The following is a 72089-nucleotide window of genomic DNA, read 5'->3' on the forward strand; positions in this document are numbered from 1 at the left end:
CTGTAGGCCCCGATAGTCTAGGCTTCTGACATTTTAGCTCCGGACAGTCTAGGACTGGAGGCCCGGGCGCCGCCTAACGGAGGTTGCGTAGCAACCCGCCTCCCGGCCCGGGCTGCCGCCATTGGTGGAGCGGGAGCACGTGGCCGCTGGCTGGATGAGGTCACATGGGGCGCGGTAGTCATGTTACCTTGTCCAGTATTTGGGAGTGAGATAGTTGGCACCCCTAGTCGTAGACATTGTGGGCCGAAGGGCCTCTTCCTGTGCTGTACTTTTCTATGCTCTATGAGTGAACTGCTCAATCCCAGGCAACATTCTGGTGGATCTCAGGAGGTGCAGAGACTATACCCATCTTTAATTAACACTGCATTAACACCGTGAGATGCACAGTCTCTTGCCTAGAGTAGGGAAATCATGGACCAGACGACATAGGTTTAAGGTGAAGGGGGAAAGATTTTATAGGAATCTGAGGGGTAGCTTTTTCACTACAAAGGGTGGTGGGTGTATGGAACAAGCTGCCAGAGGAGGTAGTTGAGGCTGGGACTATCCCAAAGTTGAAAAAGCAGTTAGACAGGTGTATGGATAGGACAGGTTTGGAGGGATATGGGGTGTACACGGGCAGGTGGGACTAGTGTAGCTGAGGCATGTTGGCCAGTGTGGGCAAGTTGGGCCGAAGGGCCTGTGTGCAAGTCTATGACTCTATAGGGCGGCACGGTAGCGCAGCGGCAGAGTTGCTGCTTTACAGCGAATGCAGCGCCGGAGACTCAGGTTCGATCCTGACTACGGGTGCTGCACTGTAAGGAGTTTGTACGTTCTCCCCGTGACCTGCGTGGGTTTTCTCCGAGATCTTCGGTTTCCTCCCACACTCCAAAGACGTACAGGTTTGTAGGTTAATTGGCTGGGTAAATGTAAAAATTGTTCTTAGTGGGTGTAGGATAGTGTTAATGTGCGGGGATCGCTGGGCGGCACGGACTTGGTGGGCCGAAAAGGCCTGTTTCCGGCTGTATATATATGATATGATGATATGATATGACCACTGTTTAACAACCCGGACTTATTCATCAAACCCGCTGACAAGGGAGGTGCTGTGGTAGTCTGGCGTGCTGACCTCTACCGGACCGAGGCCAGACGACAACTCTCAGACATGTCCACTGTTTAGCTTGAGGTGGCTGCACTCTGCTTGGAACGGGCGCAGTTTGCATTGGCCACCAGTAGTGTGCCCTGGTTCTGGGTTCTGGGGTAGGGTGGTGTGACCTGGCATCCACCCGGGATCACAACAGGGAAACCAATGTTTTCCTCAAAGCTGGTCACCGTCTTCCGGATTCACTGAGTTCAGCTCCACAATTGTGCCTGTGGCGGGATTTGAACCGGTGACCTCCTGCACCACAACCACTGCCACCATTCCCACTCATCCAGCCACACTTTTATAGATCGCTTCGTCAGCGACCAGAGGGATGGGCTTGGAGCAGCAACTCTCTGCTTGCTCATTAGTTTCAGTCAATTAAATGGGCCTCAGATCCCCAAACCAGTCCCATCCCGCAGATCGACACAAAATGCTGGAGTAACTCAGCGGGACAGGCAGCATCTCTGGAGACAACAGACAATAGACAATAGGTGCAGGAGGAGGCCATTCAGCCCTTCGAGCCAGCACCACCATTCAATGTGATCATGGCTGATCCTTCTCAATCAGTACCCCGTTCCTGCCTTCTCCCCATACCCCCTGACTCCGCTATCCTTAAGAGCTCTATCTAGCTCTCTCTTGAATGCATTCAGAGAATTGGCCTCCACTGCCTTCTGAGGCCGAGAATTCCACAGATTCACAACTCTCTGACTGAAAAAGTGTTTCCTCATCTCAGTTCTAAATGGCCGACCCCTTATTCTTAAAGGGAAGTTATAATGGGTGACGTTTCGGGTCGAGACCCTTCCTCAGACTGCTGCTTGCCCCGCTGAGTTACTCCAGCATTTTGTGTCTATCTTCGGTTTAAACCAGCACCTGCAGTTCCTTCCTGTACTGTCCCATCCCACTGCGAGCAAGCACCATCGATTAGGTTTAGGGTTCGGTAGAATCAGGTTTCATTTTAGTTTTACATTTAGAATTAGGTTTAGGATAAGTTTTAGTTTTAGTATTAGGTTAAGTTTTTGGTTCAAGTTAACATTTAGTGTTAGGTTTACGTTCAGATTTTCTGTTTAGCATTTTATGTTTATGTTCAGATTTTATGTTTAGAATTATGCTTCTGTTCAGGTTTACGTTAAGAATTACAACTAAGCAAAACTCAAGTACAGTAGGTTGAGCAAAGGGGAAGATACAGATCGCAGAATGTAGTTCTCAGCATTATAGCGCACCAGTTCCATAGAAACATAGAAAATAGGTGCAGGAGGAGGCCATTTGGCCCTTCAGGCCAGCACCGCCATTCATTGTGATCATGCCTGATCATCCATAATCAGTAACCCCGTGCCTGCCTTCTCCCCATATCCCTTGATTCCGCTAGCCCCTAGAGCTCTATCTAACTCTCTCTTAAAATTCATCCAGTGAATTGGCCTCCACTGCCCTCTGTGGCAGAGAATTCCACAAATTCACAATAGACAATAGACAATAGGTGCAGGAGGAGGCCATTCGGCCCTTCGAGCCAGCACCGCCATTCAATGTGATCATGGCTTCACCCTCTCTGGGTGAAAAAGTTTATCCTCACCTCAGTTTTAAATGGCCTCCCCTTTATTCTTAGACTGTGTGGCCCCTGGTTCTGGACTCCCCCAACATTGGCAACATTTTTCCTGCATCTAGCTTGTCCAGTCCTTTTATAATTTTATACGTGTCTGTAAGTTCCCCTGTCATCCTTCTAAATTCCAACGTCCAATGTCCGCGATGGGGTAGAGGTGAATCGGACAGTACCCCCAGGGCCATACGAGAACTGAACACTACCTTTGCACTAGGCAACACCGTTAAAAAATCTTGTACTTAATATAATTGTATTTAATTGTATTTATGTATTTATTTGTTTTTGCATTTATTGCATATATGTTTGTACGCACCGTCAGGATTGGCTATTTTTTAATTTCGTTGTACTCGTTGCAATGACAATAAATGAATATTATTATTATTATTATTATTATTATTATTATTATTATGGAAGGGCCGTTTCTGAAGCCTGATAACAGAGGGGAAGAAGCTGTTTCCGAGTCTGGTGGTGGCGCATGGTTGTTCTACAGGCAGTGGGCCACCCCTGTCATTTCCTCAGTTGTGTGGATTAGCTAGCCGCTGACTATCACGGGAGGCTGACGTTTGAGGGCAAGCACGAAGATTGCCAGCTATTCCTGTGAATTATAGTAATCACGATCGCAGTAATGGAAGGTTGTGCTATGGAATCTTACTCATGCACTACCGTCATTCAGTGCTCATAACTCATCCGTGCAAGGAGCAGTGAGGGATGTCAGCTTACTGCTTGCAAACCAGGTGAAAATAAAAACCTGTCTCATAGAACGTAGCACGTAGAACGTAGAACAATAGAACTGGAAGGCACAGGTACAGGCCCTTCAGCCCCAATGTCGGTGCCCAACATGCTGCCAAGTTAAATCAATCTCCTCTGCCCGCACTTAGACAATATCCCTCCAATCGCTGTATATCCGTGTGCCTGTCCAAAGGCCTCATAAACGCCCCTACTGTGTCAGCTTCCACCACCACCCTTGGCAGCATGTTCCAGGCACCCACCACCACCCTCTGGGTAAAAAATGTGCCCCACACGTTACCTTTCAGTTGTCTGAAGAAGGGTCTCGACCCGAAACGTCACCCATTCCTTCTCTCCTGAGATGCTGCCTGACCTGCTGAGTTACTCCGGCATTTTGTGAATAAATTTCCTTTCAATAATGTTCCTTAAGACTATGCCTTCTCGTCTTTGACATTTCCACCTTGGGACTGTCCACTTTATCTATGTCTCTCACCTATATACTAAAACGCTCGTTTGTTTGTTTGTATGTTCCTGAACTACAGACAAAACGGTACACGATAGCGCGACAATTTTAGGCCCACCTTACTCACCGCCGTCCCTTTGGTGCTAATGGAAGAAGTTTCATTGAAATCGGTGTTATATTTTAAAAGTTATTCACATTTTAAAGTTTAAATCTATCTCCTAGGGAGGGAGGGGAAGGGAGGGAGGGGGGAGAGGGAGGGAGGGAAAGGTGGAGGAGGGTGAAGGGAGGGGGGAGGGGAGGAGATGGGGAGGGAGGGGGGGAGGAGGGAGGGGGAAGGGAGGGGGAGGAGGGAGGGGGGAGGCATGGGGAGGAGGGGGAGGGAAGGGAGAGGGGAGGGGGAGTGGAGGAGGAGAGGGTGCTGCACCAATGCAGGAGGTTTGGGCCCAATGGGTCCACTTGGTCTAGTTGTTTTATAAACTTTTATCAGGTTCTCCACTCAACCTTCGATGTCCCAGAGAAAATAATCCAAGTTCAGCCGAGCTTGTCCATGCCTACAAAGATGCCCCATCGAAGTTAGTCCAGTTTGTCCTGGTTTGGCCCAGATCCCTCCAAACCTTTCCAATCCATAATGTCTGTCTAACCTCTACTTGTAGCTGACACCCTCTAATCCAGGCAGCGTTCTGGTAAACCTCTTCTCCACCCTGATGGTAGATGGTAGACCATGATAGGGCGGTCACGGTGGCGCAGCGGTAGAGTTGCTGCCTTACAGCGAATGCAGCGCCCGGAGACCCGGGTTCTATCCCGACTACGGGTGCCGTCTGCACGGAGTTTGTACGTTCTCCCCGTGACCTGCGTGGGTTTTCTCCGAGATCTTCGGTTTCCTCCCACACTCCAAGGACGTGCAGGTATGTCAGTAAATGTAAAAATTGTCCCCTTGGATAGTGTTAATGTGCGGGGATCGCTGGTCGGCGCGGACCCGGTGGGCCGAAGGGCCTGTATGTCTAGTGGAGGCAGTGGAGGCCAATTCTCTGAATGCATTCAAGAGAGAGCTAGATAGAGCTCTTAAGCGGATAGCGGAGTCAGGGGGGGTATGGGGAGAAGGCAGGAACGGGGTACTGATTGAGAATGATCAGCCATGATCACATTGAATGGCGGTGCTGGCTCGAAGGGCCGAATGGCCTCCTCCTGCGTCTATTGTCTATAAACCCTTTCCAAAACCTCCACATCCTTCCTGCAATGGGCCGACCAGAACTGCACACAATACTCCATACAGTATGGGTCTAATCAAGAGCTTCCTCGTGACTTCCCCCTAGATCTTTGTTGCAATCAGAAGCCAGCCGATGTTTCCTAACCCGTAATTGGTTTGATTCCTGTAATTGTACTTGCATCATCCCTTTATCAATCTCCAACGGGCAAAGGCATGGGTTTCAACGTGGAAGGGGGCCTGACCATCAGGCACCTGATGACACAACTGTCTTTCCCGCCTCCGTTTTCCCACCATAGGCAAGACTTCCGCTTCAATCCCACAGACAAATTGGCCTGGATCCAAAAATCCCGTCAGACAACTTGTTGGGTATTTTTAAGGCGGAGATTGACAGATACTTGATTAGTAAGTCATAGAGTGATGCAGTGTGGAAACAGGCCCATCGGCCCAACTTGCCCACTCCGGCCAACATGCCCCAGCTACACTAGTCACACCTGCCTGCATTTGGTCCATATCCCTCCAAACCTGTCCTATCCATGTACCTGTCTAACTGTTTCTTAAACGTCGGGATAGTCCCTGCCTCAACTATCTCCTCTGGCAGCTCGTTCCAGACACCCAACACCCTTTGTGTGAAAATGTTACCCCTCAGATTCGTCTGAAATCTTTTCCCCTTGTGCCAAGTGTGTCAGGGGTTATGGGGAGAAGGCAGGAAAATGGGGTTGAGTGAAAGATAGGTCAGCCACGATTGAATGGCAGAGTGGACTCAATGGGCCAAATGGCCTACTTCTGCTCCTGTGATTTATGGACTTACTGTACGCTAACCCTTTTAACTCCCCATCCCATTCCCACTCTCACCTCTCTGTCCTGGGCCTCCACCGTAATTGGGCCACTCCCTTCCGCCATCACCCTTTTCTCTCCCCCTCCCCCACCTCTCTCCCCTCTGACCCACCTGGACTGCCACCTATCCCTCTCCCCACCACCCTCCTAGGGAGTGTGTCCCAGACTCCAGGCAGCGTGTCCCAGATTCCAACCACTCCCTGGATGAAAAGGCTCTTCTACTCCGTCAGACGACTGAGGAGATAGATCGGCCACGATTGAATGGCGGAGTCGACTTGATGGGCCGAATGGCCGAATTCTTCGCAGAGTGTGGATTTGCCAAGAGAGTCTGGAGAGGTTTGCAGGGGTCACTGTCTCGATTTATTCCGAGCAGCTCCGTCACAGAGGACTCTGGGATCTACGGGCTGTTCCCAGGGACGCATTCAGAGACTGACATCGAGCGCTGCTGGAAGGTCATCGGCTCGGTGAAAGACGCTCTTTGGTCTGCCCGAGCTTTGTTGACCTCCCAGTGGAGCGAGCTGTCCGTGGGGGAATGTTGCCGACTGGCCCGCTGCAGACTGCAGGAGTACGTGCTGAGGGACGCACTGAAGCTCGGTGCAGCCAACGCCAAGGCTCTGTGGGGGAGGACCAGAGTCTAGGGTCCTTCCGCTGCTGGACATTGGGGGGCAGGGTGTGGTGGAGAGAGACGCCCCTCAAACAAGGGAAGGGATTCCAGGCCAGTGGGCCACATGAATGGCAAGGGTGGGGGGTAATTCTGTGTAATTGGTGTATTGAATACCTGTATTGGAATAATGTATCGCCTCCCGAGAACGTCGGATGGAGTTTTGGAAGGAACATGTTTTGTATATATGTTAATTTCTTGAATAAAGTATTTTTTGATAATAATTTTTTTTAAATCTGCTCTCAGGATTTGTGTGAGAGAGAGCTGGATAGAGCTCTTAAGGATAGCGGAGTCAGGGGGTATGAGGAGAAGGCAGGAACGGGGTACTGATTGAGAATGATCAGCCATGATCACATTGAATGGCGGTGCTGGCTCGAAGGGCCGAATGGCCTCCTCCTGCACCTATTGTCTATTGTCTATTGTGTGGGGTTCGAGCAAGAAGGGTCTCGACCCGTAACGTCGCCCATTCCTTCCCTCCAGAGATGCTGCCTGTCCCGCTGAGCTGAGTTGCTCCAGCTTTTTGTTTTGTGTCTCTGGCCTGTGGACCTTGCTGGTGACTTTGTGGGTCGATTCATTCTCCCCACCCACTCACAGCGAGTCTCATGCAATGTGAGCTCGCAGACTGCACGCACAAATGACAGTAAACCACCAGGAATGAAATTGCTGATGCAGGTGAGTCAGTCACGCCAGGGTCAGCAGTCCGCTTGCTGGGGTAGGCAGACATGATGCAACATTCCCCTGCTCTCTGCTCACGGACTCTGCAAGAAGGACCAAGTCCAGCTGCCAGACCAGACGATGCACCGTTGCAGGTGACCCGGCCTTGCCCCCTGCTCCTTCGTCCCCCCATCCACCCTTCCTTCTCCCCATCCACATTTACCCCACCTTCTCCCCATCCATCCTTATCCCTCCTCCCCCCCATCCACCCCCTCCTTTCCCCATCCACCCTTTCCCCTCCTCCTCCCCATCCACCCCCTCCTTCTCCCCATCCACCCTTACCCCTTCTCCCCATCCACCCCCTCCTTCTCTCCATCCACCCCCTCCTCCTCCCCATCCACCCCCTCGTTCTCCCCATCCACCCTTTCCCCTCCTTCCCCCATTCACCCCCTCCTTCTCCCCATCCACCCTTACCCCTCGTTGGAGGTAGGGTACTGACATGGATAGAAAATTGGTTGACAGACAGAAAGCAAAGAGTGGGGATAAATGGGTCCCTTTCAGAATGGCAGGCAGTGACTAGTGGGGTACCGCAAGGCTCGGTGCTGGGACCGCAGCTATTTACAATATACATTAATGACTTGGATGAAGGGATAAGAGTAACATTAGCAAATTTGCAGATGACACCAAGCTGGGTGGTAGTGTGAACTGTGAGGAAGATGCTATGAGGTTGCAGGGTGACTTGGACAGGTTGTGTGAGTGGGCGGATACATGGCAGATGCAGTTTAATGTGGATAAATGTGAGGTTATTCACTTTGGTGGTAAGAATAGGAAGGCAGAGTATTATCTGAATGGTGTCAAGTTAGAAAAAGGGGACGTACAACGTGATCTGGGAGTCCTAGTGCATCAGTCACTGAAAGGATGCATGCAGGTTCAGCAGGCAGTGAAGAAAGCCTTTGGAATGTTGGCCCTCATAACAAGAGGAGTTGAGTACAGGAGCAAAGAGGTCCTTCTGCATTTGTACAGGGCCCTGGTGAGACCACACCTGGAGTACTGTGTGCAGTTTTGGTCTCCAAATTTGAGGAAGGATATTCTTGCTATTGAGGGTGTGCAGCGTAGGTTTACCAGGTTAATTCCCGGAATGGCGGGACTGTCATATGTTGAAAGGCTGGAGCGACTAGGCTTGTATACACTGGAATTTAGAAGGATGAGAGGAGATGTTATCAAAACGTATAAGATTATTAAGGGGTTGGACACGTTAGAGGCAGGAAACATGTTCCCAATGTTGGGGGAGTCCAGAACAAGGGGCCACAGTTTAAGAATAAGGGGTAGGCCATTTAGAACTGAGATGAGGAAAAACATTTTCAGTCAGAGAGTTGTGAATCTGTGGAATTCTCTGCCTCAGAAGGCAGTGGAGGCCAATTCTCTGAATGCATTCAAGAGAGAGCTAGATGGAGCTCTTAAGGATAGCGGAGTCAGGGGGTATGGGGAGAAGGCAGGAACGGGGTACTGATTGAGAATGATCAGCCTCGATCACATTGAATGGCGGTGCTGGCTCGAAGGGCCGAATGACCTCCTCCTGCACCTATTGTCTATTGTCTATTGTCCTTCTCCCCACCCACCCTTACCGACAAGAGCCCATGTCAAGAGCAGGGCATTTGGGCAGCCTCTGCTGTGGGAGGCGGTTCCCAAACAAGGAGCGTCTATTCCTGGCCAGAGCCGGGGGACGAGCCAAATGCTTCCTTCCCCATTCAGCCTCTATATTTGGAGCTGGCCCGGCTCTGCAGCATCGTGTGTCGGTGAGGCTGCACTCGCTGCCAGAGATCCGCAATGACCCGCGTGTGTGTGTGTGTGTGTGTGTGTGTGTGCGTGTGTGACCGACCCATCACGTGAAACTCACACGGCTCCAGACAGCCACCAACGTGCGGGACAACGTGTACAATGAATGGATCACTGGCCCCAGACTCACGCCGCCCATCAATGATAGACAGACACAAAACGCTGGAGTCACTCAGTGGGACGGGCAGCATCTCTGGAGAGAAGGAGTGGGTGACGTTTCAGGTCGAGACCCTTCCTCAGATATTGATCCATCAATTTTATATATATATATACATATATACATAAAATATATATGAGAGAGAGAGAGAGAGAGAGAGAGAGAGAGAGAGAGAGAGAGAGAGAGAGAGAGAGAGAGAGAGAGAGAGAGAGAGAGAGAGAGAGAGAGAGAGAGAGAGAGAGAGAACATATATAGTTTATGTATATATGTGTGTTTGTGTGTGTATATGTGTACTGTATATATACACACACATAGTATATTTTCCTACACACATATATGATATATATATGTTCCATATATATGTGTGTGTGTATGTGTACATATGTGCACATTATATATGTATATATGTACACACACACACACATATATATCGAGAGAGAGAGACAGAGACGGAGAGGGAGAGAGAGAGAGAGAGAGAGAGAGAGAGAGAGAGAGAGAGAGAGAGAGAGAGAGAGAGAGAGAGAGAGAGAGAGAGAGAGAGAATGGAAGAGAGAGAGAGAGAGAGAATAGAATGGAAGAGAGAGCTAGAATAGAATGGAATGGATCACAGGTCCCAGGCTCAGGAGGCCAAGTCAGGATATTTTAAGGTTTCAAGGTTTGTTTATTGTCACATGTACCAATTAAGGTACAGTGAAATTCAGATTGCCACACAGTCATACCAATAAAGAGCAACAAGACACCCAAATAAAACACACCAGAGAACATTTGTGGGGGGCGTGACTGTGTTCTGCAGCTGCGGCTCACCGGCAGTCTCTCCGTTTTTTTTTTGTGTTTTTTTGTCATTGTTGATGTTAAATGTACGTTTTGTTTTATTTTTAATTCTGTGTATGTAGGGGGGTGGTGGGGGGGTTGGGGGAAACCTTTTTTAAAATCTCCTCCTCAACGGAGATGCGACCTTTACCGTGTCGTATCTCCGTTCGCGCAACGGCCTAACATCGTGGAGTCGGCGGCCTCCAGCTGGGATCGACCTCGAAGACTCCGGTCGCAGGGCCTGGACTTACCATCTCGGAGGCTTCGGCCGTGGGCCCTGCAGACCGCAACATCGGGAGTTCGCAGGTCCCTGGCTGGCGACCGGCTTTTGGGAGCTCCAGCCGTAGCAGCTTCGACCGCCCCGAAGCACGAGGCACGATCAACCCGCCCGCAGGCCCTTCATCGCCCTGCGTGGCTCGGCCGCAGCACTTTACATCGCCCGGTGGGGGCTCAGGACTCTCATCGCCCTGCGTGGCTTGGCCGCGGCATTTTCCATCGCCCGGTGGGGGCTCAGGACTTTCTTCGGCCTGCTCGGCTCGGCCCTGGGACTTCCCATCGCCCGGTGGGGGCTTCAAGGGGTTGGGAGCCTCGACTGCCTCGTGGCGCCACGGGAGAAGAACGAGGTGGAGATAAGACTTTGCCTTCCATCACAGTGAGGGTATGCCTAGAGCAATCACTGTGATGGCTGTTTTGTGTAAAAAATTGTATCTGTGTGTCTTGTGTTCTTTAATGTCTACTGCCGGACCCTGACGTGAGAGGACGCTGGCGTTGATTATTCGCGGCTTTTCCGTCAGGATAGTTTGTCTGTTTGTCTGTTTGTTTCTATGTTAATTGTATTTGTAAAGCGCTTTGTGCATGTGTTAAGGCGCTATATAAAATAAATATATTATTATTATTATTATTATTAAAACATACTCTTTAACACATACCTCAAATAACAAAACAGAAGAAAAGAGAGACTGTTGGCCAGGCAAGAGATAGACAGATTCTTGATTAGTACAGGTGTCAGGGGCTATGGGGCGAAGGCAGGAGATTGGGGTTAGGAGGGAGAGATACATCAACCATGATTGGGTCCCAGCTGCCCGTGTTTGCCCCATATTCCTCAAAACCTTTCCTATCCACGTACCTGTCCAAATCGAAGGTATCACAGAACGCTGGAGTAACTCAGCAGGTCAGGCAGCATCTCTGGAGAGAAGGAACGGGTGACGTTTTGGGGTCCAGACCCTTCTTCAGACTGATATCGACCCGAAACGTCACCCGTTCCTTCTCTCCGGAGATGCTGCCTGACCTGCTGAGTTACTCCAGCATTTTGTGGTACCTTCGATTTGTACCAGCATCTGCAGTTATTTTCCTACACTACCTGTCCAAATGTCTTTTAAATGTTGTTATGGCACCTGCCTCAACTGCCTCCTCTTGCAGCTTGTTCCCATGTTCCCAATGTTGGGGGAGTCCAGAACAAGGGGCCACAGTTTAAGAATAAGGGGTCGGCCATTTAGAACGGAGACGAGGAAAAACCTTTTCAGTCAGAGAGTTGTGAACCTGTGGAATTCTCTGCCTCAGAAGGCAGTGGAGGCCAATTCTCTGAATGCATTCAAGAGAGAGCTGGATGGAGCTCTTAAGGACAGCGGAGTCAGGGGGTATGGGGAGAAGGCAGGAACGGGGCACTGATTGAGAATGATCAGCCATGATCACATTGAATGGTGGTGCTGGCTCGAAGGGCCGAATGGCCTCCTCCTGCACCTATTGTCTATTGTTCCTTAGAGTGCGTGAAAAGAATCCCCCTCAGGTTCCTATTAAATCTTTCCCCTCTCAACTTGGTCTAGTATAAATTAAATCTGTACAAATGCATATACGTCAAACTTCACGCTGATCAAAGACTTGACCCACCCCGGCCCCCGTCCGGCAGAAGGTACAGAGGCTTGAAAGCACACACCACCAGACTCAGGGACAGCTTCTTCCCCTCTGACGGAAGAAGATGGAGTGGGCTACATCCACAACTCTGCCCATTTTTTGCGGCTTGGCGCAGAGAGGCCTCTGAGGAAATCCAGGCGTTGGCGTGCTTTTTTTTTGTGTGTAAAACCTCAGTGCAAACCATTGATAAAACTGCCCAGGAAACACCGGGGGAATATGCTTATCAGAAGCACCGTTCAGTTTAGTTTAGAGACACAGCGTGGAAACGAACTCTTTGGCCCACCGTTCAGTTGAGTTTAGAGACACAGCGTGGAAACGAACTCTTCGGCCCACCGAGTCCGCGCCGATCCCCGCACACTAACACTATCCTACACACACGAGGCGCAACTTACATTTATACCAAGCCAATTAACCTACAAACCTGTACGTCTTTGGAGTGTGGGAGGAAACCGAAGATCTTGGGGAAAACCCACGCGGGTCACGGGGAGAACGTACAAACTCCGTACAGACGGCGCCCGTAGTTGGGATCGAACTGGGGTCTCTGGTGCTGCAGGGCAGCAACTCTACCGCTGCGCCACCGTGCCTGCCGCCCCCCCTGCGCCACCGTGCACAATGAATGACTATGGAAGGGGACGGGTGCGATGTATTGTCACGTATTCCATTGCATTGTCAAGGAGGTCCATGGAACTGCAGATGCTGGTTTGCACAAAAGGACACAGAGTGCTGGAGTAACTCAGCGGGTCAGGCAGCATCGCTGGGGAACATGAAGAGGTGACATTTTGGGTCGAGAGCCTTCCTCGGATATTCGGTCTGGAACTGGGCCTGGAATCAAGGTGAGTTGTCAACGAGAGCTCGGGACTTTGCTCGAGGCGGAGTTATTCGTCAGGGCCTGTGGAGGGAGGGGGCCAGGGTTGCAGGGAAGGGTTGATAGTGGCGGAACATGGATAGGTGACGTTTCGGGCTGGGATCCTTCTTCAAACATTGTGGTCGGGGGGGTGGGGTGAGAAAGTCGGAAGAAAGGAAGTGCAGGAGAAAGTATTGCGAGTGATAGGTGGATAGTAGTTAGGGTTGCTAACTTTTTCACTCCCAAATAAGTGACAAAAGGTGACATCACCGCTCTGTGCCCCACGTGACCTCACCCAGCCAGAGGCCACGTGCTCTCACTCCACCAATGGCGGCCGCCTGGGCCGGGAGGCGGGTTGCTAGGCAACCTCCATTAGGCGGCGCCTGGGCCTCCGGGCCTACACTGTCCGGGCCTACAGCGGCCCCCGGGCCTACACTGTCCAGGCCTACAGCGGCCCCCGGGCCTACAGTGTCCGGGCCTACAGTGTCCAGGCCTACAGTGTCCGGGCCTACAGCGCCCCGCCCCCTCAGGCCTAATACGGGACAAGGGCCCATATTAGCTGGGACATTCCATCTTTTGGGCTAAATTGGTTTGTCCTGTATGGGACAAACCAATTTAGCCCAAAAGATGGGATGTCCCAGCTAATATGGGACTGTTGGCAACCCTAATTTTTAGATTGTACTTTTTAGACTGGCTGATGGCTAGACAAAGGCCGGAAATGAAAAGACAACACGTATGAGATAAGGTTGGAAGAGGTATAAATTGTGAAATCAGAACAAGGAATATCAGTGGAAGGGCGAACCAGGTTACCCAGAGTTGCTGCCTGACTCGCTGAATTACTGCAGCACTCTGTCTATTTTTTCCATTGTATCACTATTCAAGCTTTATTATTTAGGGCTAACGGAATCAAGGGATATGGGGAAAAAGCAGGAACGGGGTACTGATTGTGGATGATCAACCATGATCATATTGAATGGCGGTGCTGGCTCGAAGGGCCGAATGGCCTCCTCCTGCACCTATTGTCTATGTTTCTATTATACACCAGGTCCATCTCCTTTAAAACATTGTTCCTCTCACCTTAAAGCTAGGCCCACTAGTCATAGCATCATAGAGTCATACAGCGTTGAAACAGGCCCTTCGGCCCAACCTGCCCACACCGACCAACATGCCCGATCCACACTAGTCCCACCTGCTTGCGTTTGGCCCATATCCCTCTAAACCTGACCGAGCCATGTACCTGTCTAAATATTTTGACATTAAATGTTGCGATAGCCCCTGCCTCAACTACATCTTCCGGCAGCTCGTTCCATACACCCACCACCCTTTGTGTGAAAAAGTTACCCCTCAGGTTCCTATTAAATCTTTTCCCCCCTCACCTTAAACCTGTGTCCTCGGGTTCTCGACTCACCCACTCTGAGCAAGAGACTCTGTGTGTTGAACCAATCTATGCCTTTCAAGATTTTGTACATCAATATCACCCCTCATTCTCCTGCGCTCCAAGGAATAGAGTCCTAGCCTTGCTCAAGCTCCCCATATAGCCCAGGCCTTTGGGCCCTGGCAGCATTCTCGTAAATCCTCTCTACACTCTTTCCAGCTGGTATTTGATCTTTCCCATCCTGAGAAAAAGGTTCTGACTGTCTACCTTATCTGTGCCTCTCATAATTTTATTTGCTTCCATCAGGTCTCCCCGCAACCTCCGGCATTGCAGAGAAAGTCTGTCCAACCTCTCCCCGTAGTAAATACCCCCGAAATCCGGGCATTATTCTGGTAAACCTGCTTTGCTCCTTTTTCCAAAGCCTCCACATCCTTCTTGTAATCAGAGGGTGTTAGCTGCACGGAGAGGTTGGGCAAGCTGGGATTGTTTTCTCTGGAGCGTCGGAGTCTGAGGACAGGCAAGGTCGAGGGAATATAGAGGCATAGGTGGAGCAGAAAAGTCAAAGATAGAGGGCACAGCTTGAAAGTGAAAGTGGCAACGTTTAAAGGAGACGTACAAAATTCTTAAGGGGTTGGACAGGCTAGATGCAGGAAGATTGTTCCCGATGTTGGGGGAGTCCAGAACAAGGGGTCACAGTTTAAGGATCAGGGGGAAGTCTTTTAGGACCGAGATGAGAACGTTTTTTTTCACACAGAGAGTGGTGAATCTGTGGAATCCTCTGCCACAGAAGGTAGTTGAGGCCAGTTCATTGGCTATATTTAAGAGGGAGTTAGATGTGGCCCTTGTGGCTAAAGGGATCAGGGGGTATGGAGAGAAGGCAGGTACGGGATATTGAGTTGGATGATCAGCCATGATCATATTGAATGGCGGTGCAGGCTCGAAGGGCCGAATGGCCTACTCCTGCACCTATGTTTCTATGTTTCTATGCAGCGTGCCTGGAACACGGTACTTTTAGACTGGCACATGGATGTGCAGGGAGTGTTGGGATATGGATCACGTGCAGGCAGAGGAGGCTAGTTTGACGGCGTTACATTCAGCACGGACATTGTGGGTGGAAGGGCCTGTTGCTGTGCTGTACTGTCTATGTTATACAAACATAGAAACATAGAAAATAGGTGCAGGAGGAGGCCATTTGGCCCTTCGAGCCACCACTGCCATTCATTGTGATCAACCACAATCAGTAACCCCGTGCCTGCCTTCTCCCCATATCCCTTGATTCCACCAGCCCCGAGAGCTCTATCTAACTCTCTTTTAAATTCGTCCAGTGAATTGGCCTCCGCTGCCCTCTGTGGCAGAGAATTCCACAAATTCACAACTCCTCCCTGGGTGAAAAAGTTTCTTCTCACCTCAGTTTCATATTCTAACTTCCATATTCCATATTCTAACATATGGAAGTAAAACCTAGTCTTAAATCCAACTTACCCCAAAGCCTACTCACTACCAGAGATGTATAACATTCTGGATATCCAGAATCTAAACTAAAATATCTAAGCTAAACTGGGAAGGAAATCACGCTAGTCCAGGCTAAAAGTTAAGTTAATTTCCTCAGTGGTTCATGTGCCTACAATTAACCTCTCAGCTAGTACTCATTACAACGTGAGTCATACTTAAAACCATCAGTATTCTCAGCATGGTATCCCAATCCCCTGCTGCTGAATCACTTAGTTTAAATTTTGTTCACTCTTCTCTTTACTTTTCATTGCACGGGACATTCAGTGTAAGAGTCAGGAAGTCATGTTGCAAGTCCATAAGACTTTGGACAGCCACGTTTGAGGTATTGACTCATAGAGTCACAGAGCGTGGCAGAGTGGAGACATGCCCCTCGGCACAACTTGCCCACACCAGCCAACATGTCCCAGCCACACTACTTCCACCCGCCTGCGTTTGGTCCATATCCCTCCAAACCTGTCCTATCCATGTGCCTGAGATATACACAAAATGCTGGAGTAACTCAGCGGGACAGGCAGCATCTGTGTCATATCATATCATATCATATCATATCATATATATACAGCGCGGAAACAGGCCATTTCGGCCCACCAAGTCCGCGCCGCCCAGTGATCCCCGCACACTAACACTATCCTACACCCACTCGGGACAATTTTTTTACATTTACCCAGCCAATTAACCTACATACCTGTACGTCTTTGGAGTGTGGGAGGAAACCGAAGATCTCGGAGAAAACCCACGCAGGTCACGGGGAGAACGTACAAACTCCTTACAGTGCAGCACCCGTAGTCAGGATCGAACCTGAGTCTCCGGCGCTGCATTCGCTGTAAAGCAGCAACTCTACCGCTGCACCACCGTGCCTTGACGCTGAGTTACTCCAGCATTTGGTGTCGATCTTCGGTTTAAACCAGCATCTGCAGTTCCTTCCTAAGCTATCCATGTACCTGTCCAACTGTTTCCTAAATGTTGGGATAGTCCCAGCCTCAACTACCTCCTCTGGCAGCCTGTTCCATACACCCACCACCCTTTGTGTGAAAAAGTTTCCCCTCAGATTCCCATTAAACGTTTTCCCCTTCACCTTAAACCTATGTTTACCTACCTATTGAGTGCATTTCCAGCCACCCCATTACAGGAAGGATGTGGATAGTTTAGAGAGGGTGCAGAAGAGATTAACCGGAATGCTGCCCGGATTAGAGGGTATTAACTATAAAGAAAGTTTGGAAAAACTTCATTGTTTCGTCCGGAATATGGAAGGCTGAGTTCTATACTCCCCCAACATTGGGAACATGTTTCCTGCCTCTAACGCACTGCTGGCGGAGGCAGGTACAATGATGGCGTCGGCTGCTTTCCCGAGGCAGCGTGAAGTGTAGATGGAGTGGATGGTGGGGAGTTTGGTCTGTGTGATGGACTGGGCTACATCCACAACTCTGCAGCTTCTTGCAGGTCTTGGGCAGAGGTTCCCAAACCAAGCTGTGATGCAACCCGACTGTGTGCTTTCTACAGCGCACCTGAGAACGTTTGGGATGTGCTGAATCTCCTCTGTGTCCGAAAGAGGTAGAGGTGACTTCTTGGCTGCCCAATCAATTGTAGCGCACCAGTTCCAGAGACACAGTCCAATGTCCGCAATGGGGTAGAGGGGAATCGGACAGAGCCCTGGCTTATGGAAGGGCCGTTCAGAAGCCTGATAACAGAGGGGAAGAAGCTGTTCGAAGCTCCCACAGCTGGCGCTCGAAGCCCCCGCGTCGGAGTGACCAAAGCTTCCGCATTGGGGCGATCGAAGTTCCCACGTCGGGGCGATCAAAGTACCCACGTCGGGGCGGTCGAAACTCCCATGGCTTGGGGTTCCCAAAGTCAGTCTCTGACCTGAGACCAGGGGCTCCGTGATCTTAAGTCCGCAAGCACCCGCGGGTGGATCTCTGAGGTCGACCCCTGGCAAAGGGATCGCGGGCTCCGCGATGGTAAGTCCACAGGCACCCGCTGTGGAGCTCTCAAAGTCGGTCTCCAGCAAAGGCCGCCAACTCCTCGATGTGAGGCCGCAGTGCGGACACAGATACGATACGGAAACAAATCTCATCTCCGTCGAGGTAAGGGATTAGAAAAAGTGATTCGAAAAAGAAGGCCGGAGACCAAGAGTGTGTAAATGGGATTAGTAGAGATGGGATACAAAGTGCTGGAGTAACTCAGCAGGTCAGGCAGCATCTCTGGAGAACATGGGAAGAGGTGACGTTTCAGGTCGAGACCTTTCTTCAGACTGCCGGGGTACCCGATTGAAATGGTGGGCCAAAGGCCCTGTTTCCGTACAGTGTGACACCAGCGGTTTTCTGATCACCCACGCAACTGGAACATAGAACACAGAACAGTCCAGCACAAGGACGGGCCCTTCAGCCCACAATGCCGGCATTGTGCGGCACGGTGGCGCAGCGGTAGAGTTGCTGCCGTACAGCGAATGCAGCGCCGGAGACTCGGGTTCGATCCTGACTACGGGCGCCGTCTGTACGGAGTTTGTACGTTCTCCCCGTGACCTGCGTGGGTTTTCTCCGAGATCTTCGGTTTCCTCCCACACTCCAAAGACGTACAGGTTTGTAGGTTAATTGGCTGGGCAAATGTAAAAATTGTCCCTAGTTGGTGTAGGATAGTGTTAGTGTGCGGGGATCGCTGGGCGGCGCGGACCCGGTGGGCCGAAGGGCCTGTTTCCGCGCTGTATCTCTAAATCTAAAAAATCTAAATGTCCGTGCCGAACATAATGCCAGGTTAAAGTAATCTCCTCTGCCTGCACATGATCCATATCCCTCTATTCCCTGTACAACCACGTACCGATCTATAAGCCACAGAAGATAGACACAAGATAGATGGAGTAACTCAGCGGGTCAGGCAGCATCGCTGGGGAAAAGGAATAGGTGACGTTTTGGGCCGAGACCCTTCTTCAGACTGAGATTCGGGGGGGTGGGAGACTAGAGGTATTGAAAGGTACAGAAGCCACTTAAACGGCACTGTAGTATCTGCTTCCACCACCACTCCTACGATGGACCTGATGGAATCTCTGCGCTGCCTTCCACTCCACAATGGAGGCAGAGAAACGATGGACAGCTTACTGCATCCTCCGAGCAGAGGAGACACTTGGCTTTGAAATGCACGAACTGACACGTCACAAGGCTTAGTTTCGAGTAAGTGAAGCCATTGATGAACAACGGCGTTCTGTGCGGTGAACAATCCCTCATCCTGTTGCGGACATCAACAGGGTAATTGTTTCTGTTCCTGGGGGATAGATCTGCCTCAAACTCCGCCCCCTCAGCTTGTTTGAAGAATGTGTTCACGCCACTGGAAATATCCATTTAGAGACTCGGACAATAGCTGACTGTTCCATCAGGTGATATGCTTTAGCATTCAGGCGATCGTGCTGATTAAAGGCTAAAATATGTGGATTTTGTTTAGTGCACGTCGCAAGGCTTTTGGTAAATGGTAGGGAATTGAGGAATGCAGTGGAACAGAGGGATCTGGGAATAACTAACTGTGCATTGTTCCCTGAAGGTGGAATCTCATGTGGATAGGGTGGTGAAGAAGGCGTTTGGTATGCTTGCCTTTATAAATCAGAGCATCGAGTATAGAAGTTGGGATGTAATGTTGAAATTGTACAGGGCATTGGTGAGGCCAAATCTGGAGTATGGTGTGCAGTTCTGGTCGCCAAATTATAGGAAGGATGTCGACAAAATGGAGAGGGTACAGAGGAGATTTACTAGAATGTTGCCTGGGTTTCAGCACTTAGGCTACAGAGAGAGGTTGAACAGGTTGGGTCTTTATTCTTTGGAGCGTAGAAGGTTGAGGGGGGACTTGATAGAGGTTTTTAAAATTTTGAGAGGGACGGACAGAGTTGACGTGGGTAGGCTTTTCCCTTTGAGAGTGGGGAAGATTCCAACAAGGGGACATAGCTTCAGAATTGAGGGACAAAGGTTTAGGGGTAACATGAGGGGGAACTTCTTTACTCAGAGGGTTGTGGCTGTATGGAATGGGCTTCCGGTGGAAGTGGTGGAGGCTGGCTCGATTTTATTATTTAAGAGTAAATTGGATAGGTATATGGATAAGAGGGGATTGGAGGGTTATGGTCTGAGTGCAGGTAGATGAGACTAGGTCAGGGAGAATGGTCGGCGTGGACTGGTAGGGCCGGACAGGCCTGTTTCCATGCTGTAGTTGTTATAAAAAAAATTAGTAGGAGTCCGGTTAGTTTAGTTTAGTATTAGTTTATTCTCCCGTGTACCGACGTGTGCAGTGAAAAGCTTTTTGTTACGTGTTAACCAGTCAGCAGAAAGACTACACTTGAGATGTAATGTTCCAACACGAAACGTTGTCGGTCTATATTCTCTGAGTTTGAGTTTAGTTTAATAACATAGAAAATAGGAAGAGGCCTTTCAGCCCTTCGAGCCAGCACCGCCATTCATTGTGATCATGGCTGATCGTCCACAATCAGTAACCCGTGCCTGCCTTCTCTCCATACCCCTTGATTCCGCTAGCCCCTAGAGCTCTATCTAATTCTCTTTTAAATTCATCCAGTGAATTGGCCTCCACTGCCCTCTGTGGCAGAGAATTCCACAAATTCACAACTCTCTGGGTGTAAAAGTTCCTTCTCACCTCAGTTTTAAATGGCCTCCCCTTTATTCTAAGACTGTGTGGCCCCTGGTTCCGGACTCCCCCAACATTGGGAACATTTTTCCCGCATCTAGCTTGTCCAGTCCTTTTATAATTTTATACGTCTCTAAAAGATCCCCTCTCATCCATCTAAACTCCAGTGAATACAAGCCTAGTCGTTTCAATCTTTCCTCAAATGACAGTCCCGCCATCCCAGGGATCAATCTCGCGAACCTACGCTGCACTGCCTCAATTACAAGGATGTCCTTCCTCAGATTAGGAGACCAAAGCTGTACACAATATTGTCACGTGCACTCGAGGCACAGTGAAAAGCTTTTTGTTGAGTGCTAACCGGTCAGTGGAAAGACAATGCATGATTACAACTGAGCAGTCCAGAGATGATAAAGGGAATAACGTGAATGACGTTTAATGCCAGATAAAATCCAGCAAAGTCCGATCAAAGATAGACCGAGGGTCTCCAATGAGGTAGACGGCAGCTCAGGACTGCTCTCTACTTTTTGGTAGGATGGGTTCAGTTGCCTGGCCTTCCACAGATGCAGCCTGACCTGCTGAGTTCCTCCAGCACTTTGTGCTTTTGCTGCTGATATGACTACGGGTGCTGCACTGTAAGGAGTTTGTACGTTCTCGCCGTGACCTGCGTGGGTTTTCTCCGAGATCTTCGGTTTCCTCCCACACTCCAAAGACGTACAGGTATGTAGGTTAATTGGCTGGGTAAATGTAAAATGTAAAAATTGTCCCTAGTGGGTGTAGGATAGTGTTAATGTACGGGGATCACTGGGCGGCACGGACTTGGAGGGCCGATAAGGCCTGTTTCCGGCTGTATATATATGATATGATATGATATATTTCCAAAAACCTCTTAAACACCACTCGGTCCTGGCCCCACCACATTCCAACTTCTCCACTCAATACACTGACTAATGAAGGCCAATGTACCAAGAGCATTCTTGACCACCCTATCTGCCTGTGACACCACTTTCAGAAAGCCATGTACCTGCTCCCCGAGATCCCTGTGCTCTACAACACTCCCCAGGGTCCTGCCATTCACCCTGAAGGTCTTGCCATGGTTTAACTTTGCAAAATGCAACACATCGCACCTGTCTGCATTAAACTCCACTTGCCATTCCTCAGCCCCCTTGCACTGCCGATCAAGATCCTGCTGTCATTTTTGATAACCCTCTCGGCTATCTACGATACCACCCACATTCGTAGATGGTATCTACGATGCAAATCCAAGGGGTATGGGGAGAAAGCAGGAACTGGGAACTGATTTTGGATGATCAGCCACGATCATATTGAAAGGCGGTGCTGGCTCGAGGGGCCGAATGGCCTACTCCTGCACCTGTTTTCTATGTTTCTATCTGCAAACCTTTCGCGGTCACGGTGGCGCAGCTGTAGAGTTGCTGCCTTACAGCGAATGCAGCGCCGGAGACCCAGGTTCGATCCCGACTACGGGCGCCGTCCGTACGGAGTTTGTACGTTCTCCCCGCGACCCGCGTGGGTTTTCTCCGAGATCTTCGGTTTCCTCCCGCACTCCAAAGGCGTACGGAGTGACTTGTAGGTTAATTGGCTTGGTAAATGTAAAAAATTGTCCCTGGTGGGTGTAGGATGGTGTTCGTGTGCGGGGATCGCTGGTCGGCGCGGACCCAGTGGGCCGAAAGGGCCTGTTTCCGCGCTGTATCTCTAAACTAAACTCACATGCCTTGCACATTCTCATCCAAGTCTTTGCCAATGGGGATTTGCCCGCCAGAAATTCCCACGGTGTAAACCAGTTAATGTATCTGAGCCGGCACATGCCTACGTGAGTGTTTCAGTGGAGGCGCTAAGCGGTTTGCAGCAGGTTGGTTCCAAATTGAACCAAACTGTGTACATTCTATCAATCTATTCAGGGCAGCCTTTAAATCTCAGCCAAATAGGATCATTTTATCTCCCAACCCAATTCTCCTGCCTTCTCCCCATAACCCCTGACACCCGTACTGATCAAGAATCGAGCTATCTCTGCCTTTAAAAATATCCACTGACTTGGCCTCCACAGCCCTCTGTGGCAACCAGAACTGAACTCAATACTCGAAATCTGGCTGAACCAAAGTCCTGTAAAGGGCACCGTGACTTCTTGCCCGAGAGAAACTCAGCAGGTCAGGCTGTAGCTGTGGAAGGAATGGTCACGGGGGAGTGTCCTGACCCGAAAACGTTGCATAGAAACATAGAAACATAGAAAATAGGTGCAGGAGTAGGCCATTCGGCCCATCGAGCCTGCACCACCATTCAATATGATCATGGCTGATCATCCAACTCAGTATCCCGTACCTGCCTTCTCTCCATACCCCCTGATCCCTTTAGCCTCAAGGGCCACATCTAACTCCCTCTTAAATACAGCCAATGAACTGGCCTCAACTACCTTCTGTGGCAGAGAATTCCACAGATTCACCACTCTCTGTGTGAAAAAATAACTTTCTCATCTCGGTCCTAAAAGACTTCCTCCTTATCCTTAAACTGTGACCCCTGGTTCTGGACTTCCCCAACATCGGGAACAATCTTCCTGCATCTGGCCTGTCCAACCCCTTAAGAATTTTGTAAGTTTCTATAAGATCCCCCCTCAGTCTTCTAAATTCCAGCGAGTACAAGCCGTGTCTATCCAGTCTTTCTTCGTATGAAAGTCCCGCCATCCCAGGGATCAATCTGGTGAACCTTCTCTGTACTCCCTCTATGGCAAGAATGTCTTTCCTCAGATTAGGAGACCAAAACTGTACGCAGTTTCCTGTCCATTCCCCTCCACAGATGCTGCCTGACCCACTGAGGTCCCCCACAACCCCACCCCCCGGCACTTTGTGTTCCGCTCACGCTGAGCCTGGAGAGATCGCACGGAGTTCTCCGCGGTGGCGTGAGAGAGAGAAGGGTCAGGTCTGGAAGAGCTTTTCGGCCACTAATTGGGGAAAGGGTTTTGGCCATAGGTTAAGGTTGTTGACTTGAGCAACTGACCTAATGCAAGCTCGGGGGGATTAAGCTGGCAGGGACAGAGAGAGAGAGAGAGAGAGAGAGAGAGAGAGAGAGAGAGAAAGGGGAGCCCAGGGGCTGAGCAATCAGGGATGCTGATCCATGTTAAGAGGATAAGAGTGGGGAAAGCCTACGGCTGAGAAAAGATAATGAGATCTGGCATGAGCTGCCATCCAGAGCTGGGTGAATAGGAAGCACGTAAAGACCCTAGTTATGTCAGCTTCACATGGTGTGAATGCAGACAGATTACACAAACTAATCAGCCCTCATCGTCTGTGGACTTTGCCCTTATTCACGCCTGAGGTGCAGATACAACCATGGTCGGACAGGTGGGTTAGGCAGGCGAGAATGATTGATCACCCTCATGGATCAATGATACATAAGAAAATAACTGCAGATGCTGGTACAAATCGATTTATTCACAAAATGCTGGAGTAACTCAGCAGGTCAGGCAGCATCTCGGGAGAGAAGGAATGGGTGACGTTTCGGGTCGAGACCCTTCTTCAGAAGGAGGGTCTGAAGAAGGGTCTCGACCCGAAACGTCACCCATTCCTTCTCTCCCGAGATGCTGCCTGACCTGCTGAGTTACTCCAGCATTTTGTGAATAGATCAATGATACTTTGTTGGTACATGTTCCTAGGTACAGTGAAAATACATTCGTGCATCTAGCTCATGTAAAAATCAAACTATCGCTATGCACAATCTTACAATAGTGTATGAATGGTAGATTGCACTGAGGAAATGCACAGGAATCGCCACGTTTCCACATGAAACTCCTGTATTCGTAACTCCTGTTTAGACACAGCACAGAAACAGGCCTTTCGGCCCACCGTCCATGCCGACCAGCGATCACCCTGCACACTGACACTGTCCTACCCCGATTCCGGCCTCTCTCCACTGTGTCCCAGTACGGTACAGAATCAACTTCAAGCTCCTCCTATTCACATACAAAGCCCTAAATGGGCTTGCCCCCCCCCCCTTATATCAAACATCTTCTAACCCACCACTCTATCTCCAGGTCCCTCAGGTCGGCCGACTTGGGGCTACTCACTATCCCGCGGTCTAGGCTTAAGCTCAGGGGTGACCGCGCTTTTGCGGTTGCAGCTCCTAGACTGTGGAACAGCATCCCTCTCCCCATCAGAACTGCCCCCTCCATCGACTCCTTTAAGTCCAGGCTCAAAACCTATTTCTACTCCCTAGCGTTTGAGGCCCTCTGAGGGGGCGCAGTGAACTGTTTATGTATGTGCCGTTATGTTTGTGTGCCATTGTATGTTCGTTTCTTAGTACCTGAACTGATGTACAGCACTTTGGTCAACGTGGGTTGTTTTTAAATGTGCTATACAAATAAAATTGACTTGACTTGACTTGACTACAACTTTGCAACTTTACAATTTCCTACTAAAATGTACAACTTTGCCAAAGCTAATTGACCTACAAACCTGTACGTCTTTGGAGTGTGGGAGGAAACCGGAGCACCCGGAGAAAGCCCATGCGGACACGGGGAGAACGTACAAACTCCGTACGGACAGCACCCGTAGTCAGGATGGAACCCGGGTCTCTGGCGCTGTGAGGCAGCAACTCTACCGCTGTGCCACCGTGCCACCTTCATAAGGTCGTAGAGTCATACAACATGGAAACAGGCCCTTCAGCCCAACTTGCCACTTTGACCAATATGCCTCATCTACACTAGTCCCACCTGCCCCGTGTTTGCACCGTATCCCTCTAAACTTTTCCTATCCATGTACAAAACACTGAAGGGTAAATTGAATGTAAGGGGAAAGTAAACAGGTGATGCTAAGACTGGGAGCTCTAATGTCAGGGAAAATATACAAAGAACGGCAGGATCCTTAACAATATTGACGTACAGAGGGATCTTGGGGTCCAAGCTCATCGATCCCTGAAAGTGACAACACAAATAGAAGGAGTGATAAAAAAGAGGCAGGAAACATGTTCCCAATGTCGGGGGAGTCCAGAACAAGGGGCCACAGTTTAAGAATAAGGGGTCGGCCATTTAGAACAGAGATGAGGAAAGACTTTTTCAGTCAGAGAGTTGTGAATCTGTGGAATTCCCTGCCTCAGAAGGCCGTGGAGGCCAATTCTCTGAGTGCATTCAAGAGAGAGCTAGATAGAGCTCTTAAGGATAGCGGAGTCAGGGGGTACGGGGAGAAGGCAGGAACGGGGTACTGATTGAGAATGATCAGCCATGATCACATTGAATGGCGGTGCTGGCTCGAAGGGCCGAATGGCCTACTCCTGCACCTATTGTCTATTGTCTAAAAGGCATATGGTATGCTTGCCTTCATAGGCTGGGGCATTGAGTACGAGTCAGAAGGTCATGATGCAGCTTTTCCGGACATGTTGGCAAGCTGGAAAGGGTACAGAGAAGATTGACGAGGATAGACACAAAAAGCTGGAGTAACTCAGCGGGATCAGGCAGCATCTCTGGAGAGAAGGAATGGGTGACGTTTCCGGTCGGGAACCATTCTTCAGGATGTTGGTCGGCGTGGACGGGTTTCTACGGCGCACTTGCAGAAGACTATAAGAGTCGTTGTAGACGGGCTGAACTTCCTGAGTCTCAGAGGAAGTGGAGACCATCGGCGTGCCTTGTAGGGCGTCTCTCCGTGGCTGCTGGGTGCTGGGAGACCTTGGGGTGACCATCAGTCTGAAGAAGGGTCTTGGCACAGACATTGTGGGCCGAAGGGCCTTGTCCTGTTCTATTTCTACGTTGAAAGGGATGAGTACTGCACTGCAGGACTTCACATCTTATAAAGTTAAACATTAAATTCTAGTCTGAGGAAGGGTCTCGACCCGAAACGTCACCCATTCCTTCTCTCCCGAGATGCCGCCTGACCTGCTGAGTTACTCCAGCATTTTGTGAATAAATACCTTCGATTTTGTACCAGCATCTGCAGTTATTTCCTTACATTAAAATTCTAGCTGGTCCAGCTTCTCCTCATGTTAGTAAGCCCTGGTCCAAAATTCTTGCTGACAGGAAGAGTGATTAGAATTCAACCTTGTACAGCAAGTTAAGGTTGAGAACACATCTTTGCACAAATTGTTTGCCCAAAGACCCTGTCAAATGGATAATGACAGCAAACATAGAGGCAGCCAAGGTCATGGCATCACTTCCTGTCTGCAAAACCTACCACTTCCTGGGCCAAGGATAACACTTTGCTTCCCCCTTACATGTGAACATACCCTTGAATTGTTTACTCGTATGCCTGGCAAAGGTGGAGAGGAGAGGCTTGCCAATGTTTTCCAGCAAAGAGAAAAGTTAGGACTTTACTCCTTGGAGCACAGGAGGCTGAGCCCTGATCGTATAGAGGTGGTTAAGGTTATAGGCAGGATAGGGTGAATGCACAGAGACTTTTATCCCAGAGTAGAGGAATCAACAAGATGGCGCAGCGGTAGAGTTGCTGCCTTGCAGCGCCAGATACCCGGGTTCAATCCTGACAATGGGTGCTGTCTGTACAGAGTTTGTACGGTTTTCCTTGCGACCACGTAACTTTTTCCGATTTCATCCCACACTCAAAAGACGTGCAGGTTAATGTAATAGGATTAAAGATTTAATAGGAACCTGAAGGGCAACTTTTTCTCACGGGTAAATGGAACGAGCTGCCAGAGGAGGTACGAGGCAGGGATTATAACAACATTTGGACGGGTAAAAGGATAGGAACAGTTCGGAGAGACATGGGTCAAAGGTGGGCAGATGGGGCGTTTTAGTTGGCATGGATGAGTTGGACCAAAGTTGGCCCATGCTATCTCATCCAAGGCCCCACCTCCACTAAAGTCTTCATTGCCTTGTCGTTTGACCGCCAGTGCTTCAATATCTCCAAAGAGTACTACTTTCCCTAATTACCTGTTCCAACACAGGCCATTCGGCCCACCAGGTCTGTACCAGCGGAGCAATCCCAACCGTCCCATTTCGCCCCCCGGCCTCATTGCCCCATAGCTCTGAAGATATCCTCTCTATACGGAGTTTGCACGTTCTCCCCGTGACCGTGTGCGTTTCCCCCGGGTGCTCCGGTTTCCTCCCACACTCCAAAGACGTGCAGGTGTGTAGGTTAATTGGCTTCTGTAAATAGTCCCTCGGGTGTAGGATAGAACCAGCGTACGGGTGATCGTTAGTTGGTGCGGACTCGAAGGGCCGAAGGGCCTGTTTCCGTGCTATATCTCTACACTACACTCAAGATTGCAAACGTGCTTTTGGGAATTCTCTGTTCTATCCACAGTGAATCTGAGCTGGTGTTCGCAAGTTTGCTGGGAGTTGGAACAAAGTGGAGAAGTTGCCAAATGCCAATATCAATCATTCACCTTGCCATGCGTTTTTGCTCTTTGACTGGGGTCAGTTTGCAAACTTTTTTTTTTTCCCCCTCCGCGGGCAAACATGTTTGGGAATTTGTAGAAATCAAAAGTCAAGAGTGTTTTACTGGTACATGTGTACCAAAACGGAACAATGACATTCTTACTCACAGCAGCGTAACAGGTCTGCAAATGCGGCAGTCAAAAGATAATATTATAAACAAACCTGAAAAAAAGAATACACTAAAAATAATACACAGCATAATAAAATCTAAGCCCATAGTCGTCAGTGCTCCCAAGACAGTTTGTAGTTTGGGGTTTAGCTGGAGTTTGCAATGTTCAATGGCCCTAATGATCCCATATCTGAGGAAGGATGTGCTGGCTCTCGAGAGGGTCCACAGGAATCTTACGAGAATGATCCCAGGAATGACTGGGCTATCCTACGATGAGCGTTTGTCGGCACTGGGCCTGTACTCGCTGGAGTTTAGAAGGATGAGGGGGGGACATCATTGAAACTGACCAAATAGAAACATAGAAACATAGAAAATAGGTGCAGGAGTAGGCCATTCGGCCCTTCGAGCCTGCACCGCCATTCAATATGATCATGGCTGATCATCCAACTCAGTACCCCGTACCGGCCTTCTCTCCATACCCCCTGATCCCTTTAGCCACAAGGGCCACATCTAACTCCCTCTTAAATATAGCCAATGAACTGGCCTCAACTACCTTCTGTGGCAGAGAATTCCACAGATTCACCACTCTCTGTGTGAAAAAAAACTTTCTCATCTCGGTCCTAAAAGACTTCCCCCTTATCCTTAAACTGTGACCCCTTGTTCTGGACTTCCCCAACATCGGGAACAATCTTCCTGCATCTGGCCTGTCCAACCCCTTAAGAATTTTGTAAGTTTCAATAAGATCCCCCCTCAATCTTCTAAATTCCAGCGAGTACAAGCCGAGTGAATAGTGAAAGGCTTGGCTCGAGTGGATGTGGAGAGGATGTTCCCACCAGCGGCAGAGACTAAGACCAGAGGGCAGAGCCATAGAATAAAAGGATGTACCTTTAGAAAGATGAGGAGGAATTTCTTTAGTCAGAGAGTGGTGAAACTGTGGAATTCATTGCCACAGGAGGCTGTGGAGGCCGTCAGTGGATATTTTCAAGGCAGAGATAGATAGATTCTTCATTAGTACGGGTGTCAGGGGTTACGGGGAGAAGGCAGGAGAGAGAGATAGTTCAGCCACAATTGAATGGTAGAGTAGACTTGATGGACCAGATGGCCCAATTCAGCTCCTAGAACTTATGAACTTGGTTGGAAATGCTGGTGGTTGGAAATTCCTCCTCATCTTTCTAAAGGTACGTCCTTTTATACTACGGCTCTGACCTCTGTTCCTGAACCTGGTGGTCACGGCAGAACATAGTGTTACAGCTACAGAGAAAGTGCAGATTAAAAAAGTGCAAGGTACACAATTAAGGTAGGCTGGAAGATCGCGACCACACCTAAGTGACCCCTGCACCTTCTTCCCAATGGCAGGGGTGAAATGAGTGTGTGGTTTGTGTCTCTGATGATGCTGGCAGCCTTTTTGAGGCAGCAACTCCGGTAGATCCCTTCGATGGTGTGGAGGTCAGTGCCCGTGATGGACCGGGCAGTGTTCACCACTCTTCTTTGTTCCTGAGCTTTGGAGTTGCCGAACCAGGCCGTGATACAACCGGTCTCTTCCCCCTTCAGCCCATTAAGCCGGTTTATCTAATCTCTGACCAGTAATCTTCTCCATGGCTTGGTGGAGAAGTTGGCGTGAGATCCTGAGACTTAAACCCTCTGGACCTTTGCTCTTGGCAGGGTCACCCATGGTGGGCAGGCCGAGGGAGGGCGGTGGAGGTTCCTGACAAAGCCCGGCCCCAGGAGAAGGTCTCGGTGGTGGAGCAGGTCGGCAGAGGTGCGACACCACAGCTATGAGATATGGGCCAAGCTCAGTGGGGCAATCTTGGTCAGCATGGACAACTTGGGCCGAAGTGCCTGCTTCCATGCTCTACGACTCTATTAACAATCTGCTTCGCAGTCCCAAGAAATAGAACCCGAGGCAGCACGGTGGCGCAGCGTCAGAGCTTCTACCCTACAGCACCAGGGACCCAGGTTCGATCCCGACCACGGGCGCTGTCTGTACGGAGTTTGTACCTTCTCCCCGTGACCGAGTGAGTTTTCCCCAGGTACTCCGGTTTCCCCCCCAAAGACTTGCGGGTTGGTAGATTAATTGGCCGCTGTAAAATTGTCCCCCACGAGTCTGTTCCGATCGTTGGCTGAAGGGCCTGTTTCCATGCTGTATCTTGAAACTAAAGTAAACTTTAGTCGACGGCCCAACTGCGGCCTGCGGACTCCAACATCGAGGAGCTCGCAGTCTCGGGTTGAGACCGAAGTCGGGAAGCTCCAAGCTGCATGAGGTTAGACAAGCCCTGACCCGGGGTATTTATTTCACAAAATGCTGGAGTAACTCAGCAGGTCAGGCAGCATCTCAGGAGAGAAGGAATGGTTGACGTTTCGGGTCGAGACCCTTCTTTAGACTGATGTCAGGGGGGCGGGACAAAGGAAGGATATAGGTGGAGACAGGAAGATAGAGGGAGAACTGGGGAGAGGAAGGGAGGGACAGAGGAACTATCTAAAGTTGGAGAAGTCGATGTTCATACCGCTGGGCTGCAAACTGCCCAGGCGAAATATGAGGTGCTGTTCCTCCAATTTCCGGTGGGCCTCACTATGGCACTGGAGGAGGCCCATGACAGAAAGGTCAGACTGGGAATGGGAGGGGGAGTTGAAGTGCTCGGCCACCGGGAGGTCAGTTTGGTCAATGCGGACCGAGCGCAGGTGTTGAGCGAAGCGATCGGCGAGCCTGCGCTTGGTTTCGCCGATGTAAAGAAGTTGACATCTGGAGCAGCGGATGCAATAGATGAGGTTGGAGGAGGTGCAGGTGAACCTACCCCTACCTGGGGTAGATCGCCCGGCACGGGGGAGCTGAGATCCCCCCCCCTCATAAATCCCCTTCGTAAATCCATGCTGACTCGGAACGATCCTGTTACTGCTGTCCAAATGCTCCGCAATTTCGTCTTTTATAATTGCCTCCAGCATCTTCCCCACCACTGATGTCAGGCTAACTGGTCTATAATTTACTGTTTTCTCTCTCCCTCCTTTCTTAAAAAGTGGGATAACATTAGCTACCCTCCAATCCACAGGAACTGATCCTGAATCTATAGAACATTGGAAAATGATCACCAATGCGTCCATGATTTCTAGAGTCACCTCCTTAAGTACCCAGGGATGCAGACCATCAGGCCCTGGGGATTTATCAGCCTTCAGTCCCATCAGTCTACCCAACACTATTTCCTGCCTAATGTGAATTTCCTTCTGTTCCTCTGTCACCCTAGGATCTCTGGCCTCTAGAACATCTGGGAGATTGTTTGTATCTTCCTTAGTGAAGACAGATCCAAAGTACCGGTTCAACTCGTCTGCCATTTCCTTGTTCCCCATATTAAATTCCCCTGCTTCTGTCTTCAAGGGACTCACATTTGCCTTAACTATTTTTTTCATCTTCACGTACCTAAAGAAGCTTTTGCTATCCTCCTTTATATTATTGGCTAGCTTACCTTCGTACCTCATCTTTTCTCCCCGTATTGCCTTTTTAGTTATCTTCTGATGCTCTTTAAAAGAGTCCCGATCCTCTGGCTTCCCACTCATCTTTGCTATGTTATACTTCTTCTCTTTTATTTTTATACTGTCCTTGACTTCCCTTGTCAGCCACAGTCTCCTCTTACTCTCCTTAGAATCTTTCTTCCTCTTTGGGATGAATTGATCCTGCAACTTCTGCATTATTCCCAGGAATACCTGCCATTGCTGTTCTACCGTCTTCCCTGCTAGGGCCTCCTTCCAGTTAAATCTGGCCAGCACCTGCCTCATGCCTCTGTAATCCCCTCTGCTATACTGTAATACTGACACTTCCGATTTTCCCTTCTCCCTCTCAATTTGTAGATTAAAACTTATCATATTATGATCACTGTGTAGCGACCATAGAGAATGGTCCAGGTCGTCGAACCCTCGGATTGGCCAGCGAGGTCACGTGGGAACGCGACCATGGGGATTGGTCCAGGAAACGACATCGCTGATTGGCCAGCGATGTCATGTGCGCGTTTGGCGCCCGTTTTAGCCAGTTCGGCGAAGTCTTCAAGGAAGACAGTAAGTTTATATTGGTTGTCCTGTAACTTGTTGTTTTGATTCTGTATTCGTGTATTGCGGCTGCAATAAACTTCGTCTACAACTAGCAAGTTTCGGACTCGCCATATTGGTGACCCCGAACGTGATCTGGACGATCACCAACTGAGCAGGAACCCGACGCCTCGTTGACGATGACCGAACAGGGCACACCGGAGTCAAGCGCGGCAGGCGTTCATCTTCCGTTATTTTGGACGTACGCACCGCAAGCTTGGTTTATCCACGCCGAGGCTCAATTCCACATAAAGAAGGTGTCGGACGATGCCACGAAGTACTTCTACCTCGTCAGCGCTCTATCGCCGGACACAACCAAGCGCATGATGCGGTTTATCATAACTTCACCTGCGGAAGACAAATATGAAACCATGAAGAAGGCATTACTGCGAACCTTCGGGTTAAATAAGCATGGTGGTGCGGCAAAACTTCTGCACCTACCGGAGCTTGGAGACCAACTGCCTTCCGTCCGCATGGCTGAAATGATGATGCTAGCCGGTGAGCATACGGATTGCCCGATGTTTGAACAGGCATTCCGCGAGAAACTTCCCGAGGATGTCCGACTGCTGCTTACGGATTGTTCTTTTAAGGACCCCGAAGCATATGCAGCGAAAGCGGACGCGCTCATAGCGGGAAAAAACAAGGCAGGGGATTCCATCAACAAAGTCTCGACATCGGTGACCACGCCACAGCGACGGCAAGATGGCGCCACGTCTACGAGGGTAAACTAGCCAATAATATAAAGGAGGATAGCAAAAGTTTTTTTAGGTACGTGAAGAGGAAAAAAATAGTCAAGGCAAATGTGGGTCCCTTGAAGACAGAAGCAGGGGAATTTATTATGGGGAACAAAGAAATGGCAGACGAGTTAAACCGTTACTTTGGATCTGTCTTCACTGAGGAAGATACACACAATCTCCCAAATGTTCTAGGGGCCGGAGAACCTAGGGTGATGGAGGAACTGAAGGAAATCCACATTAGGCAGGAAATGGTTTTGGGTAGACTGATGGGACTGAAGGCTGATAAATCCCCAGGGCCTGATGGTCTGCATCCCAGAGTACTTAAGGAGGTGGCTCTAGAAATAGTGGAAGCATTGGAGATCATTTTTCAATGTTCTATAGATTCAGGATCAGTTCCTGTGGATTGGAGGATAGCAAATGTTATCCCACTTTTTAAGAAAGGAGGGAGAGAGAAAACGGGTAATTATAGACCAGTTAGTCTGACATCAGTGGTGGGGAAGATGCTGGAGTCAATTATAAAAGACGAAATTGCTGAGCATTTGGATAGCAGTAACGGGATCATTCCGAGTCAGCATGGATTTACGAAGGGGAAATCATGCTTGACAAATCTACTGGAATTTTTTGAGGATGTAACTAGGAAAATTGACAAGGGAGAGTCAGTGGATGTGGTGTACCTCGACTTTCAGAAAGCCTTCGACAAGGTCCCACATAGGAGATTAGTGGGCAAAATTAGGGCACATGGTATTGGGGGTAGGGTACTGACATGGATAGAAAATTGGTTGACAGACAGAAAGCAAAGAGTGGGGATAAATGGGTCCCTTTCGGAATGGCAGGCAGTGACCAGTGGGGTACCGCAAGGTTCGGTGCTGGGACCCCAGCTATTTACGATATACATTAATGACTTAGACGAAGGGATTAAAAGTACCATTAGCAAATTTGCAGATGATACTAAGTTGGGGGGTAGTGTGAATTGTGAGGAAGATGCAATAAGGCTGCAGGGTGACTTGGACAGGTTGTGTGAGTGGGCGGATACATGGCAGATGCAGTTTAATGTAGGTAAGTGTGAGGTTATTCACTTTGGAAGTAAGAATAGAAAGGCAGATTATTATCTGAATGGTGTCAAGTTAGGAGGAGGGGGAGTTCAACGAGATCTGGGTGTCCTAGTGCATCAGTCAATGAAAGGAAGCATGCAGGTACAGCAGGCAGTGAAGAAAGCCAATGGAATGTTGGCCTTCATAACAAGAGGAGTTGAGTATAGGAGCAAAGAGGTCCTTCTACAGTTGTACCGGGCCCTGGTGAGACCGCACCTGGAGTACTGTGTGCAGTTTTGGTCTCCAAATTTGAGGAAGGATATTCTTGCTATGGAGGGCGTGCAGCGTAGGTTCACTAGGTTAATTCCCGGAATGGCGGGACTGTCGTATGTTGAAAGGCTGGAGCGATTGGGCTTGTATACACTGGAATTTAGAAGGATGAGGGGGGATCTTATTGAAACATATAAGATAATTAGGGGATTGGACACATTAGAGGCAGATAACATGTTCCCAATGTTGGGGGAGTCCAGAACAAGGGGCCACAGTTTGAGAATAAGGGGTAGGCCATTTAGAACGGAGATGAGGAAGAACTTTTTCAGTCAGAGGGTGGTGAAGGTGTGGAATTCTCTGCCTCAGAAGGCAGTGGAGGCCAGTTCGTTGGATGCTTTCAAGAGAGAGCTGGATAGAGCTCTTAAGGATAGCGGAGTGAGGGGGTATGGGGAGAAGGCAGGAACGGGGTACTGATTGAGAGTGATCAGCCATGATCGCATTGAATGGCGGTGCTGGCTCGAAGGGCTGAATGGCCTACTCCTGCACCTATTGTCTATTGTCTATTGTCTATTGTCTCCCGCCAATTCTCCGAAAGCCCGCCAAAAAGATCCGCACAAGCGCGGCTGGTGCTATTATCACCTACGATGGGGTAACGAATCCCTCAACTGTCGTTTGCCTTGTACCTTCGCGGGAAATGCCTCGGCCGATCGTACATAGGGGCAGTTACGATTGGCCAGAACCGGCGCCTCTATGTCCATGATCGATTCACGGACACAGAATTTTTGGTAGACACCGGAGCCATCGTCAGCATAATGCCGCCGACCGACCTCGAAACCAGATCGGGTAAGACAGGTCCCACCCTCATCGCGGTTAACGGCAGCCCAATTCGCACTTTCGGCACACGGAAGATGTCCCTTGCTTTAGGCCTCCGCACGTACGAATGGCCATTCATCATAGCCGACGTCAAACAAGCGATCCTGGGCGCAGATTTTCTCTGGGCTTTTTCACTGGTTCCTGATGTCCGCGGTAACGACCTCCGACCCGCTGCTGAAGACGAGCACGTCGCTCCGGCAATCGCCTCCTCGCCCAGCCCTACTGTCCAGGCCGTCGTCGCGGCCCCCGACTCGTATGCTGCGATTCTGGCAGAGTTCCCAGAGCTGCTCGTCCAACGTTTTGACGCACCTTCAGCTAAGCACGGTGTAGTCCATCACATCCGCACTGAAGGCCCTCCCGTTTTCGCTCGGGCCAGGAGACTACCGCCAGACAAACTGGTGGTGGCACGGGCGGAGTTCAGGAAGATGGAGGAAATGGGAATTGTTCGTCAGTCTGACAGCCCGTGGGCCTCGCCGTTACACATGGTCTCCAAGGCATCTGGGGGGTGGAGGCCATGTGGCGATTATTGGCGTCTCAATGCTGTCACCACGGCTGATCGCTACCCCATACCGCACCTACAGGACTTTTCATCTGGACTGGAAGGAGCGGTAGTGTTTTCCAAAATCGATTTGGTGCGAGGATACCATCAGATTCCGGTGCGACCGGAGGACATACAAAAAACTGCAACTATTACTCCGTTCGGGTTGTTTGAATGGTTGCGTATGCCTTTCGGTTTAAAGAACGCGGCACAGGCTTTCCAGCGACTGATGGACCGCGTGGGCAGGGGTTTACCCTTTGTGTTTATTTATTTAGACGACATCCTGGTAGCCAGCCCCTCAGTGCAAGAACACCAGGCCCATTTGCGGACCGTGTTCCAGCGGCTCCAAGACCACGGGCTCATTATTCAACCCTCCAAATGTCAATTCGGCCTGCCTGCCCTCGATTTTCTAGGGCACAGAATTACCCCTGCCGGCGCTGCCCCTTTGCCAGAGAAGGTGGAGGCTATCCGGGCTTTCCCCAGGCCCACCACAGTAAAAGGGCTGCAGGAGTTCGTAGGCATGGTTAATTTCTACCATAGATTCGTTCCGGCAGCGGCGCGAGTCCTGCGCCCGCTTTTCCAATGCCTTGCAGGTAATCCGGTAGAGTTGTTGTGGTCCCCGACCGCAGAGTCGGCTTTTACGGCAGCTAAGGCAGCCTTGGCAGACGCCACCATGTTGGTCCATCCGAGCCCCTCCGCCCCCACGGCCCTGACGGTTGACGCCTCTGACGTGGCGGTGGGTGGAGTTCTGGAGCAGCAGGTTGGTGGCCGTTGGCAGCCTTTAGCGTTTTTCAGCCGGCAACTAAATTCGGCCGAGCTGAAATATAGCGCATTTGACCGAGAGCTTCTAGCTCTCCATTTAGCTGTCCGTCATTTCAGGTATTTCCTCGAGGGCCGCCCATTTGTGGCATTTACGGACCACAAGCCATTAACATTTGCTTTTTTGAAATTGTCTGACCCATGGTCGGCCCGCCAGCAGCGGCACCTGACTGCTATCTCAGAATTTACCACAGATGTCCGTCATATCGCGGGTAAGCTGAATGCCGTTGCTGACGCCCTGTCTAGACCTGCTTTTCCCCCTATTTCGGCGGTGGACTGCGAAGTGGATCCCCAGGAGCTTGCGGAGGCACAGCTCCTGGCGGATACCGTTTCGACGTACCAGTCCACCACTTCGGGATTGAAGTTGGCCCAGGTAGCTTGTGGGTCGGAGGGCACGAAAGTCTGGTGCGATGTTTCTCTTCCTCGCCCCAGGCCGGTAGTACCGCCCTCCCTTCAGCGCCGGGTTTTCGATGCCATTCATGGGCTGGCGCACCCGTCCATCCGCTCCACCTCTGCCTTGGTGGCAGCGAGGTTTGTCTGGCATGGCCTGCGGAAACAGGTAGCGGGGTGGGCACGTTCCTGCGTGCCCTGTCAGACCGCTAAGGTCCAGCGCCACGTCCAGCCCCCCGTACAGGATTTCGAAGTCCCGGCTTTTCGTTTTTTCCACATCCACGTGGATTTGGTCGGGCCTTTGCCTTCCTCCCGGGGCTACACCCACCTCCTCACGGTGGTGGATCGGTTCACCCGGTGGCCAGAGGCTTTCCCATTGTTTGACATCTCGTCAGCGTCTTGTGCTAGGACTTTGGCCCTTCATTGGGTAGCTCGTTTCGGGGTCCCGGCAGTTATTACAACTGACAGAGGACCACAGTTCACTTCGTCCCTCTGGGCCGCGCTGGCGGAACTGTACGGGTCCAAATTACAACCCACAACTGCATATCACCCCCAGGCAAATGGTCTCGTAGAGAGGTTCCACCGCCAACTTAAGGCGTCCCTCTGTGCAAGGCTTGAAGGCCCGGACTGGGTAGACCAACTCCCTTGGGTTCTTTTGGGCATCCGGACGGCTCCTAAGCCAGATCTCGGTGCGTCGTCCGCAGAGCTGGTATATGGCTCGACCCTTCGAGTACCTGGAGATCTGTTTCCGGACACTTCAGCACTGCTCCCTACAGTCCCAGCAGCGTTAGCAGCTCTCCGGGAACGGGTGGGCTCCCTGGCTCCAGTGCCGACTTCACGTCATGGGTGTCCCATGGTACATGAACCGTCTTCCCTGAAGGACTGTGAGTTTGTTTTTTTGCGTAAAGATGCCCATCGCACCCCGTTGCAGAGGGTCTATCAAGGGCCGTTTCGGGTTTTACGTAAGGGAACGGCTACTTTCACCTTAGACATGGGCGGCAAGAGTGAACTCGTCTCGGTGTCCCGGCTCAAACCTGCCCATTTGGACCCGGATCAACCAGTCCTGGTCGGTCAAACCCCTAGAAGAGGCCGACCTCCGTTAGTTCCGCCCAGTCCACAAACCCCCATTCCGACAGTTCCTCCGGGACCCCCAGTTTCGGCAGTTCCCCTAGGACCCCCCGTTTCGGCAGTTCCTCCAGGACCCCCCGTTCCGGTAGTTCCTCCAGAACCTCCCGTTCCGGCTGTTCCACCAAGTCCGGAACCTCCGGCTCCTGTGGTTCAGGCTGTCCCTCTCCGTACTCGTTATGGTCGCGAAATCCGGCTCCCTGCTAGGTTCCGCACCTCGGGTTCTGGGGGGGGTCATGTAGCGACCATAGAGAATGGTCCAGGTCGTCGAACCCTCGGATTGGCCAGCGAGGTCACGTGGGAACGCGACCATGGGGATTGGTCCAGGAAACGACATCGCTGATTGGCCAGCGATGTCAGGTGCGCGTTTGGCGCCCGTTTTAGCCAGTTCGGCGAAGTCTTCAAGGAAGACAGTAAGTTTGTATTGGTTGTCCTGTACCTTGTTGTTTTGACTCTGTATTCGTGTATTGCGGCTGCAATAAACTTCGTCTACAACTAGCAAGTTTCGGACTCGCCATAACTGTCTCCTAATGGCTCTTTTACCTCGAGTCCCCTTATCAGATCAGGTTCATTACACAACACTAAATCCAGAATTGCCTTCTCCCTGGTAGGCTCCAGTACAAGCTGTTCTAAGAATCCATCTCGGAGACACTCCACAAACTCCCTTTCCTGGGGTCCATTTCCAACCTGATTTTCCCAGTCTACCTGCATGTTGAAATCTCCCATAACCACCGTAGCATTACATTTGTGACACGCCAATTTTAACTCTTGATTCAACTTGCACCCTATGTCGAGGCTACTGTTTGGGGGCCTGTAAATAACTCCCATTAGGGTCTTTTTACCCTTACCATTCCTCAGTTCTGTCCACACTGATTCTACATCTCCTGATTCTATGTCACCCCTTGCAAGGGATTGAATATCATTCCTTACCAACAGAGCGACCCCACCCACTCTGCCCACCTGTCTGTCTTTTCGATAGGATGTATATCTCTGAATATTCAGTTCCCAGCCCTGGTCCTCTTGTAGCCATGTGTCTATAATTCCCACAACATCATACTTGCCAATATCTAACTGAGCCTCAAGCACATCCACTTTATTTTTTATACTTTGTGCATTCAAATACAACACTTTAACTTTGGTATTCACCTCCCCTCTCACACTGGTCACCATTGGCCCTGACTTTACTCTCTTATCCCATCTTGAACTTTCCTTCCCATTAATTCGGGTCTTTTACAACTTTTCCTGTATTCACTTCCCCTTTAACTCCATCTTTATATTCCCAATTTGCCATCCCCTCCCCCCACTATTTAGTGTAAACCCACACGTGTAGCACTAGCAAACCTGCCTGCCAGAACGTTGGTCCCTCTGCTGTTAAGGTGTAACCCGTCCCTTTTGTACAGGTCACCCCTACCCCAGAAGAGGTCCCAATGGACTATAAATCTAAAACACTGCTCCCTGCACCACCCCCTCAGCCATACATTCATATCCCCGATCTTCCTGTTCCTGCCCTCACCTGCACGAGGTACAGGAAGCAATCCAGAGATAACCACCCTCCAAGTCCTACTTCTCAGTCTTCCTAACTCTTTAAACTCACGTTGCAGAACCTCCTTCCTCTTCCTCCCTACGTCATTCGTGCCCACGTGCACAACTACTTCCGGCTGTTCACCTTCCCTCTCGAGGATGTTCTGAAGTCAGTCCGTGGCATCTTGAACCCTGGCACCAGGGAGGCAACAGACCATCCTCGAGTCTCGCCTGCCACCACATAATCTCCTGTCCACACCTCGGACATTGGAGTCATCCACCACTATGGCTCTGCCTGACGTCGGCCTACCCGGTCGAGTCTCATTGCCTGGATTGGAACCACCGACCTGTCCGCTGCTCGGTCTGGAAGCATCTTCTGCCCCGACAGCTCCCAAGAGGGTGTACCTGTTTGCAATAGGCACAGCCACCGGGGTCTCCTGTACTCCACGTTCACTCCACATTGAAACGGTCTCCCACCTTCGCTCGACCTGGACCCTTGGCGTGACAGCCTCACAGTAGTTCCTGTCCAGGAACCTCTCACATTCCCGGATGGCCCTGAGGTCATCCAGCTGCTTTTCCAACTCCACAACACGTCCATTCAGGAGCTGCACCTGGACACAGTTCCTGCAGGTGTAGCTCCCAGAAGCTCCAGCGGTGTCCCTACCTTCCCACATCCTGCAGGGAACACACTGCACCAACCTGTCTGCCATTACCTCAGTGACAAAAAACATAAATCAAGTTCAAAAACAAGTGTATCCTCCTCACCTCACCTCAGCCTCCTCGCCGAAGACTCGAAGCCAAAGACTCGCACTTTCTCACGGGACATCCAAAGACTCACATTTTTCTCACAGGGCACTTCCTAGTGATAGTGATAGTGATAGTGATAGTGATAGTGATAGTGATAGTGATAGTGATAGTGATAATGATGTTAGTGATAGTGATAATGATAGTGATAGTGATAGTGATAATGATAGTGATAGTGATAGTGATAGTGATAGTGATAGTGATAGTGATAGTGATAGTGATAGTGATAGTGATAGTGATAGTGATAATGATAATGATAGTGATAGTGATAGTGATAGTGATAGTGATAATGATAGTGATAGTGATAGTGAAAGTGATAGTGATAGTGATAGTGATAGTGATAGTGATAGTGATAGTGATAATGATAGTGATAGTGATAGTGATAGTGATAGTGATAGTGATAATGATAATGATAGTGATAGTGATAGTGATAATGATAGTGATAGTGATAGTGATAGTGATAGTGATAGTGATAATGATAGTGATAGTGATAGTGATAGTGATAGTGATAGTGATAGTGATAATGTTAGTGATAGTGATAGTGATAGTGATAGTGATAGTGATAGTGATAGTGATAGTGATAGTGATAGTGATAGTGATAGTGATAGTGATAGTGATAGTGATAGTGATAGTGATAATGTTAGTGATAGTGATAGTGATAGTGATAATGGGGGGATATGGATCACAGGAGATGAGTTAAACCTGGAATCATGCTCAGAACAAACATGATGGGCCCATTATAGAACTACTTTATCTTCTACAGACCCTGATGGTGAACCAACCTCTACAACCTCACCAATGGAATGTTGGCCTTCATAACAAGAGGAGTTGAGTATAGGAGCAAAGAGATCCTTCTACAGTTGTACAGGGCCCTAGTGAGACAACACCTGGAGTACTGTGTGCAGTTTTGGTCTCCAAATTTGAGGAAGGATATTCTTGCTATTGAGGGCGTGCAGCGTAGGTTTACTAGGTTAATTCCCGGAATGGCGGGACTATCATATGTTGAAAGACTGGAGCGACTAGGCTTGTAAACACTGGAATTTAGAAGGATGAGAGGAGATCTTATCGAAACGTATAAGATTATTAAGGTGTTGGACACGTTAGAGGCAGGAAACATGTTCCCAATGTTGGGGGAGTCCAGAACAAGGGGCCACAGTTTAAGAATAAGGGGTAGGCCATTTAGAACTGAGATGAGGAAAAACTTTTTAAGTCAGAGAGTTGTGAATCTGTGGAATTCTCTGCCTCAGAAGGCAGTGGAGGCCAATTCTCTGAATGCATTCAAGAGAGAGCTGGATAGAGCTCTTAAGGATAGCGGAGTCAGGGGGTATGGGGAGAAGGTAGGAACGGGGTACTGATTGAGAATGATCAACCATGATCACATTGAATGGCGGTGCTGGCTCGAAGGGCCGAATGGCCTCCTCCTGCACCTATTGTCTATTGTCTATTGTCTACAAAGAGCATCAGACGAGCCAATGCTTTAACAGATGGGCATTTCTTTACTCAAGCCATACAGATGGGGAATTTTTCCCAGAGAGCAAAGGTTTATTTAGTGGGGAATGAGTACTTTTTTTTCCTGTAAGAAGGACCATGGCTGATTTATCTGTAGCTGACAGCTAACGTTACAGAAAGGCAATTCGGAGACGTGCTGCATAAGAAGAAGAGTGCAGAAAGGATGGCCTATCTGTCAGGTCTGGTTTGTTTAACGCTGAGACATATTGCTTTCAGTCACGATCTCAAGCTGGAAGAGATGTATAGAGGCACCTTGTAGCCAGGAGTTTCACGAGTCAGACAATCCGGAGTCCCACCCAGTAAATATTCCCCAAACATTGTCTAAATAAACAGCGAATGACCCTTACTTTGCAAAAAAACAGCAGATCCCTAGTGCAAGCAAAGGCAAATGTTGGTTTACTGTGCCCCTTACAAAGCATCAGGGCCTTGCATGTAAACAAGGGGTATTTGAACATCCTGTTCAAAGTTCATCTCCTTCACTGTTCCTGGTCCTGTTTAACGGAATTAAAACAGGCATTCCTTCACTTTCGTGCCAGGGGCTGTTACTTCCAACGGGACACAGCCAACAAAGTCACGTTCCTGGGCGTGCATATCCCTGAAGACCTGTCATGGACCCAGCACGTTGACGGAGTCACAAAGAAAGCCCATCAAAGCCCCTACCTCTAAAGAAGGGTCTCGACCCGAAACGTCGCCCATTCCTTCTCTCCAGAGATGCTGCCTGTCCCGCTGAGTTACTCCAGCATTGTGTGGTGACCATCTTCAGTTTAAAACAGCATCTGCAGTTCCTTCCTGCACATTTCCTCTACTTCCTTAGAGGTCTGAGGAGATTCAGTATGTCGATGAATATTCCTGAACTTCTACAGTAGAGTCATGGAGTCATAGAGTGATACAGTGTGGAAACAGACCCTTTGGACCAACTCGCCCGCACCGGCCAACAATGTCCCAGCTACCCTGGTCCCACTTGCCTGGGCTTGGTCCATAACCCTCCAAACCTGTCCTATCCATGTACCAGTCCAACTGTTTCTTAAATGATGGGATAGTCCCAGCCTCAACTACCTCCTCTGGCAGCTCGTTCCATACACCCACTACCCTCTGTGTGAAAAAGTTACCCCTCGGATTCCTATTAAATCTTTTCCCCTTCACCTTGAACCTATGTCAATTCCCCTACTCTGGGTAAAAGACTACCCTGTGCATCTACCCTCGGCTTGTACTCGCTGGAATTAAGAAGATTGAGGGGGGATCTTATCGAAACTTACAAAATTCTTAAGGGGTTGGAGATTGTTCCCGATGTTGGGGAAGTCCAGAACAAGGGGTCACAGTTTAAGGATAAGGGGGAAGTCTTTTAGGACCGAGATGAGAATTTTTTTTTTCACACAGAGAGTGGTGAGTCTGTGGAATTCTCTGCCACAGAAGGTAGTTGAGGCCAGTTCATTGGCTTTATTTAAGAGGGAGTTAGATGTGGCCCTTGTGGCTAAAGGGATCAAGGGGTATGGAGAGAAGGCAGTTACGGGGTACTGATTGAGAATGATCAGCCATGATCATATTGAATGGCGGTGTTGGCTCAAAGGGTCGAATGGCCTCCTCCTGCACCTATTTTCTATGTTTCTATGTTTTTTTCTGGTTGTTTATTATATCATCTTTTGAGTACTGTGTTCACAGGACCGGTTATTCTGCTGCAGAGTAAGAATGTCATTGTTCCGTTTCGGTACATATGACAATAAAAAACTCTTGACTTATGACTCTTGTCCCAAAATCACCTTGTCTCTAAAGACATATTGCAATACCCCAAATGTTAAAAAGGAAACCACAACAATGTATTTTTTGTTTCAAAAAATGAGCTAAGTTTTCTAAACTTTTCCATGATTATCACTATTTTCCTTCCTTACCCCGTAAGAATGTCTGAGTCAACTCTCTACAGATCAGAGGGTTGTTACCTGCTTGGACAGACTTGGATTGTTTTCCCTGGAACGTCGGAGGTTGAGGGAAGACCTGATGGAAGTATTTAAAATTCTGAGAGGCACAGACTCCCCTGTCAGAACCTTGTTCCCAGAGCGGGAATGTCAAGTGCTAGAGGGCAGAGTTTTACAGTGAGAGGGGCAAAGTTTAACGGAGATGTGTGGGGCGGTTTTTTACAGATAGAGAGGTGGGTGCTTAGAAAGCAATGCCTGGGGTGGTAGTGGAGGCAGTTACGATGGTGGGCGTTTAAGAGGCGTTTAGACATGCGCATGGATATGCAGGGTATAGAGGGATATAAGAAAATAACTGCAGATGCTGGTACAAATCAAAGGTATTTATTCACAAAATGCTGGAGTAACTCAGCAGGTCGGGCAGCATCTCGGGAGAGAAGGAATGGGTGACGTTTCGGGTCGAGACCCTTCTACAGACTGAATAGAAGGAGTACAGAGAAGGTTCACCAGATTGATCCCTGGGATGGCGGGACTTACATATGAGGAAAGACTGGATAGACTGGGCTTGTACTCGCTGGAATTTAGGAGACTGAGGGGGGATCTTATAGAAACATATAAAATTCTTAAGGGGTTGGAGAGGCTAGATGCGGGAAGATTGTTCCCGATGTTGGGGGAGTCCAGAACCAGGGGTCACAGCTTAAGGATAAGGGGGAAGTCTTTTAGGACCAAGATGAGAAAACATTTCTTCACACAGAGAGTGGTGAGTCTGTGGAATTCTCTGCCACAGAAGGTAGTTGAGGCCAGTTCATTGGCTATATTTAAGAGGGAGTTAGATGTGGCCCTTTTTGCTAAAGGGATCAGGGGGTGTGGAGAGAAGGCAGGTACAGGCTACTGAGCTGAATGATCAGCCATGATCATATTGAATGGCGGTGTAGGCTCGAAGGGCCGAATGGCCTACTCCTGCACCTATTTTCTATGTTTCTATGTTTCTATGAATAGAGGGATATGGATTGAGCAGGCAGATGCAATTTTGTTCTTGTCCCATACTTTTCTATGATATTGAGTCATTGTCATATGGAACAGAAACAGGCCCTTCAGCCCTACTTGTCCTGCCTGCATTTGGTCCATATCCCTCCAAACCTTTTCTTCCCGTGTACCTGGCCGAATGTCTTTTAAATGTACTTAAAGTACCTGCCGCAACTACCTGCTCCGGCAGCTCAGCACATACGTCTGCCCAGCACCCTCTGTGTGAAAAAGTTGCCCCTCAGATTCCTATTAAATCTTTCCCCTCTCACCCTGAACCTGTCGTTTGGTTCTCGACTCCCCTACCAAAGACTGTGAGTTCACCCTAGCTATTCCCCTCATGAGTTTATACACCTCTACAATATCACCCCTCATCCTCCTGCTCTCCAAGGAATAAAGTCCTAGCCTGCCCAACCTCTCCTGATAGCTCAGGCCCCTCACGCCCTGGCAACATCCTCGCAAATCCTCTCTGCACTCTTTCCAACAAAATGAGACCTTTCTTACGGCATGGGCGACCAAAACTGAACATGGTACACCAAGAAGACATTGCGTGCCGAAGTAACTCAGTAGATCTGGCGGCACGGTGGCGCAGCGGTAGAGTTGCTGCCTTACAGGGAATGCAGCGCCGGAGACTCGGGTTCGATCCTGACTACGGGCGCCGTCTGTACGGAGTTTGTACGTTCTCCCCGTGACCTGCGTGGGTTTTCTCCGAGATCTTCGGTTTCCTCCCACACTCCAAAGACGTACAGGTTTGTAGGTTAATTGGCTGGGCAAATGTAAAAATTGTCCCTGGCGTGTGTAGGATAGTGTTAATGTGCGGGGATCGCTGGGCGGCGCCGACCCGGTGGGCCGAAGGGCCTGTTTCTGCGCTGTATCTCTAAATCTAAATCTAAATCTCGGAACAAAGATAAATGGCACTTTGGGTCGGGACCCTTCTATAGACTGTTAGGCGACATTTCAGGTTCGGACCCTTCTTCAGACAGTTCTGAAGAAGGGTTCCGACCCGAAACGTCACCTGTCCACATCCTCCTGAGATGCTGCCTGACCAGTCGAGTTACTCCGGCACTTTGTGTGAACTTTGATGAGGCAATAAACACTGGCCTTATCTGAACCGTGAAATACGAGAACAAGATAAATCACACATTTCCAGCATTTTCTTAAAAAGATTCCCAGCACCTGCGTTGTTCGTTTGACCGGGAAGGGAAGTGTTATTTCTGGCATTGCTCCAGGGGCAATTGCTAGGGTTTTTCCGATTTATTTTATCGGGAAGGTACATCACTGACTAGCGAGTGTCTGCATGCAACCCCAGCTGCTTTGTCCTTGAAGCGTGAACAAGTACATTGTGGCTCAAGAAAGAAGGACACTGTAGACTAAATAACACAGACTTGGAGATGTGCAGGAAAACAAGGGTTGCCAACTGTCCCGTATTAGCCGGGACATCCTGTATATTGGTTTGTCCCGTACGGGACCGGCCTTGTCCCGTATTAGGCCCGGGAGCTGCTGTAGGCCCGGACACTGTAGCCCTGGAGGCCCGGGCGCCACCTAATGGAGCAACCCGCCTCCCGGCCCGGGCGGCCGCCATTGGTAGAGCGGGAGCAAGTGGCCGCTGGCTGGGTGAGGTCATGTCGGGCGCGGGGCGGTGACGTCACCTTTTGTCCCTTATTTGGGAGTGAGAAAGTTGGCAACCCTGGGCATAGATGTGTGTGAGCATAAACTTTGGACAGTATCAGTTGATAGATTAGCTGGTAAACTCAAGCCTCACTTGTTCAGATAGGTTGGAGAATGAAGCTTGGGCAGTGAATTGGCCTCTGTTAACCACCCCTGGTGTGATACTGTGGTGTGTTGCAACCCAGGGGTATGAACATTGAATTCGCCAATTTTACACCTGGCTTTAGGCCTGGATAGAGCAGATGTGGAGAGCATGTTTGCCATTAGTGGGAGAGTCTAGTACCAGAGGTCACAGCCTTAGAATCAAAAGATGGACCGTTAGAAAGGGAATGAGAAGGAATTTCCTCAGCTATTGGGAGGTGAATCTGTGGAATTCAGTGCCACAGATGGCAATGGAGGCCAAGTCAGTGAGTATTTGCAAAGTGGAGATTGAGAGGTTAATAGACAATAGACAATAGGTGCAGGAGGAGGCCATTCAGCCCTTCGAGCCAGCACCGCCATTCAATGTGATCATGGCTGATCATTCTCAATCAGTACCCCGTTCCTGCCTTCTCCCCATACCCCCTGACTCCGCTATCCTTAAGAGCTCTATCTAGCTCTCTCTTGAATGCATTCAGAGAATTGGCCTCCACTGCCTTTTGAGGCAGAGAATTCCACAGATTCACAACTCTCTGACTGAAAAAGTTTTTCCTCATCTCAGTTCTAAATGGCCTACCCCTTATTCTTAAACTGTGACCCCTGGTTCTGTACTCCCCCCAACATTGGGAACATGTTTCCTGCCTCTAACAGTTCTTGATTAGTGAAGGCACCAAAGGTTATGGGGAGAAGGATGGGGAATGGGTTTGAGGGGGGGAAACAGATTAACCACGATTGAATGGTGGAACAGACTTGATGGGCCGAATGGCCTTTTTCCTGCTCCAATTCATTTTGCTCATTGAAAAATGAGGGGAATAATTGCAGCCCCAACCAGAATAGAATTTTCCAATGGATGCACCGTTTTTCTTTAAATCTTGGAATCGATGCCAGACATTGGTCATCATTTACAACCTGCGTTTTCTGTTGAGTTGCTGACATTAGTTTTAGTTTTAGTTTTTAGTTCTAGAGCTACAGCGCGGAAGCAGGCCATTTCGGCCCACCGCTTCCGCGCCGCCCAGCGATCCCCGCACTATCCTACACCCTAGGGACAATTTTTACATTTACCGAGCCAATTAGCCTACAAACCTGCACGTCTTTGGAGTGTGGGAGGAAACCGAAGATCTCGGAGAAACCCCACGCAGGTCACGGGGAGAGCGTACAAACTCCGTACAGACAGCACCCGTAGTCGGGATGGAACCCGGGTCTCCGGCGCTGCATTCGCTGTAAGGCGGCAACTCTACCCGCCAGCGCGGTGACATTTGATGTCACTTATTGAATATATTAGCTTCCTTCAAAACCTTGGCTATCAACGGGTGGCATAGTGACGCAGCTGGTAGAACTGCTCCAGGGATCCAAGTTCCATGACGTTTTGGGTCGGAACCCTTCTTCAGACTGTGTGAACCCATGATCGATGGTCAGCACGGACTCGGTGGGCCAAAGGGGTGTACCTTTCGATTAATGTTCATTTTTCATCCTTTGTTGCAAATCCCAGTATCATATCATATCATATCATATATATACAGCCGGAAACAGGCCTTTTCGGCCCTCCAAGTCCATGCCGCCCAGCGATCCCCGCACATTAACACTATCCTACACCCACTAGGGACAATTTTTACATTTACCCAGCCAATTAACCTACATACCTGTACGTCTTTGGAGTGTGGGAGGAAACCGAAGATCTCGGAGAAAACCCACGCAGGTCACGGGGAGAACGTACAAACTCCATACAGACGGCGCCCGTAGTCAGGATCGAACCTGAGTCTCCGGCGCTGCATTCGCTGTAAAGCAGCAACTCTACCGCTGCGCTACCGTGGTAAACTGATCCGTGATAAGTAAACTGATCCTTCTACTTACTTGGGACTCGCATCACCATTCACCCTTTTGACATCCATAGATATTTAACTTAATTTTAAGCTGCAGAGAAAATAGACTGCAGATGCTGGAATCTTGAGCAAAAAAACTCAGCAGGTCAGACAGCTCTGTGGTGGGATTTCAGCCTGAAGAAAGGTCCCAACCTGAAACCTCTTTGGTGACCCTCGGACAATCCTTGATCGGACTTTGCTGGCTTTACCTTGCACTTAACGTTATTCCATTATCATGTGTATAGAAACATAGAAACATAGAAACATAGAAAATAGGCCATTCGGCCCTTCGAGCCTGCACAGCCATTCAATATGATCATGGCTGATCATCCAACTCAGTATCCCGTACCTGCCTTCTCTCCATACCCCCTGATCCCTTTAGCCACAAGGGCCACATCTAACTCCCTCTTAAATATAGCCAATGAACTGGCCTCAACCACCTTCTGTGGCAGAGAATTCCACAGATTCACCACTCTCTGTGTGAAAAAAAACGTTCTCATCTCGGTCCTAAAAGACTTCCCCCTTATCCTTAAACTGTGACCCCTTGTTCTGGACTTCCCCAACATCGGGAACAATCTTCCTGCATCTAGCCTGTCCAACCCCTTAAGAATTTTGTTCGTTTCTATAAGATTACACCGTAACTGGCTCGATTGTAATCGTGTTTTGTCTTTCCGCTGACTGGTCTAGCACGCAGCAAGAGGTTTCCACTGTACACGTGACAATAAACTAAATAAAACTAAAAGTCACCCTCCACTGATGCTGCCTGACCCGCTCAGTTACTCCAGCACTTTGTCGTTTGCTGGTTATATAATTTTTTTAAATGTAGATTTGTGACTTCCCCTTGCAAATTTCTCTCAAAGCTCCCTTTCACTTTTATTTCATCAACTTTGATATCTAATCTTATTGCCAAGATTCATGTGGTTGTTCATACTTTTCTGATTGCTATTTTTAGATCACCTATAGGAACAGTCTTGGGCAAGTCCACTTCATTCTGATTACATGAAGTAACACGTTTACATTGCATTTTTTCGACATACTCACAATGATGCTCTGAACTCAGGATCATCGAGTCATACAGCGTGGAAACAGGCCCTTCGGTACAAATCAACCATGCCGATCAAGATCTCAGCTGGTCCCATTTGCCTGTGATAGGCACAAGGTACTGGAGCAACTCAGCGGGACAGGCAGCATCTCTGGAGAGAAAGAATGGGTGATGTTTCGGGTTGAGAACCTTCTTCACACAGTCAGGGGAGAGGGAGTCTAGAGATATGGAAGGGTAAGGTGTGAAAACAACAAGATCAAAGCACATGCTGATAAGGGAATGTAGAATAAGACAATAACTGCAGATGCTGGTACAAATCGAAGGTATTTATTCACAAAATGCTGGAGTAACTCAGCAGGTCAGGCAGCATCTCAGGAGGGAAGGAATGGGTGATGTTTCGGGTCGAGACCCTTCTTCAGACTGATGTCAGGGGGGCGGGACAAAGGAAGGATATAGGTGGAGACAGGAAGATAGAGGGAGATCTGGGGAGGGGGAGGGGAAGAGAGGGACAGAGGGACTATCTAAAGTTGGAGAAGTCAATGTTCATACCGCTGGGCTGCAAGCTGCCCAGGCGAAATATGAGGTGCTGTTCCTCCAATTTCCGGTGGGCCTCACTATGGCACTGGAGGAGGCCCATGACAGAAAGGTCAGACTGGGAATGGGAGGGGGAGTTGAAGTGCTCGGCCACCGGGAGACCAGTTTTGTTAATGCGGACCGAGCGCAGGTGTTGAGCGAAGCGATCGCCGAGCCTGCGCTTGGTTTCGCCGATGTAAATAAGTTGACATCTGGAGCAGCGGATGCAATAGATGAGGTTGGAGGAGGTGCAGGTGAACCTCTGTCTCACCTGGAAAGACTGTTTGGGTCCTTGGATGGAGTTGAGGGGGGAGGTACGCACGAGATGCAACACCTGTCCCTTTACCTCCCTCCTGTCTCCTGTCTCCACCTATATCCTTCCTTTGTCCCGCCCCCCCTGACATCAGTCTGCAGAAGGGTCTCGACCCGAAACGTCACCCATTCCTTCCCTCCTGAGATGCTGCCTGACCTGCTGAGTTACTCCAGCATTTTGTGAGGGAATGTAGAATGGTTCATTGTTGGCCGAGAGGAAGGGTAGAACGAGGCACAAAATCAGTAATATTTAATCAGGGGGACAGTAGAACTGGTCAGAGAACTCGGATGGGGGAGGGATGGAGAGAGAGGGTTACTTGAAGTTAGAGACATCAAGAGTCATACCGCTGGGGTGTAAGCTGCCCAAGCGAAATATGAGGTGCTGTTCCTCCAATTTGCGCTGGGCCTCACTCTGACAGTGGAGGAGGCCCAGGACAGAAAGGTCAGTGTGGGAATGGGAGGGGGAGTTTAACTGTTTGGCAAATGGGAGATTGTGCAGGCCTAGGCGGACTGACTGGAGGTGTTGAGCGAAACGATCGCCAAGCCTGAGCTTGGTCTCGCCACAGGAACAGGATACAGTAGATGAGGTTGGAGGAGGTGCAGGTGAACCTCTGCCTCACCTGAAAGGACTGTCTGGGTCCTTGGACGGAGTCGAGGGGGGGAGGTAAAGGGACAGGTGTTGCACCTCGTGCGGTTGAAGGGGAAAGTACCTGGGGAGGGGGTGGTTTGGGTAGGAAGGGACGAGTGGACCAGGGAGTTACGGAGGGGAATGTGACATCAACAGCCTCGACTTTTCCACTTCCCTTACCTACTCTAACCTCCTCCGCTCTGAACGTCCAGCCCTCTGCTCACTCCGCAGCAATCCTGACGTTATAATCAAACCTGCCGACAAGAGAGGTGGTGTGGTAGTCTGGCGTGCTGACCTCTACCACACTGAGGCTAGGCAACAACTCTCAGACACCTCCTCCTACTTATCCTTGGACCATGACCCCACTGATGAGCACCAGGCCACAATCTCACAGGCCATTTCTGACGTTATCACCTCCGGAGCAATAGACAATAGACAATAGAAAACAGGTGCAGGAGGAGGCCATTCGGCCCTTTGATCCAGCACTGCCAATCAATGTGATCATGGCTGATCATTCTCAATCAGTACCCCGTTCCTGCCTTCTCCCCGTACCCCCTGACTCCGCTATCCTTAAGAGCTCTATCCAGCTCTCTCTTGAATGCATTCAGAGAATTGGCCTCCACTGCCTTCCGAGGCAGAGAACTCCATAGATTCACAACTCTCTGACTGAAATTTTTTTCCTCGTCTCAGTTCTAAATGGCTTACCCCTTATTCTTAAACTGTGGCCCCTGGTTCTGGACTCCCCCAACATTGGGAACATGTTTCCTGCCTCTAACGTGTCTAACCCCTTAATAATCTTATACGTTTCGATAAGATCCCCTCTCATCCTTCTAAATTCCAGTGTATATACAAGCCTAGTCGCTCCAGTCTTTTAACATATGACAGTCCGGGAATTAACCTAGTAAACCTACGCTGCACGCCCTCAATAGCAAGAATATCCTTCCTCAAATTTGGAGACCAAAACTGCACACAGTACTCCAGGTGCGGTCTCACTAGGGCCCTGTACAACTGCAGAAGGACACTCTTTGCTCCTATACTCAACTCCTCTTGTTATGAAGGCCAACATTCCATTGGCTTTCTTCACTGCCTGCTGTACCTGCATGCTTCCCTTCAGTGACTGATGCACTAGGACACCCAGATCTCCTTGTACATCCCCCGTTCCTAACTTAGCGGGGGAGAAGAAGGAATGGCTGGATGATAGGAGACCCTACTGAGGGGGAAGAGTTGGCAAAGAGTCGCCCCCCACTGCTTGAGCCGCTTTGAACATCCACCAAGACGGGGCTGAAAGGATGGGTGAACGACGGAAATAGAAATAACCCCCCAGGGCGTGAGATTAGCAGCGATTCCAGTTAGAGTGCGATTTTGGCACACAGCGAGTTGTTTCCTATAAGAGGTGGGAGCCAACGGTCGGTCGCCTTGGCCTTACACATCAAATTAACTAAAAAAAACACCTTTGGCAGATTCCAAAGAAATGTCCTTCAAGCCCCAGGCTGGCGCGTTCTGAGTCGTGCCTCCCCTGATTTTGCAACAGGTTGTAGAATTTCCCTTGGCCTTCTTCAGCCTTTTAAGAGAAATCCGTGCTTGGAGCCAAGTTTTATTCAACCTTTACTGACAATAACGCTGCCAAGAGCCATTATGATATTAATTGCAGTTTTTTAAAATTAACAGACGGTGGGGGGGGGGGGGGGGGAGGAACTGGGTCAGGTGTCTTCTGTGGAGAAGGGGGGAAGAGGGAGCCAGTGACGATGACGTATATAGGCTGGGAGCAAGGGCCGGAGACTGAGTGAACTGGGGTCTTACTTTCTGCGCCTGGGTTGGGTAGGCTGGGACTCTATTCCTCACACTGCTGGAAGATGAGGGGTGATCTTATAGAGGTGTATAAAATCATGAGAGGCATAGATCGGGTAGTCGCACAGAGTCTCTTGCCCAGAGTAGGTCAATCGAGGACCACAGGACATAGGTTCAAGGTGAAGGGGAAAAGATTTAATAGGAATCTGAGGTGTAACTTTTTTTTTACACAGAGGGTGGTGGGTGCATGGAACGAGTTGCCAGAGAAGGTAGTTCAGGCTGGGACACGTTAGAGGCAGGAAACATGTTCCCAATGTTGGGGGAGTCCAGAACCAGGGGCCACAGTTTAAGAATAAGGGGTAGGCCATTTAGAACGGAGATGAGGAAAAACTTTTTCAGTCAGAGAGTTGTGAATCTGTGGAATTCTCTGCCTCAGAAGGCAGTGGAGGCCAATTCTCTGAATGCATTCAAGAGAGAGCTAGATAGAGCTCTTAAGGATAGCGGAGTCAGGGGGTATGGGGAGAAGGCAGGAACGGGGTACTGATTGAGAATGATCAGCCATGATCACATTGAATGGCGGTGCTGGCTCGAAGGGCCGAATGGCCTCCTCCTGCACCTATTGTCTATTGTCTATTGACTATCACAACGTTTAAGAAGCAGTTAGACAGGTACATGGATAGGACAGGTTTGGAGGGATATGGGCCAAACGCAGGCAGGTGGGACTAGTGTGGTTGGGACATGTTGGCCGGTGTGGGCAAGTTGGGCCGAAGGGCCTGTTTCCACACTGTATGACTCTATGACTCTATGACCTACAAGGTCGGCTGTGGGAGGTGACAAAGCCCCCCCCCCCCTCTGGGGCATCTTCAGTGTAAACCAGCATCTGCAGTTCCTTCTTCTACATTTTGTCTGTGCCATTGGGAAATCTCCTCGCGGCATGCTGACGCTGAAGGAGGTCTCCTCCTCCCTCCAGAGGAGAGTTCTGCAGCACCCTCCCCGGCTGCTCCCCCTCTGTGTGGCTCTCCGTCTGACGAAGGGTCTCGACCCGGAACGTCACCCATTCCTTCTCTCCAGAGACGCTGCCTGACCTGCTGCGTTACTCCAGCATTCTGTGTCTATCCCCGGGACACAAGGGCTGAAGGTGTCCCGGTGAGACGAAGGGGGACGCCAGTTTGCAGGACGATCCAGGCAAAGGCCGGGGGGGGGCCCTGCAAAAGCCTGGGACTCGCCGAGATCACGCTCCGCTCCGGGGGACCACTTCCGAGCACTGTGGAAATGGCGTCAAAACCTGGCGACTTTTGCAGTGGACTGTTTCTGTACACTTAGGTATGGCGATACTTTACTGAACTGCAAAAGAATTCCACTGTGCATTTGTACATGTGACAAAGCACCATTGACCACTAAGGGAAATTTTTGTTTACTTTAGTTTAGAGATACAGCGCGGAAACAGGCCCTTCGGCCCATCGAGTCCGTGCCGACCATCGAACCCCGCACACTAACACTATCCCACACACACTCGGGACAATTTTTACATTTATACCAAGCCAATTAACCTACAAGTCTAAGAAGGGTCTCGACCCGAAACGTCGCCCATTCCTTCTCTCCTGAGATGCTGCCTGTCCCGCTGAGTTACTCCAGCATTTTGTGAATAAATACCTTCGATTTGTACCAGCATCTGCAGTTATTTTCTTATACAAACCTGTCCGTCTTTGGAGTGCGGGAGGAAACCGAAGATATCGGAGAAAACCCACGCAGGTCACGGGGAGAACGTACAAACTCCGTACAGACGGCGCCCGTAGTCGGGATGGAACCCGGGTCTCCGGCGTTGCATTCGCTGTAAGGCAGCAACTCTACCGCTGCGCCACCGTGCCACAAATGGACAGACTTATTGAGAGCTTCAAGTTCCTTAACGTTTATTGGTGTCTGTGGGGGGACAAGCACGTTTGATATGACTGCCAAGAAGGCACAGCGATACCTCTACCTCTTCACAAAGTCTGAGGGCATTCGGCAGGTCTCCAATGATTCTTACAAACATTAACAGATGGACCGTGGAAAGCATACTAGAAAAAAAGACACAAAGTTCTGTTGGTAACTCAGCGGGTCAAGCAGCAGCCCTGGAGAACATGGATAGGCGAGGAAGAGTCTCGACCCCGAAATGCCACCTGTCCATGTCCTCCTGACCTGCTGGTTTACACCAGAACCTTTTTTTGTTGTGAACTAGCAGCTGCAGTACCTTGTTTCTACATAGCAAGCACTGTGCCAGGTTGCATCACAGCTTGGCTTGGCAGTAACACTGCCCAAAACCGCAAGAAATTGAAGTGTGAAGAAGCGTCTGGACCCGAAACGTCACCCATTCCGTCTCTCCAGAGATGCTGCCTGACCCGCTGAGTTACTCCAGCGTGTTGTGTCTACCTCAGAAATTGCAGAGAGTTGTGCCCAGTCTGACGAAGGGCCCCGACACGGAACGTCACCTGTTCATGTCGTCCAGAGATGCTGCCTGACCCGCTGTGTTACTCCAGCACTTTGCCTTTTTTTTCTGTAAACCAGTACCTGCAGTTCCATGTGCCTAGCCTCTCATCCTGGCAGCATTCTGGTGATTCTCTCCTGCACCATCTCCAAAGCCTCCAGATTCCTCCTACAATGGGGCGACCGGAACTGCCCACAATGATGGAGGGTCGCTCTGGACTAAAAAAGATCAACTAGTTCTCTCTCCCCGCGGATGCTGCCTGACCTACTGAGTTTTCAGCGCACCCTTGCTATTGTTTCAGATGTCCAGTATTGTGTAAGACAATAACTGCAGATGCTGGTACAAATCGAAGGTATTTATTCACAAAATGCTGGAGTAACTCAGCAGGTCAGGCAGCATCTCAGGAGAGAAGGAATGGGTGACGTTTCGGGTCGAGACCCTTCTTCAGACTGATGTCAGGGGGGCGGGACAAAGGAAGGATATAGGTGGAGACAGGAAGATAGAGGGAGATCTGGGAAGGGGGAGGGGAAGAGAGGGACAGAGGAACTATCTAAAGTTGGAGAAGTTGACGTTCATACCACTGGGCTGCAAACTGCCCAGGCGAAATATGAGGTGCTGTTCCTCCAATTTCCGGTGGGCCTCACTATGGCACTGGAGGAGGCCCATGACAGAAAGGTCAGACTGGGAATGGGAGGGGGAGTTGAAGTGCTCGGCCACCGGGAGACCAGTTTGGTCAATGTGGACCGAGCGCAGGTGTTGAGCGAAGCGATCGCCGAGCCTGCCCTTGGTTTCGCCGATGTAAATAAGTTGACATCTAGAGCAGCGGATGCAATAGATGAGGTTGGAGGAGGTGCAGGTGAACCTTTGTTTCACCTGGAAAGACTGTTTGGGTCCTTGGATGGAGTTGAGGGGGGAGGTAAAGGGACAGGTGTTGCATCTCGTGCGGTTGCAGGGGAAAGTGCCCGGGGTTGGGGTGGTTTGGGTAGGAAGGGACGAGTGGACCAGGGAGTTACAGAGGGAACGGTCTCTGCAGAACGCAGAGAGGCGAGGGGATGGGAAGATATGGCCAGTGGCGGGGTCCCGTTGTAGGTGATGGAAATGTTGGCGAAGGAACTGCAGATGCTGGTTTAAACTGTAGACACAAAAAGCTGGAGTAACTCAGCGGGACAGGCAGCATCTCTGGAGAGAAGGAATGGGTGACGTTTCAGGTTGAAACAAGGGGTCCTGCTCATACTAAGCCAACATCAGAGGAGGCTTGTGGGTTTAAGCCTCACCCAAGGAGATGGGCGCACCCAGCTGAAGGACATGTTCAGACGGGAAGCCAAATGTGTGTCCATTTAGAAAGTGTTAACAGGGACGTGCAGATAGACATGAAAAGCTGGAGTAACTCAGCGGGTCGGACAGCACCTCTGGATGAAAGGAACAGGTGACATTTCGGGTCGAGACCCTTCTGCAGACTGAAAGCCCCCTTTCAGCCTGACTCAGTCTGAAGAAGGGTCTCGACCCGAAACCTCACCCATTCCTTTCCTCCAGAGATGCTGCCTGTCCCGCTGAGTTACTGCAGCATTGTGGGTCGATGTCCAGTATTGTTCTGCCGGCCTTTCTTGACTCTTTGGAGAGGGGCTGTACAGTTACTGTGCGGACTGCTTTTGGTTGTGGGGCAATTTAATCTGCGCTTTAGTGTAGAGTGAATGTAATCCTCCCGGTGCCTTGGGGAGCAATTGAGTTGTGAAGGATCGACAGGCAGCAGGAAGCACCTGGTTTCCACTCCGTTTCCCTCTCGTGACTTTTATTATTACACTTCCAATCATGTAATTTAATATCTCCCCTCTGTGGTATTGTTCCAGTGACTATCAGTCGATAGGCCAGTCCAGCCCCACCCCACCATCTCATTCAACAGTGTATTTGCTATTGGTATTTTTTTGATTGGTATCAACCGGATCCTGATAGAGTGAAAAGATTTTGTCCGCAGGGTATCCTGTCAAATCAAACTATACTATACACCGATCAGCCGAAACATTATGACCCGACGAGCCAAAACATTATGACCCCCTGCCTAATATGCTGTTGGTCCTCCGTGTGCAGCCCCACACGCAGCAGGGTGCGATGCACTGTGTATTGTGACACATTCCTCCCGTGACCACCATTAACATTCTCTGTGACTTGTGCCACAGTCGACCTTCTGTCGGTTCGGACCAGACGGGATAGCCTTCGTTGCCCTCGCGCATCGATGAGCCTTGGGCGCCCAACACACTGTCTGTCGCCGGTTTGTGGTTTGTCCCTCCTCGGACCACTGTCGGTAGGTACTCACCACTGCTGACCGGGAGCACCCCACAAGCCTTGCCGTTTCACAGATGCTCTGACCCAGTCGTCTGGCCATAACAATTTGGCCCTTGTCAAAGTCGCTCAGGTCTTTACTCCTGCCCATTTCTCCAACACCTCAACTTCAAGAACTGACTGTTCACTTGCTGCCTAATATATCCCACCCCTTGACAGGTGCCATTGTAACAAGATAACCAATGTTATTCACTTCGCCTGTCAGTGGTCATAATGTTTTGAGCACAATCAAACCAAACACAGGAAGTCTGAAGAAGGGTCTCGACCCGAAACGTCACCCACTCTTTCTATCCTGAGATGCTGCCTGTCCCGCTGAGTTACTCCAGCTTTTCGTATCTATCGTAAGCCATGCAGAGGTGCAGCGGGTAGTGCAAATAGAACAATACCAGAATGCATAATATGGTGTCTTTTAGCTTAATGTAGTTGGGAGATACGGCGCGGAAACAGGCCCTTCGGCCCACCGAGTCCACACTGACCAGTGATCCCCGCACATTAACACTATCCTACACACCAGGGACAAGTTTACACTCATGCCAAGCCAATTAATGTACGTCTTTGGAGCGTGGAAGGAAGCCGAAAATCTCGGAGAAAACCCACGCAGGTCACGGGGAGAACGTACAAACTCCGTACAACCAATCACCTGGAGTCAGGATTGAACCTGGGTCTCTGGCGCCGTAGGCCAGTTGCTCTACCGCTGCGCCACCTTGCCGCCCTCTTACGGTGTTAGAGTGCTGCAGTTTCAGAAAAAAAGTGCATGACTGCAATGATGTAGGGTGGAAGATCGGGACAGAACTCTGCTTTATGGAAGGGCCGTTTAGGAGCCTGATAACAGAGGGGAAGAAGCTGTCCCTGAGTCTGGTGGTGCGCACTTTCAAGCTTCTGTACCTTCTGCCGGACGGGAGCGGGGAGAAGAAGGAATGACCGGGGTGGGACAAGTCTTTGATTGTGTCGGCTGCTTTCAATAGACAATAGACAATAGGTGCAGGAGGAGGCCATTTGGCCCTTCGAGCCAGCACCGCCATTCAATGTGATCATGGCTGATCATTCTCAATCAGTACCCCGTTCCTGCCTTCTCCCCATACCCCCTGACTCCGCTATCCTTAAGAGCTCTATCTAGCTCTCTCTTGAATGCATTCAGAGAATTGGCCTCCACTGCCTTCTGAGGCAGAGAATTCCACAGATTCACATCTCTCTGAGTGAAAAAGTTTTTCCTCATCTCCGTTCTAAATGGCCGACCCCTTATTCTTAAACTGTGGCCCCTTGTTCTGGACTCCCCCAACATTGGAACATGTTTCCTGCCTCTAACGTGTCCAACCCCTTAATAATCTTATACGTTTCGATAAGATCCCCTCTCATCCTTTTAAATTCCAGTGTATACAAGCCTAGTCGCTCCAGGCTTTCAACATACAACAGTCCCGCCATTCCGGGAATTAACCTAGTGAACCTATGCTGCACGCCCTCAATAGCAAGAATATCCTTCCTCAAATTTGGAGACCAAAACTGCACACAGTACTCCAGGTGCGGTCTCACTAGGGCCCTGTACAACTGCAGAAGGACCTCTTTGCTCCTACACTCAACTCCTCTTGTTATGAAGGCCAACTTTCCCGAGGCAGCGTGAAGTGTGGATGGAGTGGATGATGGGGAGTCTGGTCTGTGTGATGGACTGGGCCACATCCGCGACTCTCTGCAGTTTCTTGCGGTGTTGGGCAGAGCTGTTCCCACACCAAGCTGTGATGCAGCCCGACAGTGCGCATCTGTAGAAAGAGTCGTTGGAGACATGCCGGACTTCCTGAGGAAGCTGAGACGATGGTGCGCTTAATTGCCTTTCACTTCAACGTGGTTGGTTGGCCCATGACAGATTGTTGGTGAGATTTATTTCCAGGAACGTGAAGTTCTCAACCATCTCTACTTCGGCAGCCAGTGATGCTGATTGGGGCACGCTTCCTGAAGTCGTTAACTAACTCCATCACCTTGCTGATATTGAGGGAAGGGCTCGTTGTTATTGAGGGCGTGCAGCGTAGGTTCACTAGGTTAATTCCCGGAATGGCGGGACTGTCATATGTTGAAAGACTGGAGCGACTAGGCTGGAATTTAGAAGGATGAGAGGGGATCTAATCGAAACGTATAAGATTATTAAGGGGTTGGACACGTTAGAGGCAGGAAACATGTTCCCAATGTTGGGGGAGTCCAGAACCAGGGGCCACAGTTTAAGAATAAGGGGTAGGCCATTTAGAACTGAGATGAGGAAAAACTTTTTCAGTCAGAGAGTTGTGAATCTGTGGAATTCTCTGCCTCAGAAGGCAGTGGAGGCCAATTCTCTGAATGCATTCAAGAGAGAGCTAGATAGAGCTCTTAAGGATAGCGGAGTCAGGGGGTATGGGGAGAAGGCAGGAACGGGGTACTGATTGAGAATGATCAGCCATGATCAGAGTGAATGGCGGTGCTGGCTCGAAGGGCCGAATGGCCTCCTCCTGCACCTATTGTCTATTGTCTATTGCTGTAGTCAATAACTTACGTTTACCTCTTGCATCCTTCAAGAGAACGTACAATGGCATTTTGAAAATAGAAATAAGAATGCAGACGATAGAAATGTGAAACTAAAGTGGAATATGGTGGGAACACTTGGCAAATCAGACAGCTCCTGTGGAGAAACGATTTGTGTTTCAGGCTTGTCAACTCGCTTGGAGTACGTGTGCAGTTCTGGTCACCCACATATAGGAAGGATATATGCAGCCCAGCGGTATGAACATTGACTTCTCCAACTTTAGATAGTTCCTCTGTCCCTCTCTTCCCCTCTCCCTTCCCAGATCTCCCACTGTCTTCCTGTCTCCACCTATATCCTTCCTTTGTCCCGCCCCCCTGACATCAGCCTGAAGAAGGGTCTCGACCCGAAACGTCACCCATTCCTTCTCTACTGAGATGCTGCCTGACCTGCTGAGTTACTCCAGCATTTTGTGAACATATAGGAAGGATGTCGTTAAATTGGAAAGGGCGCGGAAATGGGTGGCACGGTTGCTGCCTCACAGCGCCAGAGACCCGGGTTCCATCCCGACTACGGGCGCCGTCTGTACGGAGTTTGTACGTTCTCCCCGTGACCTGCGTGGGTTTTCTCCAAGATCTTTGGGTTCCACCCACACTCCAAAGACGTACAAGTCTGTAGGTTAATTGGCTTGGTATAAATGTAAAGATTGTCCCGAGTGTGTGTCGGATAGCGTTAGTGTGCGGGGATCGCTGGGCGGCATGGGCTCGGTGGGCTGAAGGGCCTGCTTCCGCGCTGTGTCTCTAAACTCAACTAAACTAAACTAATCTAAACTAAACTAAATAGATTGACCAGTACCTGTTACCTGGGATTGGTTTATCGGGAGAATTTGGAAAGGCTGGGACCTTTTTCTTTGGAGCGTTGGAGGCTGAGGGATGACCTTACTTCACTTTAGAGCAACAACGTGGAAACGGACCCTTCGGCCCATGGAGCCCACACCGACCATCGATCACCCGTTCACGCTACATCTGGGTTATCCCACTTTCTCATCCACTCCCTGCACGCTAGCGGGCAATTTCCCCAAGCCAATTGATCCGCAAACCCGCACGATGTGGCAGGAAACGGGGGCACTCGGAGAATACCCACGCGGTCACAGCGAGAACGTGCAACCTCCGCACGGGCAGCACCCAAGATCGGGATCAAACCCAGGTCTCTGGCGCTTATAGAAACTGGATAGACTCGGCTTGTACTCGCTGGAATTTAGAAGACTGAGGGGGGATCTTATAGAAACTTACAAAATTCTTAAGGGGTTGGACAGGCTAGATGCAGGAAGATTGTTCCCGATGTTGGGGAAGTCCAGAACAAGGGGTCACAGTTTAAGGATAAGGGGGGAAGTCTTTTAGGACCGAGATGAGAACGTTTTTTTTCACACAGAGAGTGGTGAATCTGTGGAATTCTCTGCCACAGAAGGTAGTTGAGGCCGGTTCATTGGCTATATTTAAGAGGGAGTTAGATGTGGCCCTTGTGGCTAAAGGGATCAGGGGGTATGGAGAGAAGGCAGGTACGGGATACTGAGTTGGATGATCAGCCATGATCATATTGAATGGCGGTGCGTACAGGCTCGAAGGGCCGAATGGCCTACTCCTGCACCCATTTTCTATGTTTTGTATGTTTCTATGTGAGGCAGTGGCTCTATCTGCTGTGGCACTGTGCTACCCCCATAACGAGAGGCCTGGATAAAATTAGTCAGGGTTCTGTTTAATCTCTCGTGAGCAGGATGTTCCCTCTTTAGATATTGCACTGTTCAACATCAGCAGAGGGGCCAACAATCCAGACACGTTTCCAGACTTCATATTCAACAGGGAAAGTGCTACCGAGTTGCAGTGGATTACAGCTTGTCCCACTGCCAGGATGAAGAATGGTCAGAGTTTCTGGACTAAATAACATACAACGTAGAACAGTACAGCACAAAAACTGACCTCCCCCGCCTGAATGTGATCCATAACCCACTATTCCCAGCATATCCATGTGCCTATCTTAAAGCCACTTAAACGCCACTATCACATAGGTTGCCAACTTCCTCACTCCCAAATAAGGGACAAAGGGTGACGTCACCGCCCCGCGCTCCAGCCAGCGGCCACGTGCTCCCGCTCCACCAACGGCAGCTGCCCTTGCCTGGAGGTGGGTTGCTACGTAATGTCCGTTAGGCGGCGCCCGGGCCTCCGGGCCTACACTGTCTGGGACTACAGCGGCCCCCAGGCTACAGTGTACGGGCCTACAGTGTCTGGGCATACAGTGTCCGGGCCTACAGTGTCCAGGCCTACAGTGTCCGGGCCTACAGTGTCCGGGCCTACAGTGTCCGGGCCTACAGTGTCTGGGCATACAGTGTCCGGGCCTATAGTGTCCGGGCCTACACTGTCTGGGACTACAGCGGCCCCCGGGCAACAGTGTACGGGCCTACAGTGTCTGGGCATACAGTGTCTGGGACTACAGCGGCCCCCGGGCAACAGTGTACGGGCCTACAGTGTCTGGGCATACAGTGTCCGGGCCTACAGTGTCTGGGCATACAGTGTCCGGGCCTACAGTGTCCGGGCCTACAGTGTCTGGGACTACAGCGGCCCCCGGGCAACAGTGTACGGGCCTACAGTGTCTGGGCATACAGTGTCTGGGACTACAGCGGCCCCCGGGCAACAGTGTACGGGCCTACAGTGTCTGGGCATACAGTGTCCGGGCCTACAGTGTCTGGGCATACAGTGTCCGGGCCTACAGTGTCCGGGCCTACAGTGTCTGGGCATAAAGTGTCCAGGCCTACAGTGTCTGGGCCTACAGTGCCCCCGGGGCCTAATACGGGACAAGGGCGGTCCCGTACGGGACAAACCAATTTAGCCCAAAATACAGGCTGTCCCGGCTAATACGGGACAGTTGGCATCCCTACTATCACTTCTGCCTCTACCCTCACCACCAGGTACATGGCTCACGTGCAGGCAGAGGAGATTAGGTTAACACGGCATCATGTTCGGCATAGACATTGTGGGCTGAAGGGCCTGTTGCTGTGCTGCCCTGTTCTATGTACTTAACAAAGCTTTCACTTGTATCTCAGTACGTGTGATAATAATAAACGAAACAAGTTTGCAGACTTCGTCGTTGAACTCACAGACGTGATTGTCTGTGGAATTTTCTGCCACAGAAGGCAGTGGAGGCCAATTCACTGGATATTTACAAGAGAGAGTTAGATTTAGCTCTTAGGGCTAAAGGAATCAAGGGATGTGGGGAGAAAGCAGGAACGGGGTACTGATTTTGGATGATCAGCCACGATCATATTGAATGGCAGTACTGACTCAAAGGGCCGAATGGTCTCCTCCTGCACCTACTGTCTATGTTTCGATGATTCAGCAGAGAGAGCACACCTCATCGCCAGATCTCTCGAAACCCGTGGCGATTAATTCGAGAGTCCTGGCATCAGATAGAAGATAAACAGGTTCGACAGCACAACCCGTCCATGCTGATCAAGATACCCAGCCATTGTGCTTCCACCTGCCTGCGTTTGGCCCATGTCACTATAAACCTTTCCCATTCTAAAGTTTTTTAAATGTTTTACTAGGTGCCTCTATCCCGACCAAGATGCCCCATCGATGTTAGCCCTACTTGCCCACGTTTGGCCCACATCCCCCCAAACCTTTCCCAACCACGTACCATTCTAAAGTTAAAAAAAATGTTTTCTAGATGCCTCCATGCTGATCAAAATGTCCCATCATCACCGGCGCCATTTGCCCACGTTGTTGGCCCATACCCCTCAACAACTTGCCCGTCCATGTACCTGTCCAAGTACCAGAGAAGGGCAGATAAAGGTTTTAATTTCTCCAGCGATCTTCATCACTTTACCTTTTCCTTGCAAGGTGCACATTATATTGATCGTATCTGTAAGGCCACTGCCCCTTTAAGGACAGAATCATGGAAACATAGAAACATATGTGCTGGAGTAGGCCATTCGGCCTTTCGAGCCAGCACCGCCATTCGATATGATCATGGCCGATCATCCAAAATCAGTACCCCGTTCCTGCCCTTGATTCCGTTAGCCCTTAGAACTAAATCTAACTCTCTCTTGAAAACATCCAGTGATTGGCCTCCACTGCCTTCTGTGGCAGAGAACTCCACAGATTTACAACTCTGGGTGAAAAAGGTTTTCCTCGGGGGGATCTTATTGAAACATATAAGATAATTAGGGGATTGGACACATTAGAGGCAGGAAACATGTTCCCAATGTTGGGGGAGTCCAGAACAAGGGGCCACAGTTTAAAAATAAGGGGTAGGCCATTTAGAACGGAGATGGGGAAGAACTTTTTCAGTCAGAGAGTGGTGAAGGTGTGGAATTCTCTGCCTCAGAAGGCAATGGAGGCCAGTTCGTTGGATGCTTTCAAGAGAGAGCTGGATAGAGCTCTTAAGGATAGCGGAGTGAGGGGGTATGGGGAGAAGGCAGGAACGGGGTACTGATTGAGAGTGATCAGCCATGATCGCATTGAATGGCGGTGCTGGCTCGAAGGGCTGAATGGCCTACTCATGCACCTATTGTCTATTGTCTATTGTCTATTGTCTCAGTCCCAAACGGCCGACCCCTTATTCTTAAACTGTGACCCCTGGTTCTGGACTCCCCCCCAACACCGGGAACATGTTTCCTGCATCTAGCTTTCTCAATCCCTTAAGAATTTTCTATGTTTATATGCCAGGCGATGGGTGGCAGTGGTTTGCCATAAGGGACCCCTGTGAGAGTCAGGACGAGGCACTGGCATCAACACTCCCGGATGTCGGAAATTCTCCTGACTCTAGCCCAACGCTTCACACCCTGAGAGCACACAAGTCTTTCTGAAGTGGCCGTGCTGTTGTAGTGCGGGGAACAGAGGCCACTGTGTGTGCACTGACTAGATTACCCATCTGAGTCCCCATTGAACCCACCACCTCCAGATTCCACAGCATTGCCCACTATTCACAACCCGAGCCGACTCCTGTTTAAAGAAGCAAGTAGGGGCGGCACGGTGGCGCAGCGGTAGAGTTGCTGCCTTACAGCGAATGCAGCGCCGGAGACTCAGGTTCGATCCTGACTACGGGTGCTGCACTGTAAGGAGTTTGTACGTTCTCCCCGTGACCTGCGTGGGTTTTCTCCGAGATCTTCGGTTTCCTCCCACACTCCAAAGACGTACAGGTATGTAGGTTAATTGGCTGGGTAAATGTTTTTTTTTTAAATTGTCCCTAGTGGGTGTAGGATAGTGTTAATGTGCGGGGATCGCTGGGCGGCACGGACTTGGTGGGCCGAAAAGGCCTGTTTCCGGCTGTATGTATATGATATGATATGATATGATATGTATGGAGTTTGTACCTTCTCCCTGTGTCTGCCATTTAAGAATGCCGGTGGCCACTGTGCTCTTCGGGACCTATCTAAAACCCTCTTATACACGCTTATCGTATCTGCCTCCACCACCACCCCCGGCAGCGCGTTCCAGCCACCCACCTTCCAAATGCCAACGCAACCAGCCTAGAGTCATAGTCATGCAGCACAGAAACAGGCCCTTCGGCCCATCTCGTCCATGCCGACCAGGACGGCCATCTATTCTAACTCCATTTGATTGCATTTGATCCATATCCCCGTGAACCTTTCTCAAATATGTACCTTTCCAAACTTTTCTCTTTTAAATTCCAAATGTCCCTCTGCCAACCCAGATGCCACGTGTTCATAAGTTATAGGAGCAACATTAGGACATTCGGCCCATCACGCCTACGCCGCCATCAATCATGGCTGATCTTTCTCTCCCTCTCAACCCCATTCTCCTGCCTTCTCCACATAACCCCTGACACCCGTACTAATCAAGAATCTGTCAATCTGCACCTTAAAAATACCCACTGACTTGGCCTCCACAGCCGTCACTGGCAACAAATCCCACAGATTCACCACCCTCTAAAAAAAAATCATCCTCATCTCCTTTCTAAAGGAACGTACTTTCATTCTGAGGCTACGGCCTCTGGTCCCAGACTCTCCCACCAGTGGAAACATCCTCTCCACATCCACTCTATCCAAGCCTTTCACTATTCGGGAAGTTTCAATGAGGTCCCCCCTCATCCTTCTAAACTCCAGCGAGTACAGGCCCAGTGCTGACAAACGCTCATCATAGATTAACTCACTCATTCCTGGGATCATTCTTGTAAACCTCCTCTGGACCCTCTCCAGAGCCAGCACATCCTTGCTCAGATATGGGGCCCAAAACTGCTCTCATTACTCCAAACACGGTCTGACCAGCGCCTTGTGGAACATTCTCCTCATCTTAACAAACACATATTCGCCCATGTTTGGCCCGTTTTTTTAAAAAGATTTTATTCTGTTCTGTTCCCCCTTCCACTAAAAATAATCTTCAGTCACTCTTTGGGGCTTTGAAGGCACTCCGTTACATCACGTTGCTGATTCTGCTCATTGTAAAAATCGATTGGCAGAGTTGGTTTGTCGGGTGATTTTGACATTTCCTGATCTGGTTGTTTAACTGCTTTTCTGTGGTGAGTCTTGTAAACTGTTCTAGCGTAGTCTGGCATTGTGCCAGTGCTGAATGCCTCAGGGCAAGATCCCTGCCTCCGACTCCTTCCTGAATGAAAGGCCTTGCAATTACATAGCTGCTGTCACATCCACTTTAAGCATGTCGGCTACGCGGTACTTAGACGTAGAAACATAGAAAATAGGTGCAGGAGTAGGTCATTCGGCCCTTCGAGACAGCACTGTCATCCAATATGGTCGCGGCTGATCATCCACAATCAGCGCCTGATCCACGTTCCTGCTTTCTCCCCATATCCCTTGATTCCGTTCGCCCAAGAGCTCTCACTAGCTTTCTCTTTAGAGATGCAGCGCAGAAACAGGCCCGTCAGACCACCGAGTACGCGACAACCAGCCGGTCACCGCGCACACTAGCACTATTCTACCCTGTGCATCACAGCATTCTCCACTCCACAGTACATTGCTGTGATCCAGTCCTGTACTCATTAGTACACGGAGCACAGAACAGCACAGCACAGACACAGGCCCTTCGGCCCGCAAGTTCCGTGCCAAACAATGATGCCAACATCATTACACTTTGGTTATCCACTTTGGTGGTAAGAATAGGAAGGCAGATTATTATCTGAATGGTATCAAGTTAGGGAAAAGGGGACGTACAACGAGATCTGGGTGTCCTAGTGCATCAGTCACTGAAAGGAAGCATGCAGGTACAGCAGGCAGTGAAGAAAGCCAATGGAATGTTGGCCTTCATAACAACAGGAGTTGAGTATAGGAGCAAAGAGGTCCTTCTGCAGTTGTACAGGGCCCTAGTGAGACAGCACCTGGAGTACTATGTGCAGTTTTGGTCTCCAAATTTGAGGAAGGATATTCTTGCTATTGAGGGCGTGCAGCGTAGGTTTACTAGGTTAATTCCCGGAATGGTGAGACTGTCGTATGTTGAAATACTGGAGCGACTAGGCTTGTATACACTGGAATTTAGAAGGATGAGAGGGGATCTTATCGAAACGTATAAGATTATTAAGGGGTTGGACACGTTAGAGGCAGGAAACATGTTCCCAATGTTGGGGGAGTCCAGAACAAGGGGCACAGTTTAAGAATAAGGGGTAGGCCATTTAGAACTGAGATGTGGAAGAACTTTTTCAGTCAGAGTGTTGTGAATCTGTGGAATTCTCTGCCTCAGAAGGCAGTGGAGGCCAATTCTCTGAATGCATTCAAGAGAGAGCTGGATAGAGCTCTTAAGGATAGCGGAGTCAGGGGGTATGGGGAGAAGGCAGGAACGGGGTACTGATTGAGAATGATCAGCCATGATCACATTGAATGGCGGTGCTGGCTCGAAGGGCCGAATGGCCTCCTCCTGCACCTATTGTCTATTGTCTCTTGTCTATTACAGCTGCAGTAACAGTGCAGACTGGTTCCACCAAGATGGAGCACAGAACGCCTTCTGTCGTGGGGTGGACTGACTCCCCTCACCCCCTGCCCCCCCCCCCCCCTCCCTAATCTTTGCACATCCCCCAATCCTTTCCACTCGTCACTTTAATTTCATGCATCATGCATTTTGTGTTTTGTGACTGTTGGCAGACCAATCTTCCTCCTGGGATAATTAAAGTTATATCGTATCGTGTCGTGACCTTCTCTGTCTGAACCTCACTCCCTCTATTTTCAGCCCGAGGAAGGGTCTGGACCCGAGACGTCACCCATTCCTTCTCTCCAGAGGTGCTGCCTGACCTGCTGAGTTACTCCAGCCTTTTGTGTCTACAGTGGAAAGCTTTCGTTAGCATGCTATCCTTTCAGATCAGATAAACCCAGTACAATAGATAGACCAAAGGGGATGATACAGTGTGCCGAATGTAGCTCTCAGTGTACAGAATATATAGACAATAGGTGCAGGAGGAGGCCATTCGGCCCTTCGAGCCTGTACGCACCGCCATTCAATGCGATCACGGCTGATCGTTCTCAATCAGTACCCCGTTCCTGCCTTCTCCCCATAACCCCTGACTCCGCTATCCTTAAGAGCTCTATCTAGCTCTCTCTTGAATGCATTCAGAGAATTGGCCTCCACTGCCTTCTGAGGCAGAGAATTCCACAGATTCACAACTCTCTGACTGAAAAAGGTTTTTCCTCATCTCTGTTCTAAACGGCCTACCCCTTATTCTTAAACTGTGGCCCCTTGTTCTGGACTCCCCCAACATTGGGAACATGTTTCCTGCCTCTAACGTGTCCAACCCCTTAATAATCTTATACGTTTCGATAAGATCCCCTCTCACCCTTCTAAATTCCAGTGTATACAAGCCTAGTCGCTCCAGCCTTTAGTTACATATTCATCCATTCCCTACATATCCACATGCCTATCTAAAACCCTCTTATACACGCTTATCGTATCTGCCTCCACCACCACCCCCGGCAGCATGTTCCAGTCACCCACCACCCTCTGTGGAAAAAAAATTCCCCCCGCACGTCTCCTTTAATCTTTGCCCCTCTCACCTTAAAGGGCCTGTCCCACTTAGGCGATGTTAAGGTGACTGCCGGCGACTAGGCTGTCACCGATAGTTCGCCGGGGTGTCGCGGGCGTGGGCGTGATCGTGAGGAGTCCTCAATGAATCGTAGCGTATCTCGGCGCGTCGCGGAAGAAAGTTCCTGCAAGAAATTTCTGGGCGACAGCTGGCTTGTCGCCAGGTATCGTTGCTTATTGCGGGCGCTGTCTGTCTCACGCTGTCCCCAGGTTTGCTAGGTTGTCGCAGATGCATTTAGAAGCACGTAATATTAAATGAAGAAAAGGCATTTGAAGAGACCAGTACTTGTGTTTAACCGATTTATTTACCGTCAGGACATTTGACGGGTAGATTGGAGGTGCCAGTTTGACGGTCAGGTAAGCGTGGGAATTTCGCGATGTTTCCGAAGACGGTGTAATCTCTTAGCCAGGTGCTCGTTTCACAAAAAAAGTCACTTGCATCGACCTGACTCGGCATTGTCGTGGTCATTGTCGTGGTCACTGTCGTGGTCATTGTCGTGGTCATTGTCGTGGTCATTGTCGTGGTCACTGTCGTGGTCACTGTCGTGGTCACTGTCATGGTCATTGTTGTGGTCACTGTCGCGGTCACTGTCGTGGTCATTGTCGTGGTCATTGTCGTGGTCACTGTCGTGGTCATTGTCATGGTCACTGTCGTGGTCACTGTCGCGGTCACTGTCGTGGTCACTGTCGTGGTCACTGTCGTGGTCACTGTCGTGGTCACTGTCATGGTCACTGTCGCGGTCACTGTCGTGGTCATTGTCGTGGTCATTGTCGCGGTCATTGTCGTGGTCACTGTCGCGGTCACTGTCGTGGTCATTGTCGTGGTCATTGTCGTGGTCATTGTCGTGGTCATTGTCGTGGTCACTGTCGTGGTCATTGTCATGGTCATTGTCGTGGTCATTGTCGTGGTCATTGTCGTGGTCATTGTCGTGGTCACTGTCATGGTCACTGTCATGGTCATTGTCGTGGTCACTGTCGTGGTCATTGTCGTGGTCATTGTCGTGGTCACTGTCGTGGTCACTGTCGTGGTCATTGTCGTGGTCATTGTCGTAGTCATTGTCGTAGTCACTGTCGTGGTCACTGTCGTGGTCGTTGTCGTGGTCATTGTCGTGGTCACTGTCGTGGTCATTGTCGTGGTCACTGTCGTAGTCACTGTCGTGGTCACTGTCGCGGTCACTGTCGCGGTCATTGTCGTGGTCACTGTCGTGGTCACTGTCGTGGTCACTGTCGTGGTCACTGTCGTGGTCACTGTCGTGGTCATTGTCGTGGTCACTGTCGTGGTCACTGTCGTGGTCACTGTCGTGGTCATTGTCGTGGTCACTGTCGTGGTCACTGTCGTGGTCATTGTCGTGGTCACTGTCGTGGTCATTGTCGTGGTCACTGTCGTGGTCACTGTCGCGGTCACTGTCGTGGTCATTGTCGTGGTCATTGTCGTGGTCACTGTCGTGGTCACTGTCGTGGTCATTGTCGTGGTCACTGTCGTGGTCACTGTCGTGGTCACTGTCGTGGTCATTGTCGCGGTCACTGTCGCGGTCACTGTCGTGGTCATTGTCGTGGTCATTGTCGTGGTCACTGTCGTGGTCACTGTCGAGGTCATTGTCGCGGTCACTGTCGTGGTCACTGTCGTGGTCATTGTCGCGGTCACTGTCGTGGTCACTGTCGTGGTCATTGTAGTGGTCACTGTCGTGGTCATTGTCGTGGTCACTGTCGTGGTCATTGTCGTGGTCACTGTCATGGTCATTGTCGTGGTCACTGTCGTGGTCATTGTCGTGGTCACTGTCGTGGTCATTGTCGTGGTCATTGTCGTGGTCACTGTCGTGGTCACTGTCGTGGTCACTGTCGTGGTCACTGTCATGGTCACTGTCGTGGTCACTGTCGTGGTCATTGTCGCGGTCACTGTCGTGGTCATTGTCGTGGTCATTGTCGTAGGGTCAAAGAAAGTTTCGGCGATCTGCTACGACTTTGACAGTCGCCGGCAGTCGGCTAAAAAATCGCCTCAGTGGGACAGGCACTTAAAGCTATGCCTTCCAGTCATTGACAAAAGGTTCTGACTGCTACCCTATCTACACCTCTCATATTTTTCTATACTTCTGGCAATCGGGGAAAATGTCCAAGTTGACCTTTTTTGAGCAGGAAGGAACTGCAGATGCCCGTTTACACCAAAGATAGACACAAAGTGCTGGAGTGACTCAGTGGGTCAGGCAGCATCTCTGGGGAATATTTTTCAGGAAATTATCCTATTTGAAATAGGTTAGAGAGGAAGCTAGATGTGGAGGATATGGTGGAGTGAGGGGGAGGAGGAAAATAGAGAGAGGGTGTGAGAGGTTTGTCATTTCTGATGTAGGGGTGTGTCGCTAACTTTCTCCGAAGATGTTGCCCAACCAGCCTGGCATTTCCACCACCGATCCTCTTCGATGTTCGAGTACAGGCCCAGTGCCAACAAACTCACATCACAGGTTAACCCACTCATTCCTGGGATCATCCTCTGGACCCTCTCAAGAGCCAGCGCACCCATCCTCAGATCATATTGTCTATCGTCTATTCAGATAGTTGTGAAGCTGTGGAACTCTGCCCCAGAAGGCAGTGGGGGGCAATTCCCTGGATGCTTTCAAGAGAGAGTCAAATAGAGCTCTTAATGATAGCGGAGTCAAGGGATATGGGGAGAAGGCAGGAACGGGGTACTGATTGTGGATGATCAGCCATGATCACGGTGAATGGCGGTGCTGGCTCGAAGGGCCGAATGGCCTCCTCCTGCACCTATTGTCTATTGTCTATTGTCTAAATGGTGCCCAACATTGCGCACAATAATGTGACCTTATGACCTTAATAGGCTGGGACCACACATGACCTTATGACTTATGACCTAAATAGGCTGGGACCACACATGACCTTATGACTTATGACCTTAATAGGCTGGGACCACACAAGAAAGTCCCCCCAGAGATTTCTTAAGCCGACAGCAGGGCCCCTTTAAGAAGCAAGGCAGTGTCTTCATGAATGGGCAGGTCACGTTAAACCTAGGTAGCAGGCATGTGACAAGGGTCTGGAATTTCATCCTGACTGTGAGCATTCTTTTCTTTGGAGTAATTGAAAGTTTATTTATTTATTGTGATGAATTTTTCCAACCCTGGTTTACGATTTCCTCACTCTTGGTGGTTTGCCAAGCTTCGGCTAACAATGCCCTTTGAAGGTCGGCGCTCCGATGCCTACAAAACCAGGTTCAGTCGAGCTAGACGTCCGTTTTAAGGCCAAGGCTTCAGATCGAGGACCAAAGTCTCGGTGCCTGTGTGTGGGAAGGAAATGCAGATGCTGGTTCAATAGACAATAGATAATA

The sequence above is a fragment of the Rhinoraja longicauda genome, chromosome 5, assembly GCF_053455715.1.
Source record: "Rhinoraja longicauda isolate Sanriku21f chromosome 5, sRhiLon1.1, whole genome shotgun sequence".
Taxonomy (NCBI): domain Eukaryota; kingdom Metazoa; phylum Chordata; class Chondrichthyes; order Rajiformes; family Arhynchobatidae; genus Rhinoraja; species Rhinoraja longicauda.